Source organism: Lepidochelys kempii, chromosome 2 (genome assembly GCF_965140265.1).
Source record: "Lepidochelys kempii isolate rLepKem1 chromosome 2, rLepKem1.hap2, whole genome shotgun sequence".
In the NCBI taxonomy this organism is placed as follows: Eukaryota; Metazoa; Chordata; order Testudines; family Cheloniidae; genus Lepidochelys; species Lepidochelys kempii.
Window position 1 is genome coordinate 33,342,544 of NC_133257.1, and position 72,089 is coordinate 33,414,632.

General features: G+C 40.4%; 1 protein-coding gene across 1 annotated transcript; it reads left to right on the forward strand.

Moving 5' to 3' along the window:
• The first annotated feature begins 1,663 nt into the window (after positions 1-1,663).
• EIF3E (eukaryotic translation initiation factor 3 subunit E) lies at positions 1,664-59,605 on the forward strand. The gene is made up of 13 exons (XM_073330322.1): positions 1,664-1,792; positions 8,027-8,141; positions 13,363-13,480; positions 23,216-23,258; positions 23,785-23,889; positions 26,795-26,920; positions 30,985-31,109; positions 38,536-38,662; positions 41,307-41,408; positions 44,133-44,242; positions 55,560-55,662; positions 57,358-57,492; positions 59,433-59,605. Exons 1-13 carry the CDS (start codon positions 1,703-1,705, stop codon positions 59,469-59,471), a joined length of 1,338 nt encoding a protein of 445 aa, XP_073186423.1. The 5' UTR covers positions 1,664-1,702; the 3' UTR covers positions 59,472-59,605.
• Positions 59,606-72,089: the final 12,484 nt, after the last annotated feature.

Genomic DNA, 72,089 nt, shown 5'->3' on the forward strand with positions numbered 1-72,089 from the left:
CCTTCCGTTCCCCCCCGCTTCCCCTCTTAAGGACTCCTGACCAACTTAACAGCACAATACATATGCTAACAAATTTAAACAAAGCCTATGTTTAAGCCTGCTAGCATATATATTGTGCTGTTAAAGAATGGACACCCTCCCTAACCATGTTCTGCTCCTTTAAGGAACAGAGTGCAGCCCCACCCACCTCCTCCAGAGAAGGGGGCTAGCTGATCTGGAGGATGGCGTGGACTGCACCTTTAGCAAGTTTGCAGATGACACTAAACTGGGAGGAGTTGTAGATACGCTGGAGGGTAGGGATAAGATACAGAGGGACCTAGACAAATTGGAGGACTGGGCCAAAAGAAACCTGATGAGGTTCAACAAGGACAAGTGCAGAGTCCTGCACTTAGGACAAAAGAATCCCATGCACCGCTACAGACTAGGGACCAAATGGCTAGGCAGCAGTTCTGCAGAAAAGGACCTAGGGGTTACAGTGGACAAGAAGCTGGATATGAGTCAACAGTGTGCCCTTGTTGCCAAGAAGGCCAATGGCATTTTGGGATGTATATGTAGGGGCATTGCCAACAGAACAAGGGACGCGATCGTTCCCCTCTATTCGACATTGATGAAGCCTCATCTGGAATACTGTGTCCAGTTTTGGGCCCCACACTACAAGAAGGATGTGTAAAATTGGAAAGCATCCAGTGGAGGGCAAGAAAAATGATTAGGGGACTGGAACACATGACTTAGGAGGAGAGGCTGAGGGAACTGGGATTGTTTAGGCTTCAGAAGAGAAGAATGAGGGGGGATTTGATAGCTGCTTTCACCTACCTGAAAGTGGCGGTTCCAAAGAGGATGGCTCTAGACTGTTCTCAGCAGTAGCAGATGACAGAACGAGGAGTAATGGTCTCAAGTTGCAGTGGGGGAGGTTTAGGTTGGATATTAGGAAAAACTTTTTCACTATGAGTGTGGTGAAGCACAGGAATGCGTTACCTAGGGAGGTGGTGGAATCTCCTTCCTTCCAGGTTTTTAAGGTCAGGCTTGACAAAGCCCTGGCTGGGATGATTTAATTGGGGATAGGTCCTGCTTTGAGCAGGGGGTTGGACTAGATGACCTTCTGGGGTCCCTTCCAACCCTGAGATTCTATGATTCCAAGTCTTTCTGGTACCCCATACCCGCTAAAAAATACTTGCCAGTACCGCATACTGGAGGGTACCACCCTACCTGCCCTGCTGGTGTAGCCAGAGCAGTTTGTTTTCAGTAACTTCCAGGCAGGGCTGGGAAATGGTTTGCCCAAGGCAAGGCACAACTAACAAATGAAGCGCTTTATCTCTCCACTTTGGCAGCGGTGCGAACCGACCACCGCACGCCAAGCCGCAGCCCCGTGCGCTCCGATCCAGCGTTTAGTGCGAGCCCGCCACGCGCAGCCTCCATGCGCAGCAGGGCACGTGCGTCCTCACGGAGACGAGGCGCTCTCAGCGCGCTGCCAGCCTCCTTCTTCACTAAGCCCTGAGCGCGAGCACGCCCAGAACGCCCGCACGTGTCCCAGCCATCACGCATGCGCACAGACCATCTCTCCCGCCGGCGGCCAGCCCACATGCGCGCGCGCGCGCACTACGTTCACTCTGACCACGCCCCTTCCCCCATGACGGCGCCGCGGCCGCGTCTCTGTGCGCGTTGGTGAAGCGGCCCGGGCGCGGCACCGCCCCCTTTTCCCAAGATGGCGGAGTACGACCTGACCACCCGCATCGCGCACTTCTTGGACCGGCACCTGGTCTTCCCGCTGCTCGAGTTCCTGTCCGTCAAGGAGGTACGTGGAGACCGGGCCGCGCCCCCGCCCGACACGTGGGAGGCGGAAACCAGCCCTTGGGCCTGCTCCTTCTCGGGGGGAGGGCGGTAATGAGGCCCGGCCCGGGGCTGCCGGCCTGAGCGATGGGCGCGCCTCACGGGCAGCGTTGCAGCTGGGCGGGCCGCGGCCATGCGCTGGGAGGTCGGGAAGAGCTGCCTGGAGTCCAGCGGCCTGTCCCATGTGGGCCGCTCTGCGCGCTCCGGAGTCACTGCGGAAAACGGGGGGCGGCTGGAGAGCAGATTCGGAGCTGCCTGCTCTTCTTCTCCTCCTCTCCCTAGGGGCTGCAGGGCATCCTCCTCCAGCTGCCCTCGGGCCTGCGCCCCGCGTCCCCTCACCAGGCGGGGTGGGGGAATCCTTCCCTGCCCGGCCCCCGCAGGCTTGAGTCCCGTTCCCTACCAAGGGGGGCGGGATCCTTCCCCAGCTGCCCGCGACCGTGGACCCCGTCACGTGGCAAGGTGGAGGAACTTCCTCCCCATCTGTCCACGGGTTTGGGGCCTGTTCTCCAGCTGCTGGTAGGCGTATCACCACCCCCGCCCCGGTAAGGCGAGGGAACCTCCCCCGGACCTGCACCTGTGCAGGCATGCCTTCCCTTCCCATCACTCTCTTATTCCCTTGCCTTGTGTCTCCTAAACCTTTTAGTATTATTGAGGAGCCTTGTGGCTCCAAGGCCTTGTCTGCATTACAGTTTAAACCCCTGATTCTCCAGAACTGTTATAGGTGAACATAATTTGTTGGGGAAGCATTCACATGGTTTTTATAAAGGGAAATCATGCCTTACAGCCTACTAGAATTCTTTGAGGGGGTCAGCACGCGTGTGGACTTGGGTGTTCAAGTAGTTAGAGTGTACTTAGATTTTTAGAATGCCTGTGACAGGGTTCCTCATCAAAGGCATTTAAGAAGAGTAAGATGCCATGGGATAAGAGGGAAAGTCCTCTCATGGATCAGTAATTGTCTAAAACATAGGAAAGAAAGGGTTGAAATAAAAGTTCAGTTTGCACAGTGGAGAGAGGTGTATATAGTGCTGCCTCCCCATAGTGTACTTGGACCAGTACTATGCAACATATTCATAATGATCTGAAAAAAGGGGTAAACTGTGAGGTGGCAAAATGCGTATCTCATACATTTTGACTTTAGCAAAGCTTTTGATACGGTCTCCCATAGTATTCTTGTCAGCAAGTTAAAGAAGTATGGGCTGGATGGATGCACTACAAGGTGGGTAGAAAGTTGGCTAGATTGTCGGGCTCAACGGGTAGTGATCAATGGCTCCATGTCTAGTTGGCAGCCAGTATCTAGCGGAGTGCACCAAGGGTCAGTCCTGGAGCCTGTTTTGTTCAGTATCTTCATTAATGATTTGGATGATGGGATGGATTGCACCCTCGGCAAGTTTGCGGTTGACACTAAGTTGTGGGAAGAGGTAGATATGCTGAAAGTTAGGGATGGGGGTCCAGAGTGACCTAGACAAATTGGAGGATTGGACCAAAAGAAATCTGATGAGGGTCAACAAGGACAAGTGCGAAGTCCTGCACTTAGGATGGAAGAATCCCATGCACTGCTACAGGCTGGGCACCGACTGGCTAAGCGGCAGTTTTGCAGAACAGAACCTGGGGATTACAGTGGATGAGAAGCTGGATATGAGTCAACAGTGTGCCCTTGTTGCCAAAGAAGTCTAATGGCATATTGGGCTGCATTAGTAGGTGCATTGCCAGCAGATCGAGGGAAATGATTATTCTGCTTTATTCAGCACTGGTGAGGCCACATTACGTCCAGTTTTGGGGCCTCCACAACAGAAAAGATGTGAACAAATTGGATAGAGTCCAGCGGAGAGCAATGAAAATGATTAGGGGGCTGGGGCACATGACTTAACCCCTGTTCCAGCAGCCTCTCCTCTTATTTAGTCTGCAGAAGAGAAGAGTGGGGGGGATTTGATAGCAGCTTTCAACTACCTGAAGGGGGGTTCCAAAGAGGGTGGAGCTAGGCTGTTCTCAGTGGTGGCAGATGACCGAACAAGGAGCAGTGGGGGAGGTCTAGGTTGGAAATTAGGAAAAACTACACCTCTACCCCGATATAACGCTGTCCTTGGGAGCCAAAAAATCTTACCGCGTTGTAGGTGAAACCGCGTTATATTGAACTTGCTTTGATTCACCGGAGCGCGCAGCCCCATCCCCCCGGAGCGCTGCTTTACTGGGTTATATCTGAATTCGTGTTGTATCAGGTCGCGTTATATCAGGGTAAAGGTGTATTTCACTAGGAGGGTGGTGAAGCACTGGAGTGGGTTACGTAGGGAAGTAATGGAATCTTCATCCTTAGAGATTTTTTATACATATAAAAGGATGGGGTCTAAATTAGTTGTTACCACTCAAGAGAGAGATCTTAGAGTCATTGTGGATAGTTCTCTGAAAACATCCACTCAGTGTGCAGCAGTAGTCAAAAAAGCTAACAATGTTGGGAACCATTAAGAAAGGGATAGATAAGACAGAAAATATATTGCCTTTATATAAATCCATGATATGCCCACATCTTGAATACTGTGTGCAGATGTGGTCACCTTATCTCAAAAAAGATATATTTGAATTGGAAGAGGTATAGAAAAGGGTAACAAAAATGATCAGGAGGATGGAACAGCTTCCATGTGAGGAGAAATTAATAAGACTGGGACTTTTCAGCTTGGAAAAAGAGATGACTAAGTGGGGGGTGGGGGGACGAATATGATAGAGGTCTATAAAATCATGACTGGTGCAGAGAAAGTAAATAAGGAAGTGTTATTTTCTCCTCCTAACACAAGAACTAGGGGTCACCAAATGAAATTTAATTGCAGCAAGTTTTAAGTAAATGGAAATATTTCTTCACACAATGCAGTCAACCTGTGGAACTCCTTGCCAGAGAATGTTGTGAGGACAAAGACTATAACAGGATTCGAAAAAGAGCTAGATGCATCCTTGGAGGATAGGTTCATCAATGGCTGTTGACCAGGATGAGCAGGGATGGTGTCCCTAGCCACTGTTTTCTAGTGGGAATGGGCGACAGGGGGTGGCTCACTTGATGATTACCTGCTCTGTTCATTCCCTCTGAAGCACCTGGCATTGGCCACTGTTGGAAGACAGGATACTGAGCTAGGTGGCCCTTTGGTCTGACCCACTCTGGTTGTTCTTATGTTCTTACACATTGGTGTAAAGCTAAACTGTGACTTGCAGGCTAATCTAGAGAAATTTGGGGCCTTAGTATGTTGTGTGTGTTGGGGCCTCACTCCCTCCTATTTCACTTTTATTTACGCACTTTTATTTATGTAGACAATAGAGATTTTGGGTAGGTTGGCCAGTCTCAGTTCTGGTACTTCCTGGGACAGGCCTGAGGGTGTGACTTTGCCCACCTCTGCATGATGTCACACCCAGAGTGCATGTGAGGTTATGCTACATGAGGGAGCAGGGGGCTGCAATTTTGAAGAGCATACTTCCCAGCCTGCATGACCTTGCATGCACAGAGTAGCACGCTTTTCATTATGGCGTTCCCCCATCAGATACCAGACAAAAACAAGCGTGGCTTTATCTGAGTACTGGATCTCTAGCCAATAATATTAATGGCTAATGTTAGAAAACCAAGACTACTGAGTTTAACATTGGACAAACGGTGTGTCTAGTTTTTGGGGGGGCCGTGAACTCAGAGCACCAGTATAAATGTCCTCCCTTTTGGCTGCTCATGTCAGCTCTAGTGACTGCACTAGTGTAGCTTTCCTAGACAGCACATATGAATCTAAAACAAAGCTACAGCTACCCACAAAACTTTCTAAAATACTTGTTGAAACCTAAATAAAGTAGGCTTTTCCTGCATAGAGATCTGGTTATCGTTAATCTCATCACAAGCAAATTGGCAGACTCCACAGAATAAGGAAGTACTCCCATTGTAGTCAATGGGAGTTTTGCATATACTGAATGTTTTTTATTTTTTAGAAAAACCTAGTTTTTAAAATAATACAAAAAGGACACATTTTGTAGTTGCTTAATTTGTGAAAAGTAAACATACATATAGTCTAAATACAAAGCTTGCAGTTCTGTAGGGTAAAACACCACATAATAATCAAGTTCACAGAGGAGTAACTGGTTAGTTACTTACTACTCTTTTGTGTCTACCCTTAGATATCAATGTATTTTGTCCAACTTTATTTTTTTTAATGCCTAGCCTATTAGGAAATTGTGCAGTAGACCAGGGGTTCCCAAACTTGGTTTGCGGCTTGTTCAGGGTAAGCCCCTGAGGGGGCCGCGAGACGCTTTGTTTACCTGAGCGGCCATACCTGCGGATGCTCAGGTAAACAAAGTGTCTCGTGGCCCGCCAGGGGCTTACCCTAAAACAAGCCGCAAACCAAGCCCCTGGCGGGCCGCGAGACGCTTTGTTTACCTGAGCAGCCGTACCTGCGGATGCTCAGGTAAACAAAGCGTCTCGCGGCCCGCCAGGGGCTTACCCTGAACAAGCCGCAAACCAAGTTTGGGAACCCCTGCAGTAGATGAATCCAAATACAGTAACTCCTCACTTAACGTTGTAGTTATGTTCCTGAAAAATGCGACTTTAAGTGAAACTATGTTAAGTGAATCCAATTTCCTAATAAGAAATAATGTAAATGGGGGTGGGGTGGGGTCAGGGATTTTTTTTTTGCCAGACAAAAGTCTCTGTGTACACACACAGACACATACTATAAGTTTTAAACAAACAATTTAATACTGTACACAGCGATGATGATTGTGAAGCTTAGTTGAGGTGGTGGAGTCAGAGGGTGTGATATTTCCCAGGGAATGCCTTACTACTAAATGATGAACTAGCAATTGGCTGAGCCCTCAAGGGTTAACTCGTTGTTGTTAATGTAGCCTCACACTCTACAAGGCAGCACAAATGGAGGGAGGGAAGACAGCATGGCAGACAGAGACACACACCCTGTGTGTGTGTGTGAGAGAGAGAGGTGCATTTCGCTGACACCACTCTTAAAGTACACTACCTTGTTAAGTTAATCAGCAAGCTGAGACTGCAGCAGCTGCTGCCAGGAAGCTCCCTCCCTCCTGAGCCATGTCGTGTGTGTCCCCCTGCTCTATGGAGATGGGGTAAGTGGGGTACAGGAGCAGGGGGAAGGGGGACACCCTGACATTAGCCCCCCCTCCTCCTCTCCCAGCAAGCAGGAGGCTCTGGACAGCAGCTCCAAGGCGGAGAGCAGGAGAAGCACATGCAGTAGTGGTTGGGACAGCTGAACTGCCAGCAATTGATAGCCTATTGGGCAGCTATTGCACAGGGAACTTAGGGGAACGGGGAGCTGATAGGGGGTCTGCCGGTCCACCCTGGTTCCAAGCCCCTACCAGTTAGCTGCAAAGGGCTGCTCTTCCTGCAAGCAGTGGACAACTCAGGCGGCTGCCAAACGACCTTATAAGGGAGCATTGCACAACTTTAAACGAGCAAGTTTCCTAATTGATCAGCAACATAACGCTGTTAACCAGGACAACTTTAAGTGAGGAGTTACTAAACTTTAAAAACATGCTCAGTTGATCCTAATGTGGCTGGATAATGGGACACGTCTCTTTAAAACTATATAAATTTTGAATTTACTGTTCAGTTGTTTTTGATGTTATTTCCACAGTTCACCATTTTGATGCAATGAACTGCAGTGTAGCTGTAAATTAGTATAGACAGGAAATTTAGTTCTACAGCTGTTGCTGAAAGGTATGTCAGACTGCATACGGTTTCTGACTGGAGTTTTGCTGCAGGCAATTCCGAAGTAGGTAAACAGGCTGCCAGAATACCAAATAATTTCTTACTTAATTAATTTTTACTTAAATCCAACGTGGAAATATTACACTAATTTTTACCACAACACTTCTGCCATATGGTTCTTACTGAGTGTAAATTATCAAACCAGATACAATTTTAAGGGTCATCCAGCTGAATGTTCTTTGATGTTAAAATATTTAACATTTTACAACTATAATACAACATGCATAATGTATCATTGTCATCATAGGAGATACAAAAAGGTTATCAACTCTCCCACTAGTGGAAAAGAATTGTGGGGAGTTTTGAAAAGCTACGTAATGTCAAATTTAAGGTCATGTTATTCCCAGCTTATTCATAAATAAGCAGAGCTATCTTTAAAAAGTAATCAGATGCTTTATTTAAAGAATGTTTCAATATGTTATATGAAATCTTTTTAACTTATTGTTTCAGATATACAATGAAAAAGAATTACTTCAAGGAAAATTGGAGCTTCTTAGTGATACCAACATGGTGGATTTCGCTATGGATGTGTACAAAAACCTTTATTCAGATGAGATTCCTCATGGTAAGCTTGGTCATAAATGGGTCTGTGGATTTTGCAGTCAGTTTTCAAGTAGATGCTTGAGTGAATGAAATCGTAACAATCCTTTCCAACAGCTGCCAATTTTACGGTCTTAAAACTGTCCCTGGTGGTGGTTTTTGTTTAAAACATTTGTCATTTTGTCCTCCTTTCCTTCTGACCACTGCTCGCTTGGCACCGTATTCTGGTATGGTTCTGAAGAATACACTGATAGTTGGTAATAACGTGTATGCAGTACTTGGTACCTATGGAATAAAAGTATCAGTATTAAGTTTAAGGAAAGATGATTAATGAAAGCAGGTGCCTTGTTCAAAAAAAGGTTATTGTCACTAATCTTGTAAAATATTTTCTTTCATTTAAAAATTTAGTTTCAAAGTGGTATTAAGAGTACTTCATGACCAATAACAAAGACTTTGGGATTACCATAACTCCCCTGATGCTATATTATTGGTTACATATTCCTTGCCTGTGAAAATATAATATTGCACACTTAGAAGTGTGTGAGGGGGAGGGAGGGTGGGCTGGCTGGCTGTGTTAAAACTTTCCTTTAGAGCATTCAATCTTGGAAACCATAGAGACAAGATATTTCCATTTTAGTACTGCATATGAATTTCAGGTCAGTTGTGATTGAGGTTTAATCACGTGTGGAAGTTCAAAGTTATGGTTCCTATGTCATGTATAAAAACATAAAACAACAGAGAGGTCAAACGTTCTGCAACAAGGGGTGAATTATCCTTTCACCCAGAGTCTAGGCATTGGGGCTACAGGTAAATTAGTATAACTTTGCAGCTAATGTTACTTACAAAAAAACTGTTTAGGGATCCTTAAGGTTCCAAAGTCAGGTACTCAAAAGTTAGGAATGACTTCATTAGTCTTTACAGGATCACATAAAGCTTGTTCTACAAGACCTCTGCTTCACTGATTGTTCAAGATGAGGCAGTGAGTAACAGAAAGTTCTCTTGTGTTTAAGGCAATGGGCTGGGACCAAAGAAATCTGGGTTCTACTCCTGGCTCTTCCACAAACTTTCCTTTTGATACTAGGCTAGAATGTTGTTACACAAACATGCCCGGGGAGCAAATTAATGTACAAGCATTCAATTCGAGCATTTCCTAACTTTTGAGTACCTGCTTGGCAATCTTAACATTTTTATTTAAGTTTTTTTTCAGTCTTACAGTAGACCATTTCAGCTGATGTGCAGTTATTTAGTTGGATAATGTTTCACTTTAATAGCTTACATATATGTAGGAACAATTCCTTGAAGTTTGAGAGTTCATATCTGGAAGAAAGCTGAGGGAATAAGTCTGGTTATTGGGACACCTCTGCCTGCATTCCACACACAATCCAGCTACATTCCCCCAAAATTATCCTTTTTTTTTTTTGCATTTTCTAGAGCATGTAATTTATTCTTGAAAAATAAACTATTCTGTATTATTGACAATTTGATACCTATTCAGCTATACTGCTATTCCATATTTCTTATAATAACTTGCACTACAAAATTTCTTCTGTACATGATGATTCAAATGTTAACCATCATTAACTTTATTTAACAGTGTAAAATAAAGTTTACTGCAGGTAACACTTTCAGAGTCAAATACTATTCAGGACTATTTGCTTGCTTGGTGCTCTGTGCAATAAATCTGACCTATGGCGCACTTCTGTCCACTTAATTTTCTCTCTGTACAGACTACTTTTATACACATAATTTATAAGTAGTGTAAATTATTCTTTTTACCCATACCATGAAGATTTACATATGGGCAACTCTCACTCTTTCTGTCAGCTGAATAACTGTTGCCAAGGTTATAGCTGAGTTGCATTCTTAAGAAACTTTACAGTATTAACTGGTTAAAGCTAGAAATTTAGTGAAAATACATTAAACAAATGCATTCACACACATTTAATAATTATATTTTCTTCTGCCTTCCTTACATTTAACTTGTTCAACTGCAGGAGTCACAGAATAAACATGTTTCAGAGTGGTAGTCGTGGTAGTCTGAATCAGCAAAAAGAACCAGGAGTACTTGTGGCACCTTAGAGACTAACAAATTTATTTGAGCATAAGCTTTTGTGGGCTAAAACCCACTTCATCAGGTGCATGCAGTGGAAAATCCAGTAGGAAGATATATATGTATGCATATACACAGGGAACATGAAAAAATGTGTGTTGCCGTACACACTATAATGAGAGTGATCAATTAAGGTGAGCTATTATCAGCAGGAGGAAAAAACCTTTTGTAGTGATGATCGCGCTTTCATATAATCAGTAAGGTAACTGAATGGTTTCTCCTTTTGCCCTCTTCTACCCCCACCACCTTCATTTTTGTAATCACAAGAGTCAACTGAAGGTGTGGATAGTTCCATCATATTGAAGTACCACTTATCGGGCAAGTGATTCTCAGGTTTAGACTGACTTGTGAATTACTCACCATTACCAGTTCGTCCACTAGAACTCGTTCTCAAATTTGTGGTGTGATTATGCCCAGGATCATTCTTCTGTGGAATTAATACTGTAGTTGATTGCAGTGGTTGTTGGGACAACTTCATTCTTTTCATTACCTTTGGGCATGGCTACACTTGCAGACGTAGAGTGCTGTGAGTTAAACCAGCCTTCGGAGACCGCAGTAGGGAAAACACTGCACTGTGTTTACACTGTCAGCTGGAAGTGCCCTGGTGTGGCCACATTAGCAGCTCTTGCAATGCCACAAAGAGCAGTGCATTGTGGTAGCTATCCCAGTGTGCAAGTGGCTGCAGTGTGCTTTTCAAATGTGTGGGGGGTGGAGGGGGTGTGGAGCATGTTGTGTGTAGGTGTTGGGGGGGGCTGAGTGTGTCAGCATGCTGTCTTGTAAGTTCAGACAGCAGCAGACCCTCCTCCCCAACGCCTCTCTGTCTCACACACTTACAGCAAGCAGCATTCCACAGTAATGGTTGCTTTGTCCCAGAGCAGATAAACATGCTGGCTGTCAGAAATGGAGCTTTGAAAGGGTATATCCGCATTCCTGTAGCCGATTTCAAAACAATGAAAAGAGTGGCCACTTGACTTCAGGGGATTATGGGATGTTTCCGGAGGCCAATCACAGCGCAGTAATACAACACCTCGTTCACACTGATGCCTGGACATTTCAGCCGGGGCGTAGCAAGCTTTATGCTTCTCGTGGAGGTGGATTACCAGGAGCGCTCCAGCTGCAGAGTGCTTTACGTGCCTTGCCAGTGTGGACACATCAGGAGTTAGTGTTCCTGGGGCTGCTTTAATGCATTCTAACTTGCAAGTGTAGCCACGCCCTTGGTCTCCTTGCTGGATTGGTTGGCGGGTCCTCTTGCTCCATTAAGTTCTATACTCAAATAGCAGATTTTTCTCACACTTTGGCTGTTCTCTGTTCCAAAGCATGGTTTCTTCAAGTTGATATTTAAATGTTTCCTCTATCACACATAGTAGCACTAGATGTAAAACTATAGTGTTCCTTACTATTTCTACCAGCTTGAAAGTTATTTTGCAGATTAGGCTGCTTATAAGCATCCTTCTTACTTTTCAAATACGTTTTCTGTCAGAGTTTGAGTGCTTGCTGAACAAAAATCTAGCCTAGATTTGTAGAAGATTTTTCGTACAGTTTCAGTTCAGCAGATAATTATTCCATTCCCCTTGAATATATGTAGCATCTTCCTTTCTGTTGCTTTTCACCTTTGCAACTTTGTCAGAAGCAAGCAAATGTATCCAAAATATAGTTTCTTCCTTCATGATGAGTGAGAAATCTTGTTGTTCACGACTGTGCTGTAAAACTCTTCCATAGAGATAGTGACTTTTTATTAAGCTAGTCACTTGTATAATAAGTCATGGATTCCAAGTCCAAAAGACCAGTGTTGTCATCTAGTCTGACTTTCTGTATAATGCAGGACATAAATTTCCCCAATAAGTCCCAAAACATATCTTTTTAGAAAAAACATCCAGTCTTGATTTAAAAATTGCCAGTGATGGAGAATTCACTAGGGCCCTTGGTAAGTTGTTCCAATGATTAATTACTTCAACTGTTCAGAGTGTGGAGGTACACTTTAGTTCCAGTTTGAATTTGTATAGCTTCAACTTGCAGCCGTTGGATCTTATTATACATTTCTCCGCTAGATTGAAGCGCCTAATATTAAATATTTGTTCCCCATGTAGCTACTTATAGACTGTAATCAAGTCACCCCTTAACCTTCTTTTTTGTTAAGCTAAATAGACTAAAGGAACTCTATCACTGAAAGGCATGTTTTTTAATCCTTTAATTATTTTCATGGCTCTTTTCTGAACTCTCTCCAATCTATAAACCTTCTTCTTGATATGTGAGCACCAGAATTCGACAAAGTATTCCAGGAGCAGTCAAAGCCAAATCCAGTGGTAAAATAGCCCTTATTCCTACTCAAGATTCCCTTGTTTATGCATCCCGGGGTTGCATTAGACCTTTTGGCCACAGCATCTCACTGGGAGCTCATGCTCAGGTGATTAGATAGAGACTCCCATCCTATAAGCATGCTTTGTGTTCTTTATTCCTAGATGTATACATATATATTTAGCCGCATTAAAAATGCATATTGTGTGCTTGTCGCCCATTTATCAAACAGTCCAGATAACTCTGTATCACCGACCTGTTCGCTTCATTATTTACCATTCCCCAAATTTTTGTGTCAGCTGCAAACTATCCATGATTTTGTTTTCTTCCAGGTCATTGATAAAAAATGTTAAATAGCATAGAGCCAAGAACTGATCTGTGTGGCCCCCCCTAGAAACACTCATTCAGTGATGACTCGTCTTTTACAATTATTTTGAGATGTATCAGTTAGCTAGCTTTGAATTGATTTTTTGTGCCATGTTAATTTTATATCATTTGGTTTTTTTAATTCAAAATGTCATGTGGTACCAAGTCAAATGCTGTACAGAAATGTTATCTCAGCACTGTTACCTTTATCAGCTCAACTTGTAATTCATCAAAAAATACTAAGTTAGTTTGGCAGGATCTATTTTCCATAAAGCCATGTTGTTTGGCATTAATTATATCACATTCCTTTAATTCTTTATTAATCATTGTGGCTGTTAATGTGGCTTGACTGAGGGGACAAATGAGCTGAGGTTTTTGGATACCAAGGTACTCAGCACACTGCTGATTCTACATCAGATAACTACAGGCTGCTTGAGAAGATGTTAACTTTACATTGTACTCTTTCTTTATCTAGCTTTGCGTGAAAAGAGGACTGCTGTTGTTGCACAACTGAAACAGCTTCAGTTAGAAACTGAGCCAATTGTCAAGATGTTTGAAGACCCAGAAACTACAAGACAAATGCAATCTACTAGGTAATATTTTCTTTAATACTCTAGACATTGCAGGAGTTCATCTTCCCAGATGCCTTGTTGGACCAGTGTAAAGAGGCTTTCTAATTAACAGTTGTCAGTTTAAAGCTGAAAATCTTTGCTCCCTTTGCCTGTACCGGATATTAATATTTATGCTGTGATGTCTTGGCCCCCATATGATGATATTCTGCTTACCATTAATAATGTCTCTGTGAGGGAAAGCTTATACTTCAGGATGTTGACAACCAAAGTGGTTAAATATAAAAATAAATCCTCTTGTAAGAAATGTTTTGTCATAATTTAAATATTATTTGTGTTTAGGTGATGAAATGGTTAGAAAGGCCTTTGAAGTCATCCCTGAAAAGCCCAAGTGATATGTTAATTTTCTGCTGCTCTTTTCACATAACACCTTCAAAGTAGAATGTTGAAGTATCATCCTTCCAGGCACATAATTTGCTGTTGTAATCACCTTCAGAGGTAACGAAAGTAACTTCGTAAACAGCTAGAAGCATCAGCAACCTGAGGCACTTTCATAGGCCTGCCAATTCAAGAAGCGAGTCTGAGGGCTTGTCTTCACTACAGGGGTAAGTCAACCTAAGTTATGCTACTCCAGCTGCGATGTAGCTTAGGTCAATTTACCCCGGTGTCTTTGCTGCACTGTGTTGCCAGGAGATTCTCTCCGGTCAACTTCCCTTACTCTTTCAGAGAGCTGGAGTACTGGGGTCGACCAGAAAGCGCTCTGCCATTGATTTAGCCTGTCTTCGCTAGATCCGCTAAATCGATCTCTGCTGCATTGACTTTTGATCTCCCTGTAGTGAAGACCAGCCCTGAGAATTGCAGCCTGTTTTCTCCTTAGTTCAGAATGTTATATTATGTGCAACACCTGAACCAAGTTGTTCAGTAGCTTTCATTAGAGAGTTTCAAAAAATGCCGTACCTGAATTTCACCCCCCTCCCCCCCAAGAAATATTTTTTTAATGCAGCATATCATTGCAATTCCTTAATATTTGTAGTACTCATGATAAATGGCATGGACAGAATGGCAAGCTAACATTTCAGTACTCTGATAAATTTTGAGTTGTTCAAATATTTCTGGGCATAAAATGTAATTAATATAACCAGTTGCAAAGAAAGCACAGTTATTCCCATTAACCCATATGAAATGGGCTTATTTCTTAAATATCTTAAATTACGTCCTGCCAATACACTACAGTGAACAATGAAAATAAAATATATTGATGCATCTAATTATTAAGGTCTTCCTCCTGCAGTTGAAGCCATGTGGGAGTAACCTTGCACCCACATGGAATCCCCTTAACCTCAGTGAAGCTCAACATGAACATGTATTCCTGCATGGATCTGCTTGCAGGACCATGGCAAATATTTATAATACATAAGGCTGAAAGAAAATTGTGGGCCATGATTTTTGTTGTAAAAACTTCAACTTTCAACACTCACTGCAACTAACAACTCTCACCACAACTTTTGTACAATATCACTCACTGAAACCTGGTCATGATGAAGGGGTGGCAGGGCCAAATTTCAGTGAGTGGTGTTGTGACTTGGTGAACATGTTGGGGGCAGAGGTGGAAGAGGAGGAGGTGGGGTTGGGGTTGTGTTCCCTGGAGGGCTCAAACTTTGCCCAAGTGTGGTTCTGCCTCTGCCAAGTGGTGCAGGTCAGGCTTGCTGAGCCTCAGTGTCTCCTGCATGACTTGAGCAACTTTGCCTCTCATGGTAAGTGGGGCCAGGTAGGTGTTGGGTCTTATGCCTTCCACAGGATGTGAAGCTGGGATGGGGAGCCTCCAGGGATCTCTGCACTGGGGCCAGCTCTAGGATGCATGGGTTTGGGTGTGCCCCCCCACCCCGGAATTGGAGGAATGCGTGGGGAGTATCCAGCTCCTGATAAAGGACCCTGATGCCAACTTGACATCTAGCCAGTTACAAACAAAGAGTTTGGGTCCTGAATCCCTCGAGCTGCCCCCACACACCTGCACCGTCCACACCTCTGCCCTGAGAGACCTCCACACCTTTGTCCTGAAGGCTGCCCTAACCTGCAAACCCTACCACATCTCTTCTTTGAGGGCACCTTTGCACACACTTTGTGTGTCCTTGTGGTCTTTTTTATGGTAATTGAACTAAAGGCACCAAAAACACAACTGTAACAACTGTGGACAACTTCTGAACCAAAAAAATCTCAATTTTCTTAAAGCCTTAATAAGTAATGCTCAAGCTAAGTTATTCTAAGAATTCTAGGAAAAAATAGGCTGTAAAAAGTATAGTTAATAACAGTTTACTGGAAGTGAAATTTTGTGGTGTCTGATATTCCAGAAGGAATAGAATTTTGCTTTTTGAGTCTGCCTTTGTTCTCACATTATACTGAGACAGGCTGTATTTTGGGAAATGGCAGACTAAAATGATTAAAATGTATTTATGTATACATAAATTTTACTGATTTGGGGTTTTTTAGAACTATAAATTACCATATGACATACGCAGTTCCATATTCAGAGGTGAGAACTTAAAGTAACTTACTTCATAGTAACTGTATTGCTCCCCAATCTTGGGTCGGTGCTGTGCAGCTGACTAGGACCCCCATGTAATTTGAGTTTTGAGGGCAGCAGTTCACCTCATTTCCCAAAAAACCCACAGCAAAGGGGTATGTTCTGTCTTCTGTGCTCATCTTTTTTTTTTTTTGCTGATGATATAATTCTCTATGCCTGTTGCGCGAGTCATAAAATGAACTAAAAGCAGTTAAAATAGAAATGTCCTGAGGCTTTCCTTGGGACTTAAATTAACTAAATATATTTTTTTGCTTCAGTTTGTAGTTTAACAAGTAGTAGGAAATAGCTTTGTGCTGATTAGTACCTCAGGCAGTTATAGCTGTTTTGTTTAACTGTCACCGTCTTGTGCATTCTTTTTTCTTTCCATTTGTCAGATGAGACATCTGCTGTTCAGTTTGAATCTGCTTCATGTGTGACTTGCCACTAAGCCATAGGGATAAGCTCCCTATGGTATATCTGTTTAGGACTCTCCCAACTTGTGAGCTGTCACCACATCTTTAGGGAGTTTGCGTCTCTAAAGTTGTATAAGGACTACCCTCCTCTCTTGATAAATCTGCTGACTAGAGGTTATAATGGTAAATGGTGCTGTCTTTTCCTTCTCTACTTGCACATCTTGATAGTGTTTGCACTTGATAAGCTGTGAATTGCTGCACACCATATCTGTACTGTCTTGAAGGGAATCCTGTTTCTAGTAATTCATTGCCTGAAGTCCCTCACTACTTCAGAGCTGTTCTGAGGGATTTCCTGCATACCTCAGATGTTGGAAGGTCGGTCACCAGGGCACCTGACTACTTAAATGTTCCCTTATGATGTATTCCCATCATGAAAATCTATGGATATTTTTTGCTGTCTTTTCAGTTCACACATGCATTCTTGCGTGGACAGAAAGGTATCTTATGACAATACAAAGACTTTAAGGATGCTCTTGTTCACACAGGTATCTCTGATTAAGAATTGGTACAAGAACAAGATACTGTTAGAAGATGCTTACAAGAGCACATACAAGTGTGGCCTTGGGAGCCACAGGCTCGGGCAGCCTCCTTCCAGAGATTTTGTGGCAAGGTGCACAATAGGAACAGAACCTTTTAATTTAACTCAAGACACTTAATATCATTGTTTGATTTAGTCAGTTACACAAAATGCCTGACTGAGATCAGTTAGCACTCAGTAAGTTGGGGATTCAGAATGACTTATGTTTTTCAAGGTCTCTTGCTTAGATGTTTAAGGTTGGCACAAAGTGAATTGAAAGCAGCCAGATATTTATGCTGGAAAACTTCCCTTGTCTAGGAGGAATCTGTGTGAGAACTCTACCACGTCCTGTGTGAGGGGAGGCAGAAGAGGAGGCAAGGGGATGTGGTGGATCAAAGGTCTGCTATGTCTGATTTCCTGCTGGCTTTAGGCATAGTTGAGAATCAAGCCCTATGTATCCTGGAAAGCCACACAAGGGATACTTGCCAGGACCGGAAAAGGCTCGTTTTACTGACCTGAAAACCTCAGAATACTGTGACATAAGTTGTTGAAGCTTTCAGCATGGATAAATGCATCCATATTCTGCTTGGCTAATGGTCTTACAAACTGCATGCTAAAATGTGATATTGTCATCCTTTCTCTTGTGGAATTCAGTACAGTGTACTGAGTTGGTGCATATATCAGATTTTATTTTTTACATTGTTATTTCCTTAATATGATGTACAAATATACTGTTGTGTTTCACACATGGTTGTGAAGGGTCTGCTCTTATAGTTTAGGCTTCAAAATTGTCAGCAGCAACTAAGGGGAATTTTCTTGTTTCATATAGGGGTACAGTTCACCCACTAGATGTCTTTTTCTTATAGTATATGGCACTATTGACATTCACTGCTGTAGTTTGAACTGGTGGAAGTCTCATGTAAAGAAGAATCATAATGTTATGAGTACTCAAGATGGGGAGGGTGTTGAGTTTTTTGTAAATCTGAAAGTTTGACCAAACAAGGGAGATTTCTTTGAGGGAGCTCAGGGGATCGGTCCTTGTTACCTTCTAGATGGTGAAGTGATCATGGCTGTTTAACCAGTCTACGTCTCAATTTTGAAGTATATATTCACATGGGTATATGGGATTGTAGTAGCCTTCCAGGGTCTTGAGTGTCTCATGATTTCCACGTTCGCACAGGAGATGTGTAAAAAAGCTTTTTCCCACAAGGGAGGAACTTGTAGACTGAATCTATGACAGCTTTATTCTTCCCAGATAAATATCTGCTTATAGTAGACGGCAAACTGTATATACTTACTGACTTTGACGAGGCAATGAATTTTTAATATGTAAAACTGCTTAGTTCGGTGTCTGGGGAGTACACAACGAGACTAGATTAGAACTTAATTTTTATTAAAAAAAAAATCCCCATTTTTGAATGAAAACTCATGAGTGAAATTGTTAATCTTTTTCCTCTGTATTTGAGGTTTTTAACACTCTTTATCAATTGAAACTTCTTAATTGTCAGTTCCTTCCGTGTTTGTCTTTGCAGTGGGGTGTTTCTCGTCTCCATGAGATCTGTAGGCAGACCAGTTCTTTGCTTTGAGCCTGGGTTTTGGACCACATTTCAGGAGGATTTTCTTCTCCAAGCAGCACATATGGCAGATTCCAGATCTCTTTGTAGCAGAGCTTCCACAGGATTGTTAACAAAATGTCTGTTTCCTCATCAGTTTTGAGGTTTTTCTCCTCAAAAACTGCTAAACTTCAAAAAATATTCTTCTGGCCTCCTGAGGAGGGTTTGAAGAACACTTCTTCTAGACAGACAGTAGGCCGCACAAACTCAGCTCTCCGCTGCTATGTGGGTGAGGTCTATGCTGAGATGGTTGAGCAGGCCACCCGAAAGCTCCCTTCCCTGAGACAAGGCTGGAATCGGTAGCATTGAACCAGGGTATATTTGTAAACCGCTCCCTGCTTCTCACCTACATATTGGACCCCTGTTCCCATAGCTTGCAGAGCAAACAGGAAAGTTTCACTGGAGCTTTTCTTAATCACTGAAGCTCACAGACGGAAAAATCTCCTGCTCCCAGCCAGCATGCAGACAAGATCTGTGCTGAGGCAGTTGAGAACACCCCAGAGCACACCCTCTCTCCCACAAGCTATTTTACTTGTGAGGGCTCAGCTGCATAAGAGATACCAACCAGTTGCTGTGACCTCTGATACAAATGATTTAGTTGTCTGCAGTGACTATAGCTTGCTCAGTCTGTGCGGTCAATCCCGTTCCCTGGAAGATGGGCTTGCCTTCTTTCCCCTTCCAGGCATCCCACAGGAGGCCATGAAATGGCTGTTTTCTTTAGGGAGGCATGCAGGACACATGCCTGCAGACTGTTGTTTCAGACTCCCAGGTAAAGCACTCTCCCCCTCACAGGAGCTCCTTACCCTTTGTCTCGGGGTTTGGCCCAGGGACTGGTGACTATGTTGCTCACAATCAGTTAAATGAAGGAGAAATCTCTAAAACTGGGGCTTTGAGCATGGTACCTCAGACTTGGCTAACCTTCCCAGAATTAAGCACACAAATGAGGGTCTAACTTTACAGGTGCTTATGTTTTTTAGAGAATGAAAGACCTGTTTGGTTTTTTTAACTTGGAAATGGAAAGAGAGCTTTAGTTTTTTCTCACCTGTTTTGAGGGTGCGAGTAAGGTGACGTGAAAATTCCTTGGACTAAGGACTAAAAGGTCTTCATTAATCTGCCTGCTGCAACTTCCTTAGTAAAGGGCATAATCATATCAGCTGACAGAGTATTCCTGCCAAACCCACAGACTGGAGAAATAAGATCATCACTCAAACTCAACTTTAATACATCCACATAAGCCTTGAGAGTATTCTCTTGTCTGCATTCTCTTATCGTGGAGGTCGTTATTCAACTCGGAGGCCATTGTTGAGCATGTTCCTAAATAAATAAATTACATAAATCTACCTTTAATGAGATTTCGTTAGCAACTTTCCATGACTGATGCATCACCTAAGATGTGCTGACATTCAAACTTCCAAAGACTTTTCTGGGGACAACTGTTGCGCCATGGTAAGAAACCAGAGTTGCAGAATATCACCTGATATCCTTCCAAATATTTTGTTGATAAGCTCTTTGGGGAGTGTAGAGACAAAGCAGTCACTGAGCACTGATGCTTTAGACACTGGATTAAGTCCCTCCCTCCCAGTGGGAGAGTCTTCAAACAACCGTATCTCTTTGTTCCCTTTGAAGCCATTTTTCTTTCCAGTATAAAGATTGCCCATTAGGAGGAAGCCATTGCTCATTTTTCTGAGAGTTGGAATACCACGGCTGAGATTCTCTGGAAAACCATCCAACCCTTAAAGTTTCTCTCTTGAGCTTCCAAAGGTGGGGAAGCTTTCTCCTCCCAATGAGGGGTGCTTCTCATGGGAGTAAACTACCCAAGCAAATGGGTGCTTGACACAATCAGGGAAGGATATTCAACAGAACTCTCACATTGTCCCAGGAACAAGATTATCCTTTTCCCAAAAGTAAATTAAAATAAACCATGCTCAACAAGAACCTTTGTATCTGAAGAGGAAGGGTTCAGTAGTCCATCTCCTACACATTAGAGAACTAGAACCATAGAGAGAGAGATTTTGAAAAGGGCACAAAATTATTTGTGGTACAAAGAGAAACAATGGTATACAGTCCAGTTTTTTATATCTCAGGTCTCTCAACAAGGAGATTGATATTCCAGGGGAAATACTCTAATGCTATCATTACAGCATTGTTCCCCAAACTTCAGAATATGAAAATAAACCTCTTAGAGATCTATTAAGGATATGATTGGGGTGAGTCACATGGATACATCAGCTTCTGCTACAATAAGAAGCATTTTCAATAGAATACATCCCTTTTGGACTTGTAAATTCTGCCTGGGTATTAATGAATACCATGTGATCCCTCCCTTCATGTGAAAGGGATACTACCCTTGTCTGGCCAGTCTTCTCATTATGTTACATAGGGCCCAGCCACCATTGATACCAATCTTTAGAAACATGGCAGTGTTTGGAAGAAATGTGTAATGGAACAGGGTGCCCCAATAGCCCTTATGCTTCTTTCAATTCTCTGTGGGTAAGTTGAATTCTCCCTCCCAGTGGATTATTTATGGCTTTATACAGTCCACTATAAAGACTGTCTGATGTGGAGAGAACTGAAGGAAAATTTTGTTTTGTCTGTGAATTTTCATTCTAGGACCTTTTGTGTCACAGGCAGTCTCTCCCACAGAGGACTGCATTATGTCCAGGGTTTTTTCTAGCTGTTGCTCACATTTGAAAGGAGGAAGGTTTTCCTCTGAGAAATCCCTACATTTCATGTCAGTGTGCTGCTGCAAATCATTTGAGTTGAATAACAATATTAAATTTTTATATAGTATGTTTCCAATGCTGAAAAATATTATCGTTTGGGAGAGTTCATCCTGACGGACTGTCCTAAGCCCAGGCTTGGAACAAAAATCTGGCCTGTTTCCAGTTGCTGTGGGATTAGGAAATGATCCATTGTCAAGACTGTTTGATGTGGAGGACCCTAAAATGAAAATTCACAGCTAAGTCAATTATCCTTGTCCCCGTTGCTCTTGTAAATGAAGTATCAATAACTGCACAGTTTTGATCAATTCCGTATCTTTATTTTTTCAGCTTTTAAAATGTTAATGTATATTCGACCTTTTGAGTAAGTCTTTGTATATAGTCTGAGTTTAAAAAAAATATTTTTTTAAAATCTGTTTTGCACATATCCAAACTGTAGTTGCTCTGAACAAGTCATGGCTAATTTCTGGTACAACACCAAAGATAGTAAAAAGTCCTTGGCTTGTTTATAGTTTCCTGGAGATCCTTGAAAAATACTGGTGGTCTCAAATTTGTAAATTGATAAACATCCTGAATGAATATTAATTTGTCTATAAAGTGCTTTAAGATCCTTTGGAAGTAATTTCATAAATGCAGTATAATGTTGTTAATTGATTTGAATGCAAAACTCCCCCATGCCCAAGTTCTTAGTATGCAGGGGGTTGTTTCTTATTAACGGCATGGTTGTTTTTTCAGCTAACAGTGGCAGTAGTGCAGCGCACAGTTGTGTTTCTTAAAAAATGCAAGTCCATTTTTCTCACCTTCTAATAACTTGCTGAGAAGCTAAGCTGTTTCTCTGCATCACTCTTTACTGCAGTGGATATTAGGGAGCTGTCTACATTGGACCTGCTCTCTTTCTGGTAATAAAGATGAAGTGCTGCCAGAGATTGAGGTGTCGGAAGTAGAAGTGCTGGAACAAATTGATGATTTAACGAGTTGCCAGACCCAGAAGGTATATATTAAAGAGTTCTGAAAAATCTGAAACATGACCAGCTAGCAAAAATGTACAGTCCCATTAAGAAGAGCTACTGTATTGGAGGGTACCAAATGTTGTACCTGTATATTAAAAAAAAAAGTTCTAGGGGTGATCTGGGGAAGACCAGTAAGCCTTGCATCTCTTCTTGGTAAATTGATGGAAACAAGGGAGTTCCGAGAAAGGTGATGAGAAAGATAAGAGTAGGGACATGGAAAACTCTCCTGTATAGAACAGTTGAAAAGATTGGGGTTGTTTACCTAAGAAATCAGATTAATAAGAGGGGACATGATAAAAGCTTATAAAATCATGAGTGGTAGAGAATGAAGCTTGGGTGCTTCTCTTCTCTTTGTTGCATAACAAGGGGACACTCAGTGAAATGGAAAGGTGCAAATTCAGAACTGACCAAAGGGAAATATTTTTTCACCAGCTGCATAATTAGATAGAACTCAGTTGACTTAGAATGTAATTTGAGTCCAAAGGCGAATGGCTCCGCTGTAGTCCATGGTAGTTTTGCCACTGAGTTCAGTGGGTCTGGGACATCATCCCAAGAACTTATCAATATTTGGAGGGATTGGACGTTTATATGGAGAACAAGAATATCCAGAGTTGTTATGGTGAATGTGAAATTCTTTTAGTTCGTTTGACAGCACATCATGGCTATTCAGATTCACAATTTATTCCGTATACTCAGTCCCCTGGGTTTGTGTGGGCCTTTCACACAGCAACAGATTATAGGGATACTCAGGAGAAGTTTAAAAAAGAGACTGTTGTGTGTTCCTTTTAATAGCTTTATTTAGTATTACACATTAACTTGTGATGGTCAGCTTAAACCTGTTTTACAGATCTTTATTTTTGTTACAGGGATGGTCGAATGCTCTTTGATTATCTAGCTGACAAGCATGGTGTAAGTTTTTTTTTATTATTATTTTATTTTTACATTTTTAAATACGTAAGAGTAACAGGCTAAATTATATTCAATCCAACAGTCCTGCAATATCAAGAACATGGCATCCTGGCCTATCTCTCTAGCTTAAATGTAGCTGATGTGCAAAACTTCTTGCATGAAAATGTTTAAAAGCTTAAATTGAACTAAATGTGTTACAAACTTATAAAAGCAAGGAAATCTGGATATTAATTGCATCCTTAAAACTTGTGGTTATGCTTAATTATTGTAGTACCTTCTTCTAACATTAGTGTTATTACTGTATTCGGCAGAATGGATAAAGGATGAAGTAATTATTTCAGTTTCAGTGTTTTAGTTTCTCTGGTCACTGCTATCATTGCACTTATCATCCAAAGACCCTGAAGCTCTTTACAGGCTACTTACGTATTTGTAATTAAATGTGACTACCCACTATTGAGTCATTTCACAACCCATTGCCATTACATCTCTTTCATAATGAAGACAAACATTTTGTATTCTTTCTCAGTTTAGACAGGAGTACCTAGACACTCTCTACAGGTATGCAAAGTTCCAGTATGAATGTGGCAACTATTCAGGAGCTGCAGAATATCTCTACTTTTTTAGGGTTTTGGTAAGTAGTTGTTTTTTTCTTAAGTATTTAGGCCACTTTGTTTTTTGTAAAAATTCTAAATATCCTGATTATAAACTTCCTGAGACAATTATTCAGTACAAGAGGAATACTGAAAAGATACACAAGCTCAGAATTAGTGATTCTAATTAGTTATTTGCTAACAGTTTCGTATTCTGTTTGTGATTATAGGGGGAAACTCTGGTCTGTGTAAGTAATCTATTTAGATTGCAAGATCCTTTTGTCAGGGGACATGTCTTCATTTGCATCTTGCACAATGCCAAGAGCACAAATAATATGATACTGTGTAGTAACTGTTGGGAAATAACTTTTCAGTCACTAAGTCACGTTCATCGGTTCTGTTCTTGAGATCAGATAGCACATTCTATTTACAAGAATTCTGCTCTGCTAGAAGTAAATGTAAAACACCTGCCTAATTTCAAGAATGGAAAAGTGAAACAGAAACGTTTCTCAGTATGTCATATGCATGAATAGACCAACACCTAGTTTGTATGTTTAAGTCTTATCACACCTCACTATGATCTTGAGAATTGCAATGTTAAAAATGAACAATTAGCAAAATTTTCAAGTGCTAATTTTTGTTCTAATTTAAGTTTTAAAATTTTAAAAGTTGTAACTAATTGTATTAGATTCTTCCTGTTTCTTCCTATAAATCTAAACTGGAAGAGTATTATAAACTGTAACAACTAAGCATAAGCATTTGCAATCTAATTCCTGTGCACAAAAAGTGGTGGTGAAAGGTTTACAGGTAAATTGAAAGTAATCAGTGATTACAGCTTCCTATCGAGAATTCCATCTGTCTTCCCTTGAATATTATGGAGGATTTAGAAGAGTAAAAGTTGTGCTTTAGAAATGTTAACAGCTTAAACAAGGATTGTAGAACCAGAGCCATGGTTTCATTACAACTACATGAAAAGAGTTGGTTATTCATATCATTTGTTAATGCTGGGAGTGAATTTTGAGAATGAAGATTTAGTGTCTTGTTAGAATCCCAGCACAGTAAATTTATTGTTGCTGGTCAGTGAGTGACTGTGCTGTTTTGCTAGCAAATGGAAATTTAAGGTAACTGCTGGAAAATCCAGATATTGAAACTATTCTAGCATATCCATCACTGAAAGCCGTTCTCTATGAAGAGCCAACTGTAATGACCTGGAGTTGAGCCAAATAGTGCACATGAACCTTAGCAGCAAAAAATTCCTGCTAAAGTGCAGCAAAAAGCTTTTCACATTGTCACTTGGAGCATGTGTAGTTCTAATAACATGTCCCTTTCTAGAATGTATGAATGGTATTTGCAAAGTAATTCGTAGTAATTGTGTATATTTACTGTATTTTATTTCTTGCCGTTAATCTATATTTCTGTTTTATTATATTCTATATTTTATTTAATCTTTTGGATTAAATTCAGTGGTTCTGGAATAAATCAGACACTACTTATTCTGTTAATTGGTTACAATTAGATGTTAAGTGGGTTCCAAAGCAAATAACTAATAGTTTTCACAACAATAATACAATGTTCATTTATCAAAATAAGGCTGAAAGAGTAGGGAGAACATATTTCAGTATTGAGATAGCTTTTGACAGGAGGAATCTTGTGACCCATTACTCATCAAACCTTTTTATACAATAACCTGTTCAATGAAATGTACATTTTATGTGTTTGCAGAGAACTATTTTTTGTGTTTTGTTTCGGATAGAGATGCTATTTCATGGGCAGTTGTCCTAAATCCTCTCCTTTGTGTTTCAGAATTTGAGCATGTTAAAAATAAAATGCTATAATTTGTTCTTAAAAATTAGTCTTGAAAGCAGTTTTAGTAAAAATAATGTGTGCTTCTGGTTAAGTCTTGAGCGGATACTTATGTTACTCCTTTTGGTGGGAGAAGATTCATTTAAAGTAATAGTTAGTGAAACATAAGCCATGAAAGAACCATTGTAACTATGATCTGAGATTAGAATTTGACACTCTGAATGACCTAGTGTAGTTCAGTATTGTATAAACTAAACCTGATTGACCCGAGAACTACCCTTACTTGAAACAAACTTGGTGAACTGCTCTGAGAAAAATAGCTTTCAGGGGGGTTGGATATGGCCAGGGACATACTGCCTAATTTAGTAGGACATGTTTCTTTTGCCACATGATTTTATCTGAAAGGATTTTCTACTTCTTTCTGGTGGTCTTTGCATATTCTCACTTGGGGGATGTGGTTCTCCAAGGGCCATTGAGTTTTGGGAACCTCTTCTAAAAGCATTGCTTGTTAAGGCTGCATGAGCAGCTCTGTATGGCACCAAACATTCGGAGCTAAAGTTATTAAAGTGCCAAGTGGTCACCAACCATTTCAGTTCTTTTTCTGGTTTGCTGTCATTTTGGGTACCATCACTGTGTGCCTGGAATCTTGCTTTTTGTGTTTTTTTTTTTTTACCAGACTTTTTTGTTTTATAAGGAGCAGTTCTAATATAGTTAATAGTTTTGTTAGTCCTGAAATGGTTTTAGATCAGTGGTCCCCAAACTTTTTACCTCGCGCCCTGCCCTTCCCTGAAGCCAGGGCCAGGAGTGGGGTCATGACTCCAGGAGGGCGGGATGTGGCTAGGGTGAGGGGGGCTCAGGCTGGGGCCACAGCTGGGGGTGGGGCCCTGGGTGCAGGGCTAGGAGTAGAGCTCAGTGGAGCTCGCTGTCCGCCCCATTGGGGGCTGGCCTAGCCCCCAGTTGCACCCCCATGAATGGCGCGATATTTTTTATTAACCAGTTTTGTTATTTAGAAAAACTTAGGCCAAGTGAGTGTGTGGAATTTGATATTTTAAAAAATTGTACCAGCAGGTATCTAATACATTTGACCAAGTAAAAGTGTTAAATTATTGTGCTTATTGTAACTTTGTTTACTACTTTGAACAGGTTCCATCAACAGATAGAAATGCTTTGAGCTCACTCTGGGGAAAACTGGCATCTGAAATTTTAATGCAGAACTGGGATGCAGCCATGGAAGATCTTACAAGATTGAAAGAGACTGTAGATAATAATGTGAGTTAAAATTTGAGCATATTAGTAAATTTAAGGTGAAGGACGGACAGGCTAAGAAAAACATGAAGAAATTTTGCTATTTAAAAACACTATCTCTTTTTTTGAGCTTTCTCATACTTTGCTCTGAGGAGAAGCTATGGTTGACATTGCCAAGAAGTATTTGCATCGTGAGCCTTGTCCAATCCTCTTCTGTTGAAGAGAAGATCACAAGTGTGGGCTTTTTTGGGGCAGTAGAAAAGGGGAAAAGAGCAAAAGGAGTTAAAGAGGGTCCTGGAAGACTCCTTGAGAAGAGACTGTAGCGATTCAGACATACGTGGGATTTTAGTACAAAATCTAAGCCACAAGGAGGAAATAAATGAATTTCAGGAGATTGTTTGTATAGACACTGATTTATTGAAATTAGTGCAATAAAATATTTTATTTGAATTGTCATATAAGTAAAAATCTTACTCCTTAAAATTGTTCACGCTTCCCTTTCATCCAATTTGAAAATGTTTGTGAATTTGAAAGATGCTTCCCTTAAACTAAAATTAAGATAAATCCCTATCGTACAGGCCTGTCTGCAGCCTCCAGAAGGATGAAATTAAGCGTGGGGTATCGTCTACATGCTGGGGCATCACAGCATGTAGAAGTTGTTTTCTGGTTGAGTACTGAATAGTATTACTATTTCCTGTCTCCATAAGGCATGACGATGCATTACAATTTTCAAGGCCACTTTGGACACAAAAATAACATCTGTCTGAAAACAGTATAAACTAATCTGTGTTCACTACCTGATAAAGATTTGAGAAAATTTCTTTATTTTTGTTTTCAGTATTTGTCATAACTTTGTTCAGTTAGTTTCTTCTGTCTTTTGAAGAAAGGGGATCCTGGCGTTAGCCTCTAAGTAGCTGTTGTAATCTCCCTAAGAGACTGGGCTTTAAGGAAGTCAATCAGTAGTTCTAACACTAATATTTCAAGAGCTATCTGGAAGTGCTATTTCTGCAAATGATGACAAAAATATAGTGTAGTTCAGCAGATTGGGAAATCTGGCACTTAATTTTACCTATGTTACCTGTAGTTTGTGGGTATCCATCACTGTTATGTTTGAATTGTCACAAGGATATCTGTTGTATTTGATTTGCTATTGGGAATATGCTGTCCATCTTGTCTTAAGAGATAGGATTGATTGGGCAACTTCAAAGGGGCTTGGATTTTTCCTTAAGTCAGAGTTGCATTTATATGTCATAGCATGGAAGAATAGCTCTACTATTCTTACAGCATAATTTGACTTCCACTACAACACAGTTAACACTTCGGTAACACATTCCTTTAAAAGAAAAAGAGTACTTGTGGCACCTTAGAGACTAACCAATTTATTTGAGCATGAGCTTTCGTGAGCTACAGCTCACTTCATCGGATGCACACCGTGGAAACTGCAGCAGACTTTATATACACACAGAGAATATGAAACAATACCTCCTCCCACCCCACTGTCCTGCTGGTAATAGCTTATCTAAAGTGATCATCAAGTTGGGCCATTTCCAGCACAAATCCAGGTTTTCTCACCCTCCACCCCCCCCTCCTCCCCACACACACACACACAAATTCACTCTCCAACTGTGCCCACATATCTATTCAGGGGACACCATCACAGGGCCTAATAACATCAGCCACACTATCAGAGGCTCGTTCACCTGCACATCCACCAATGTGATATATGCCATCATGTGCCAGCAGTGCCCCTCTGCCATATACATTGGTCAAACTGGACAGTCTCTACGTAAAAGAATAAATGGACACAAATCAGATGTCAAGAATTATAACATTCATAAACCAGTCGGAGAACACTTCGATCTCTCTGGTCACGCAATCACAGACATGAAGGTCGCTATCTTAAAACAAAAAAACTTCAAATCCAGACTCCAGCGAGAAACTGCTGAATTGGAATTCATTTGCAAATTGGATACTATTAATTTAGGCTTAAATAGAGACTGGGAGTGGCTAAGTCATTATGCAAGGTAGCCTATTTCCCCTTGTTTTTTCCTACCCCCCCCAGGCGTTCTGGTTTAACTTGGATTTAAACTTGGAGAGTGGTCAGTTTGGATGAGCTATTGCCAGCAGGAGAGTGAGTTTGTGTGTGTGTGTCCCTGGAAAAAAAAAAGGGGGGGGGTAAGAGAGCCTGGATTTGTGCTGGACATGGCCCACCTTGATTACCATGCACATTGTAGGGAGAGTGGTCACTTTGGATGAGCTATTACCAGCAGGAGAGTGAGTTTGTGTGTGTGGTTTTTGGGAGGGGGGTGAGGGGGTGAGAGAACCTGGATTTGTGCAGGAAATGGCCCAACTTGATTATCATGCACATTGTTTCATATTCTCTGTGTATATATAAAGTCTGCTGCAGTTTCCACGATATGCATCTGATGAAGTGAGCTGTAGCTCACGAAAGCTTATGCTCTAATAAATTGGTTAGTCTCTAAGGTGCCACAAGTACTCCTTTTCTTTTTGCGAATACAGACTAACACGGCTGTCACTCTGAAACCTGTCATTGTGTAGAGAGTTGTCACTTTGGATGGGCTATTACCAGCAGGAGAGTGAATTTGTGTGGGGGGGGCTGGAGGGTGAGAAAACCTGGATTTGTGCTGGAAATGGCCCAACTTGATGATCACTTTAGATAAGCTATTACCAGCAGGACAGTGGGGTGGGAGGAGGTATTGTTTCATATTCTCTGTGTGTATATAAAGTCTGCTGCAGTTTCTACGGTATGCATCCGATGAAGTGAGCTGTAGCTCACGAAAGCTCATGCTCAAATAAATTGGTTAGTCTCTAAGGTGCCACAAGTACTCCTTTTCTTTTTGCGAATACAGACTAACACGGCTGTTACTCTGAAACATTCCTTTAAGAAATTAATTAACAGTGGTAACTAAAAATATATGAAAATTGTGACAGAGTACAGGAAACTTGTTTAAAGTATTTGTTAGGAGAAATATGGAAAAAATTGTAGTTTTCTCTATAGTAACTTAGTAATGTGGAGTGGTCATAAGTGTGTGTGTGTGTGTGTGTAAGTATGTAGATGGTGAAATGACACTACACAAAGTTTGCTATGTTTCTACAACTATGCCACCACAACATTCACTCTTGAAGTGAGCAGTATTCACTCATGATTCTGGTGACTACCATTGTTAGTCTGAGGGAAAATCTGGCTGCTGGACTGTTTGTCAGATATCTACTACTTCAGTTTCTGACAGTGGCACTGATTGCCAAAAAATGACCTGAGAAGAGTGGGTTGATTTACGGTGTCCTTTCTGTGATTCTGAGAGAGAAACTATTTCAGAGCTGGCTATTTTTTAAGTGATTTACCCTCTAAATGGAAATCTTGAAGGTTTTAGTACATTTTTAAATGTGTTATTCATTGTCTAGGTGGGTGGCAGCTGATGCCAGGCAGGTTCCTCTTCCTCATCTTCTAACCCCTCCCCCCCCCCCTTTTAAAGCTTCTGAATCTACATGGTTACAGCAGGTTGTGCTAGACTTTGGTAGCTAGGGGAAATTTCATAAGGAAGAATATCCATTCTAGTACTGTGATCATACTTTTTAATGCTAGGATCACTGGTCTACTGTGCATGGTCATAACCTTGCAGCTTCCATTGTTTGCCAGTCTGCTGGAGGTTGTTGAGTTAACCAGCCAATGAAGTGGTGCTGATGGTGGGAGCTGAAACTCATTATTTTTTGCAGGTGGGGGAGTTGAATCCCTTCCTCTGGCAGATCTGTTACTTAAGTTTAACAATTTTTATTTTATTCCTGGGGTAGGGTGATAATGTTGTATTATCACCCTCTAAGAGTATTGCAGAGCTAAACGAAGTATGTAAATGGCGTAGTGGGGAACAAGGCTAACAGTATGGGAAACACTTGTTCTACACCATCAACCCCTATAAAAGAGGGCCATGAACCAAATTCAGAATGATAGAGGGGAGATGGAGCGTTCTAGACATTACCATCATGATCCAAGGAGAACTTCCATAGTATTGTCATGTTTTCATTGCATCTTATCTGCACCAGTTTAAAATTTTATTTTGTCTTGTTTTCAGTCAGTCAGCTCCCCACTCCAGTCTCTTCAGCAGAGAACATGGCTAATCCATTGGTCTTTGTTCGTGTTCTTCAACCACCCAAAAGGCAGAGACAACATCATTGATCTCTTTCTCTATCAACCACAGTAAGTTGCTTGTAGTGTAGACATTAACCTTGTACTGAGGCAGAAAGTGGGTGTAGGACAAAAATATTTAACAATGGTATGTTCAGCCTTTTCAGCCGAAGGGCCAAACATATTTCAAAAAGATCCAGAGGCTGCATTAAACACTTTATTTGCCTAGGTTCCATCAGAGCTTTTTGAATGCCTAACTTGTTTTTCTTAAGACTGACAGCCCAACAGGGAAGCCAGCAATGGAGCAGCAAGAAAACTATGCTGCTTCCTTCCGTTTTCCCTCCCCTTTGATACAACAGGTTGCCAGTAGGGAAGGGACAGCAGCCATTCATAGCACTCTTATTTCACCCAAACCTTCTGCTAGGGCTGCTGAAGATGTGGTATCTTCTGCTTCCCTCCTTCCCTGCTGTAACTATAGGCCTGATTAACAATTTCATGGTATGGTTCACTTTCAGTTCATAATTATGTACATATTTTCTTGATGGTCCTTGTCAAGGGCCACAGTTGCCCCTGAGCCACAAGTTGGATACAGTTGCTTTAGAATCATAATGTGTGTCTGAGCTGAAGAATGCAATATTTAATATAGACACTGTTATTAGATGTAATGTTTAAACATGTACTTATGTGCTTAGTTTTGTAGAGAAATATTTGCTAACTTGGACATAAAGCCTCCTGAATGAGTTTAGTTATTTATTTTAAAGTAACAGGCCTCTGACTTGAGGCAGCTTCTCCTGCTGGCAAGCTTCCCCTGGTTTGCCATCAGGGAGAGGCATCTGACCAATGTGATGTCCTTCCATTTGCTCTGAGCCACAGAAGAAAGCGGTAATAGGTAGCACACAGCACTACGTGCTGCTGATGAGTCTTGGCACGTATTCCACATCATTGAGGTGGAGCTGGAAAGCTAATTGTGGATTTGGAGAATGCCTTCATATCACTCCAACCGTTCCTGAAACGCTCAGTGGTCAGTTTGGGGAGGAGTTAGCCTCCGTAGCACAGATGCCACTCTGCGCCTCTTCTGAGACTTGTTGTCAAAGAGCTTCAAGTGAGCCAGGAGAGCCTAGCAGGGAAGAATATAGACTGGGGGATATACGGAATTGCTGTGGCAGTCCAGCTGATCCCCACACATGTTATTTCTTCAGCTAGGCACAGGGAAGGCAGAATCTATACCCTCCTCAATTCCCTAGGTTGGATAATTCTCTTCTGCACAGTAAAAAGCATCACAAGCCAAGGAGTCTCAGTAAGTCCCTCAGCAGCTCATGTACAGGTTAAAAAAGAATTGGTGAAAAAAACTTAGTCCTTAGAGGTATGTCTACCCTGCAGTAAAAGACCGACAGCTGGCTTGGGTTAGCTGACTCAGGCTCTCAGATCTTGGGCTGCGGGACTATAAAATTGCAGTGTAGACGTTTGGGCTCGGGCTGGCCCCCTCCCTGCTTGCTTGCGGCGTCTCAGAGCCCGAACTCCAGTCCGAGTCTGGACATGTGCACTGCAGTGTTATAGCCCTGCAATCCAAGCCCCATGAGCCCAAGTCAGCTGACCAGCCCAACCATGGGTCTTTTATTGCAATGTAGACATACCCAAGGAAGTCCACATGAAAGCCCTCTTAATAGATGAACTATCTGGGATCTCTGAGAGAACGTGAGAATCAACATCACTTTAATGGTCAATAGTATTAAAGACTCATAATATATTGGAAATAATTGGTTTCGTCCCCAAAGCGGCAGTGTGAATCAATGAATGCTGTTTTATTTGTTGTTAGCGTTAGTACAGTCTGCCAGATTGTAACCATATTTGGTACAATAAAAATCATTTAAAAAATCATAAAATGAAATCTTGGTTACATAATAAAGCTGATACAACTTATATCAGTGCAAGTAAAAACTGTGATGATTGCTGGTTTTAGGTGTGGACTTATTTTGATATATTTCTGAAAAAAGGGCTCTGGTACACCTCTGGTAATCTTGGATGTCATGAATGTGTAGTAGAGCAAGGGGGGTGTAACCTGTTTCCAAGGTCTGTATCACTTTACAGATTAAATCCAGTACCTTGAATTGCACCCAGGAGCTGATGGGAACCCATTGAAGCGAATTGACACAGGCATAATGAGCTTACATGGGCCTGCTTTTCTAAGCACATGGACCAATGCATTCTGCTGTCCCTTATGTAGGACTATCTCATTCCTCTCTGAGAAAAAATGAGGCTGCACTTTGTCAGCCAATCTAATAGGTTGATGAAAAATCCTTTACCTATTAACTTAAATGTCTGGCTCTCCAAGTGCTGGGAGTATTGTTTATCCAGCAGGCCCTCCAAACTGTTGCTCTTTGGCTAAATCTAATTAACATTTTTCTTAAAATTTCCCATCATTGGTGTATCAGCGGTGGTAGCAATTTTGGGAGAGCTAATATAGACCTACTGCCAGCATTTTAACCACCAGCTCTGTGGAGGAGGCTTTAGAGATGGCTTTTGTTAGTTTTCATTCTTACATGTAGAATGCAGATTTAATGTCTTGGATCTAGCTGGGATAATTAAACATGGTGTTGTCAACTTATTTAACTCCAGGTGAATCATCCCAAACCCTTATTTGGCTTAATCTAATCAGTGACCATTAAATTAACCCTTTTACTCTCCATATCAGCGTGTTTGTTTCCATCTCAAACAATTACAACAAAAAATTTAAATTGCAGAAAATATACCATGAAAAGAGATTGTGTCGTGTTAATTGTATTTGGGCTTTATGATGTGGACAGCTGTCCATTATGAACTGCAGACCTCCAGCTAACTTCTCTTATAGCCATGAAACAACCATCATATGGTAACATTTTTCAGTCACTACCGATAAGGAGGACTTGAATTGATGCTTTCAAATACAATTACATTATTTTTATCTTTTGGTCTTGTGATTTACAGTATTTCCTGATGTTAGAGTAATTTTGTGTGTTTTTTATCGTCTATATCTATTTTAATATTTATATTACCATAGTACTCAATGTTCCACTAAAATGTGTAAATTAGTAATAATGTTACATTGTGTTGTACAGCCATGAAAGGAACTAATGTAAAGAGATCAGAAGAGTGTAAGGAGATGCCTAAGATTTCCACAGTTGTGAAGTTTACTAGTTTTATGCACTTAGTTACTTATTAATCTAATATTACTGTAAACGAGCATTAAGCAACAAAGGGATAGTTAATTTAGGAAGAATTCCTTTTCTGTGGATAACAAATAAAGCTAATAAGTATCATATTTGCTACTGTAATATAAATATAGAATGACAATGCACTTTTAAATTGGTTACATCATATGCACTGATAACATTGCCTGATTTCACTTTGAATTCGTAAATGGAGAGAGCTTGTGCTTTTGAATCTCGTCAAGATGTAAAACAATATGTAGGCTATCAAGTAAATAGATGCAATTAGAGATGAAACATTGCCTCAGTGACTTAAGATACAGGTGCTATTGAAAGAATGCATTTGTAACATAATTCTTTGGATATTACTTTTCTGAGTCATAGCAATGCAATCAAATTTTTTTATTTAGCAATTGGATTTTTAATCCTTTTTCCTTGTAACAGCATTATAAGAAATGGACTTAGTTTTCTAGAAAGTTTTCCATTAACTCTTTTCATATGAAGTTCTTTGGGTTACAGGAGCATTTAAAGCTTTTCAGTTTGTTAAACAGTAAAAGAAGGTAGTCTTGAATTAATTAATCTTTTAAATCTTTAATTTTCTTCTACCTGATCAAGGTCCAATAAAGTATAATTAAAATGCTGCTTAGAAAAGACAGCTGCACATCAAAAGCTTTTTTTATAATAAGTAGTTTCTGTCTTGGAGCCTCCAGTTTTTGAACATCTGTTTGCAAGCCACATTTTCATCTCAAACAAAAAATAAGACACTCTTAAATTCTCACACTGAAAACATTAAACACATTATGTTCATTCTCCTGACTTTGGGTGGGTGTCTTACACATCAGTGGTTGATGAGAATGGTGTCATTTTCAAAGCTTTAAATATTTAGAGGAGTTTTGATCCTATTTATCTAATTTTATTTCATAGGTGACTTGAAAAAGTTAAAAAAAGAAATTGCTATGTCTTTGCTAATGTTTACTTATTTTCCCTAATAGCTAAATTAAACTGGGCATTCCAGAACATCATTAAAACAAATTTATTTTGGGGAATCTAGTCACAGCCTTAAATGCTTTGGTTGGCCAGTCTCCCTATCTAATATGATGCATTCATCAGCACGCCAGCCTCAGCTTACAGAGTTTTCTTTTGCTTTATTACAAGTAACATCTAAGATTACTATAACTGAACGACTAGAGAAATTTTATATATATTTTTTTCAATTTTATTTTATTTGGTAGAGCTTTGAGCGTAATCACTTTCACGGTTTTCCCTGCATGTTCAGATCTGACTAGATTGTTTTAAATTGCATTATATGTTTTGGATTTAGTATTAGAGAAGTTTTACTTGTTTGATTTCAAGCAACGAATGTACTTCTGGAGTGCATACATGAGTACATCTTCCTAGGAGAACTAGTTAATATGTGAGGGTTGTGGGGGGGAAACAGTTTTTTGGAGAGAAAACTGAGTGTATTTACATATTTTGAGCTTGTAACTGAAATATAAATATTAAAATATATTTGAAAGGCTTTTTGAGGCTAAAAATATTACCTATTCTTAAAACTTAAAAGGTAAATGAAAGTATCAAATTGTTATATCAGTATGTTATTCCTATTAGGAAACAAGTTATAGAACAGTCTTGAACCCTGAAATTGAAGGAAAATTGGAAGAGTTGTGAATTATTCAGGGGTCTTGGTTTGCTGAATTTTAGAAACTTCTGGAAGGCATGCAGATCATTTAATAAAGCGGTTCCATGTAAAGCTATATAACACTCACCCTATTTTTCATTCTTCAAAGAGCTGAATTTTCTTCAGGTAGTTTCTTAGACCTGGTCTACACTAGAAAATTAGTTCAGCATAACCTCATTGCTCAGGGCTCTAAGCTGCATAGTTAAGCCGACCTAAGTCCCTATGAAGACAGTGCTGTGTTGACAGAAGCATCCTGCCATCAACACAGCTTCCACTTCTTGGGGTGGTGAGTTAGTTATGTTATGAGAATTCCTCCTGTTGGTATAGGTAATATCTACCCTGAAGTGCTACAGCTGCACCACTGTAGCGTTTTAAGTGTAGACAGGCCCTTATTCTAACCGTTGTAAATGTGAAAGCTACTGATGAATGGGTGTTAAATTCATACACTGATGTTTGGTGAGGATCCGTCTTTCTTAGCATGCCTAAAATTAAAAGAAAGTGGTAGGAAACCAGCAGTTGAATGGACTGAAATTATAAACAATTCTGAAGCGTGTAAATGTTGTCGAGGTAAAAAATAGCAAGCTAGCACAGATACATGCCGTCTCTAAAAGTGCTGAAAGTGCTGAAAAATCAAATGTACCATTGAATTAAACTTTATTGAAATAAAAGAGCAGAGCATTGGGATTAATCCTGTAAGTGAGTAATTTTCATTACATTTGTAAAAGAAGTGTAGCCATGATAATGATTTGCTATTCCAGGCCTCTTACAGCTCTTAATAGTCACTTGATTCAAGTCTGCATTTGTCAACCCCCAAAAATCAGATAACTGGCAATGGTATTGTAAAAACTAAATGGCACAGACTTGAACTTGATCAGCATTCAACTTTGTTTACATCATTGCCTTCACTGTAGCACAAAATAATCAATTTTAAGAAATTGCAGAAGTACTTTGCCTTGGATGTATTTGTCCTGAAAGATTTAAGCTCTACTTCTAGGTACTGCAAATAAAGAAATACAGGCAAAATTAAAGGAAGAACTGAAAGTCACTGTTAACACTGATGCAAAATGACCCAATAATGGCTACAAACATTTATTCAGGGAAAAGTGTGGTCTTAATTTAGAGCCTTCTGTTCTAAATATGAAAAGAAGATTTCAGAATATTGTGTCCAGGTTGCTGAAGGTGTATTCCAAGAGTTCAGAGAAAGTATTCCTTTTCGGTTTTTGTATATCATGCCCATTCCCATGGAATTTGATCATCTTTGCCTTTTGATCAGACAACTAACATAAAATGAAACTGCTGCTAGGAGCAGTCACCCTAAACTTCTGTTGTGTAGGTTTTCAGCATGCTAAAGCTTTTTGAATTGGTAGTAAAAACTAGCAGTCCTAAAATACACTGTGAAGTTTAAAAAAGCAAACAAACAAAAAAACCTTTTGCAGTCATCTTTAAGGGTTCCTCCTTTAAAAAAGGATTGATGTTCCAGCTTTCTGAAGACTCTAAGCACCGAAAGGAAGATATTCTCTACATTTACATGCAATTACCAGCAGTATGTTGAAGTTTGCACTAAACACAAGGAGTACTTTTGGTGAAAAAATAGTGTGCTGTTTGTAGAAGGAACTCTACAGATGGGCTCTAAATTTACCAAAATAACGTAAAGGAAGCTTTGGAGAAGCTACAGATTAGAGATGTGGTGATGCTATTCTTGTCTTATTGGAGTTCTAGCTTGATCTGATAATAACAAAACTGGAACTACGCAAGAAGGTTGAAAATCAAGGTGCTATGGACATTTTCAGACACTGGCGCACATGAGTGATCTCAATTATCTAACCTAATAGGCTGAGCCGGGAACAGGAATATGAGGCTGGAAAATGCCTGATGGATCATAAAGTTAGGTTCTTTACTCTTTCCTGTCATTTAAAATTGAAGAGGCACATTTCTAGTGCAAATGTTTATGCGAAGGAGGTTGTCAGTTTGATGCATCATAATGGTGAAAAATAGAGGAAGAATCAGAAGACAAAGTGGTTGGATTGTTGAGTTAACACCTGCATTTCTGTCCATCCAGTTCAGTATCAACAGAGCACGTTTTGGGTTTATTAAGATTAGCTTGGCCAAAACTTCATAATAACGTTCAGAAAAAACAAACTGGTAAAGGTATATTGGTGTGAAAGTGTAGATGAGGAGTAGACTTAACTCATTAGTAGACTGGGATTTCTTTTATTGTCCAGGGTTTTTTGTTTTTGTTGTTGGTTTTTTTCTTTTTTTGTTTTTTTGAATAAATATTCTTACAAAGTTAATCATATGGTATGTTGGATGCTTTCCATTTTATAAATCCCTTCTATGGGTTTATTCACTGGGTGTTTGGAGTGAGAAAAATTGCAAGCATGTGTGATGATGATATGAAATTAAGTCCAATTTAGCATAATTCTCTGAAAACATTTTATAACTGAGAATTCAGTTAACCTAAATAATAAAAAGAAATGTCTACTTTATTGGTATATCTACACACATTTAGGAAATAGTACAACATTATATAAAGTTGTCAACTGTTTTTATCTTCTGATGTCACTTAGATGTAAAACTGCACCATTAAAATTAATTATTAAATATATAAAAATTACAAGTGAAATATTTTCTTCAGGTATCTTAACGCAATACAGACTATGTGCCCCCATATCCTTCGATATCTGACTACAGCAGTCATAACAAACAAGGATGTTCGAAAACGTAGGCAAGTGCTGAAAGATTTAGTCAAGGTTATCCAGCAGGTAAGAAATAAAACCCCTTTTTATATGTTCGATCTTACTAGAAAAAAATTTTCAGTTTCATGTTTTTCTTGGTGTGTAAATTTTTCTGAAAATACACTTGAATCCTGTGCTTTTACTTTTTGCTGCTTCCAGTGCACCTCTTCTCTTTTGGGGTTCTATTTTCTCTTTAAAAATCAAGTGGGATGAATTGCAAGAAGAAAGAATAATTATATTTTCTCTCAATCCCCCATTTCCCAAATAAAGATGAAAGGCTTTACTGAGAGATTAGGGGACAAAAAATAAACATGAAAATATTTTGGACCCAACTCTGTTGCTCCCTCTCACATATCCTGTACTACAACTCTTGTTTAAGTGAACAGGAAACTTTGCTTACCCAACAAGTTTAGGGAATTTTTAAGCCATCGAGGCCTGGTCTACACTATAAAGTTAGATCAACCCAGCTATGTCAGTCAAGGGTGTGAAAAAATCCTCCCCCAAAACCAACGTGGTTAAACTAACTTAATCTCTGGTGTTAAACATATTCTTCCATCGACCTAGCCACCACCTCTCAGGGAGGTGAATTACCTGTGCCCATGGAACCCCTCCTCCTGGCATAATTAGTGTCTACCCTAAAGCACTACAGCAGTACAGCTATAGATTTTCAAGAGTAGACAAGCCGTGAGTCAATATACACTGACCTAAAAAGCATTATATCCCTTGTAACAAGCTTCTTCCCTAACAACACTTGCACCAAAGTGGCTATTTCAAGATATTTTTAGTCCATGTTTATAATGAAAGAATCAAGATACTTACTGAAGGAACGTTTTGATCCATTGTTGGAGTCCTTTGTGTCTTTCGTAGGAAAGATGGCACCTCAAATCCACATGACTGATTGTTAAACAAACCTTTGTCTTTTAGACATGTTTGAAAATAATGTTAATATGTCTGATAGTTGTGCTACACATACTAATGAAATCAATAGGGGACATATAACTGATTTTTCTAAATCTAAAACATAAGCTTAGTTAACTATGCACAACAAAATGTAAAAATTGAAGTATTGCTACAGGTTTTCAAAACATTTGATATTAGTGCCTAGAGAACTTAATTTCTATCAATTTGAAATGTTAATACTATACATTAAGAACCAACTTCTACCTTGGGTTCCAGTACATAAAATCTTTGAAATCTTGATGCAGTAATGAAAGACAACATAAAGAAATGAAGCAGTAGGATCAGCATTGAATTTTACAAGCGTTAAGAATTCTGACATTGTTTGGAACAATTTTTTATGCATGGAAATTTTTTATCTATATTTCTTATTCAAACTAAATAAAGATTGACGTAAAATACATTAGTAGAACATATTTTATGTTACCAAACCAAAATATGTAGGATACATAACGAAACCTCTCAGTACCATTCAGGGAATAAGTATTCCAACAGTCTTTTTATGCTGTTAAGTCACTTCTGTGTTTATAATATTAGCTCTGAAGTAATACTTTTCATATATAGATTTCAAAGCAGTTATCCTGCTTTGACAGATGGGGAAGACCTCTAACTGGTGGACTAAACTTGAAGGTTATAGAATTTTCAGAAACTGATATATTGGCCTCCAACTGTTGTACTTCCTTAGATTGCAATACCACAGGACTCTAAGCTTTGCTAATTACATGATGGGCATCAATAAATTGATTAACAAATGTAGTACTTCACAAAATTTAATAGTTGCGAAACAGGATTGTAAATGAGAAGATTTATAATTTGTTACATCCAGTATTGAGAATTTATGTAGCTTCCTTTCAAAGAAGGAAAGTTTTATTTATTTAGTATTACAAGTTGTACATCTTAGTTACTGCTCACTTAAACTGCCAGTTGTCTGTAATACTTAAGTATCGTTTTTCAAGTAAACAAGTTGCATGGTGCCTTTCTATGTTAAAAGTTAAACTTCTTATTTGAGAAGTACTTGAAAGTGTTTCGTAATTGAATTATGAAAGTCATGGATTTAATTTCAGGGCTACTATCATCAGGTTATTTTCCTTGTAATTAAAGAAATTATTTTTGTAATGTTTCAATATGAAAAGTAATTCTAAATATTTAGTTTATTAAAAATACAAAATGGTTTTGATTAACATTTAGACACCATCTCATTTGTAAAATGGGAGATCATTCCTAATCAAATATCCTGTATCAAACTATGGTCTGAAATGAAAATACAGCAAATTCAGATTTGTCCCCAAACTTAGATTTTGAAGAAACTACGTATTTTGAAATGAAACAAAATACATAGTGTTTTTTTAATGAACATTTCAACTGAAGTATTACCAGCCCAAATATTGCAGCACTGGTTGTAAAATTGATTAATTTTCATTGTCCAAGGTGTGATAGCTGCAAAAAATAAACGTGGCATCAATAGTAACAGTTCTTCCATTTCTAATAATCTTAGGTGGACTTAGTTACTAAGTTAAATAAAATTGTTTAATGATTTTAAATTGACAAGTATTCTTTTAAATAAGATATTTAAATATTTATCTTAATTGGAAATAAATTGGAAATTGTCAGTGCTGGTTCATTTAAGAAATGTAAAATATACTCTTAATTGATTTTGTGAATATTATGACGTTTATTTCTTGAAATATCTAATATTCTTGAATGACTTTGACAGGAATCCTACACATACAAGGACCCCATTACAGAATTTGTAGAATGCTTGTATGTTAATTTTGACTTCGATGGTGCCCAGAAAAAACTGAGGGAGTGTGAAGCGGTAAGATTTTTAGCTTGTGTAAACTTAACAATTTTGTAAGTTTCAGATGTTGGCAACATAAATATACTAAACATAGTCTTACAAAAATTCTTTCAGTGAATCTGGTGGTAAATAATCTTTCACCTTTCTTAAATGAAAACTCCTGTGACTAATTTGGACCCATTTTTTCACACTTTTTGAAGCAGCTATCACAGATACAGCTGTTTTTGTCATGGGGTGAGAGGCCATCCAGGTCTGCTAGATAGTACAGGTTGAGAGAAACATGGGTCTGCCACTTTGAGAGGAAGCTAGCGCGTGTCTCTCTCTCTCTCTCTCTCTCTCCTCCCTCTCCTCCTCCCCCCCCCCCCCCCCCGCAATAGGGCCACTATCCCATGCAGTTTTGGGCACTCTGGTATGAATGTCTGCTTTCCATAAACAAGGAATGATTTTCTTTCAGAAGAATTTAAAATATTTAAATAATGCAAAATATATATTTCCACAACAATAATGTCTCTGCTTTTGTTTTTTTTGCACTACTCTGGGGTTTTCAAGCTGGTTATCAGCCGCAAAGATGACTATCTTAGCTTCTCACTCTCTATAGATCATATAAAACCTTCCAAAAGAAGAAAAATACTGAAAGGTAGTAAGTTTAGCTGCCAAATTGGTCAGGCTGGGAAAAAATCCTTTTTCTCAGAACATGAAGTACAATCTGATCAAGTTATTGACAAATTTCCTGACCACCAAACACGGACATCAGAGGAGCCTGAGAGCAGTTGATGGAGCAAAACAGCACTGAGCTTGACATGTGGAGGGAAGAGAACATATGAATAGAACAAAGATTCCACTCAAGCCTTGTCTATATATGGAACGTGCTTTGTATTAGAAAATGTGATTTTTGCCTTGAGTGTAGACAAAGATAATTGTGTAGCGTTAACTACAGCTAGCTAACATTTTTAAACACAGCTGCCCTTGCAAACAATAAAGGAAGACTTATGTTTAATGTTAGTTAAAATATTTATAATACATTTTCTAGCCCAATGCATTTTCCAATTTATAAACAGCCTCTATGATAGGAGAAGGGGCTTAGATGATATCAACCACACAAGTAATGCATTGTCAGGTGGGCTTATCAGGAGGAAGTGTACTACTGAGCATGATCAGAAATCTGTGGTGATTGCAGAGAGAAGAGATGGGCTGTGGGCTTTTCACCTGTAAAGACTGTCCTTTTTACTAAAAGGATAAGCAAAAGTTCATAAGTTCGCAATTTCATATGACTCAAGTATACCAGGGTTTAACAGAGTGCAGCTGGCCCTCCTGGCTCCTGCCTCTGCTAGGCTCAGGTAAAGTCACTCAGAGACCCTTGGGTTCTGCAACCACTGGTGTTTTTATTTACATGTTTGTGCTTTCACCACCTTCTCACCATATACAGTTCTGTGTCTGAACCCAGGAAGGAAGGGCTTTCTCCCTGCCTGCACTCCCTTGCTCTGCTCTGTCTCACCATCCTGGCTTCCTTCTTCCTAGCCTCTTATATAGATCTGGGCTAATTGGTCTGGCAACTGACTCTCATTCCCCAATTAGGGCAGGGTCTTTCCAGCCAGCTCCACTTTATTCACCTAAATGGGGCTGGTGTGGCAGGGGGCTGATTCTGCAGTCTTGCTGTTCAACACCCTGTCACACAGGGTAATTTAAATTTTGTGTTCTTTTGGGATTTGTGGCTAGTTGCTAAAACTGAACTGTGAAATTTCTCTGCTATTTTAATGTGTAGGTATTAGTATTTAGTACATGTTATGTTTTTGTAATTTTTGTGCTACATAGTGTGTGGCATATTTTCACATATGTATCTGCTAAGCTTATCGCAAAAAAGTAAATTTTATATTGTCTGTAGAAAGAACTGAAGCAGATTATTCATAGATCAGAGAGATCTTGTAATGAATCATCTGTGATTGAGTCTACAGTTCTGAAACTTTGGTTGCCGTGGAATAGCATAGTTATAAATATTTTAAGTTAAGAGAAATAGGTATAGATTCTGTAACTATGTTATTTTACCTTGGTTCCTCCAAACTTGGTATTAGTAATTTTAATATGTAGCTGCAAAATAACCTCATTTGCTCTGCAGAGTAATCTGCTTTGTCAGTAGAGGTTATAACTCCTGAAACAATGTACTTAAATTTCAGTGTTGATACATGGATGGGATGAAAATTCCTATAGTTACAAATTTAATCTATTACCATAATTATCTGATGGAAAATCTAAGGCTCGTGTAATAGAGAATGGAATATTGTGTTCGTGCAATTGTGAACTGCCTCTTGATGGCACTAGAGTCAATATAGCTGTGGGAGAATGAGCTAGAGTCTGTTTTGGCATGCACATTAGCAGAATTGTTGAGGTCACTGTCCACTCAATATTGTCCCAGAATTGCAAAAGTGGAAGAGGAAATAAATACATTGTTTTTACTGCTGTAGAAAGCTTTTATTAAAATCTTGAGACTTGGAGGACTAATTGTCCCCTCACTGGAAGAAGACTTGGATAGAAATTGCACATATACAGTGGACAGGATAATTGGGTTTTAGCAGATTATGTTCTGCAAATTTGTTAATCTGTAAAACTCTGGGTATGTTTTAAAATATTCCAGAAACTGCTTCAGAAGATACTAATCACTGGTTTTAGTTACTGAGGCTATCTGCATGAGTACGTTTACTTTAGATATTGTTTCCATCATTATTCTCTTTTCCCCTGTTCTTACAGGTGCTTGTGAATGACTTTTTCTTGGTAGCATGTCTTGAAGACTTCATTGAGAATGCTCGTCTTTTTATATTTGAGACTTTCTGTCGTATTCATCAATGTATCAGCATTAGGTAAGAAAACCATAAACACGTAGTAATGAACTTTTTTTAAATTTAACCCATTAATTTATGTTTCAGGCAATTGAGGTCTGTTTGTGTTCCAATAAGAGTCCACCATTGTCAGAGAAAAGGAAAAGCATTATCTAAAATAAATACAAATGAAAAATTCACTTCTAGTTTGCAATAAGTTTTGCATTTATATTTAAATATTTATAATTCCCTGTTTTTACATGCATTTATCTTTTTTTGAAAAACTTTCCTATAAAGCTGGTCTCTGCCTAAAGGTAAATAATTTTTTTTGGCAGTATGGAAGCTGTCAGAGCCCATATTGAACTGGTAGGGCTGGCAGCTGGAACCAACTTTTACTCATTAGTGGAACAAATTTGATCTGAAAGTCACTGTATGAAAGCTATGCATTCTTTGTATTTTATTTTATTTTTTTTTTGTATTTTTTTTTTAAAGACAGTTTTTAAAACTTAGCGGTCTAGCTACATGTGGAGTAGCCTTTTTGCTCAGTTTGTTGTGGGCGGGGGGGGGGGGGGGGAGAACCACTGAGCATGCCCTGTAGACATCTTCTGATTTGCCAGATCCTAATGAAATTGTGCTGCTTGGCATCACCACAGAAGTCTTAGAGATATACACACACTATCTGGCCTGCTGCTGACTGTCTTCACTTCCCTGTCTACATACACACTGCACCTAGCTTTTTATTAGTTCATCTAATGAAATCTTTGTTTTCGGCTTTTGGAGGTAGTAATACCTCAACTATATTTCCCATACTCTGTTATAACCAAGGTAACTTCTTTCACAGCAAAACAGATCTGTTTATTCCAGCACAGTTCTGAGTGGATTAATTTTTATGTAGTATATTACCAGGTAGATTGTAGCACTGAGCTGATGGAGTTTATTATAAACACGATCACTAAATCCTCTTGCCACCATCAGCAACATTCCATATCATATCAATTGTATAACCTCCCTTGAGGGTCTCAAGTGATACTAGTATCTCTAGCACACAGTTCCTGGTTTGAATCTAATCTTAGCCCCTAGTTTACTCTCCAACTAATGTTGAGGCACAAGGCTGGGGTTAGACATAGTTGTAACCAGGTCATGGCCAGTATGGTTAAGTTGTTGTGTAGTTGGAACCTAACCATGTACCCCATAACCATTTAAAAATCCTCTGTAGTTCAAGGCTTTTGAACAGTTTGTTTGTTTGGGGGGGAGGGGGAATAGTAGGGAAACTGATTTAAAAAAGAAACAAATGTTGAGCCCTGTTTGATGTTACCAGTAATCTCTGTATTTTGAATATCATGTGGTTCCCAGCACCAGTGATGGAAATTGGAACTATATGTACTAGTGGACCAACATCCATAGACTGATGGTGTTTAGGATATACAGATTTTCATCAAAATGTATTCTAGCAAGTATTTTTTATGTAGCATATTTTCAGGATAAATTAGAAATCAGTTTATTGTTAGGGAAATGTTTGCCAGAAATTATTAATGTAGTGGTACAATGATAGTGAAGCTGACTACTTTGAGATATATCATGTGTTTTTGAAATGTAAAAGCAGCTCTAAAATGAAACTTGGAAGAATTCTCAACTGCAGATAAAGACAGAATATGGAAGTGGTATTTAAGCGCTTATCTGAAAATATGCTTCTGCATCCCTTTGTGTCACTCTGTTAAAGAAACAGTTAAGATGTTTAACTTCAACAGAGATGGAATTGGCAAAAGACTCTTTTTAGTATGTTATGAAGTCAGCAAAAAGTTCATTTTCCTATTCTTGTAGTTATAGTAGATAACAGGACAAAAAGTAACTTTTATTCCAGCAATCTCTGCCTAAATGCTTTTCATCACCTATTTTTCATTATTCAGCATAATTTGTCTTCATAAACTGATTTTGAAAGTGTTTTTAAATGTCTGGAATTCATGTTTACCAGATAATTGCTGCCTTTAGTATTTATTTTATATGGATTCCTTATTAGTCAGATTGAATGAAGTCTTTAACAGATTGTGATGAAGGTTTAAAATTAAGAATGTGAAGATTAGTGGGGATACTGTTGTTTTCATTTGCCTATAAATTAGGCATAAGAATTTTAATCAGCCCTACTTAATGATGCATATATTAATTGCAAAGTTGCAATGCTATTAAACTGCACTAGATGCTATGTATCAAGTTAGGATTTTTATTTCGCTTCAGTATTTTTACATCAGTTATGGCTGATATAGGAGTATAAAAGTTTTTAATGAATGCTTAAAATTCCTTCAAGTGAAAAAATAAATAAAATAATTTGTTGTAAAGTACTACACTCTTAAGGATTAGCTCCTGCTAAATATAGGATGGTTTATGGGGCTCTGCTAGTGGCTGCAAATTTTCAGTACTGTAAAAGTTGTACATTTGACAGATCTTAGCTTTTTATTTCTTAAAATCCTATTCCGGAATGTTGGTGTCAGTTGAGCTCTCTTGATGACTTTAGAGAGCCTACTTATATCTAAATGTTAATGATTATTAGTAGGATCAAGTTAGCTCAGAGTTCAAGGACTAAGCAAAGAGTCTCTTCTCATTAAAGATACTCTACAGAACATTTTATTTAGCATACTTCAAAGAATTTTAATATTTACGTTTATAAAAAGGATTTAACTATTGATCACTCGTGCAAAAGTAGCTGAAGGTTTCACTTGATGAATCAGTTATGTTTTATGATATGCTGGTCATATTTAATCTAGCATTTATGTTCTCTTGTATATTCACATTTTAAAGTGTTCGTTCTTCATATGCCGCTTTTCTATTTGGAGAAGCAAAAGAAATGTCTTCTATAAAGTGTAGTTCCACTCTAGTGCCATCCTGACCAAAATAGCCAGTGCATCAGTGAGTTAAGGAATCTTCCCTTTCTCCTTCTCAAACACAATAGTCCAACCAACATTGAAGAAACCCACTCTGTTCATTCTAGTCCATTACCACCTGGTGTCAAACCTGAGCAAGCTTATGGAAAAGATAGCCAGTCTTAACTACAAGCTCAACTGATTGAAGATAAAAGTTTAGACTTGATACAATCTGAATTCTGGCCAAGACATAGAACTGAAACTGTTTTAGGGGCACTGATGGATGATCTCCTCTTGTCAGCAGATAGAGGGCAAACATCCATTCTCATCCTCCTGGACCTTCTGCAGCATTTGACACTGATCATGAGATGATGTCTCACCTGAGAGGTGGCAGGGATCCAGGGAAGTGTGCCAAAGTGTTTCAGTGCTGGAAGGCGTACCCAATGGCTAGTGACTGGAAATTGCACCTCTACCTCTGGACCTTTCAAGGGTCAATTCTCTCTCCAGTCTTTTTCAGTATCTACATGTAGCCACTAGATGAACTTGGCAGATGACATGGACTCAAGTGCCACAACATACAGATGAGACACAGCTTTACCTTTCCTTCTCCACATAAGACTGGACTTGGCAGAATTGGAATTTTTTTATAATTTAGATGGATAATATCGGTTTGTTTTTAAGCTTTTTTTCGATTTTTTGTATATTCAGATTTTTTTTAGTTGCACAAAATTATGGGAGGGATCAGACCATAATTTATTTAATGATAGTAGACATTGAGATTCAAAAAGTTAAAGCTTTATAACAATAAATCAATAAAGACATTGCCGTCATCACATATCAAAATATACAAATATACAAAGTGTAAACATCCTTAAATCAAACTAGTAAGTTCTCAAGCAGCACTTTTCTTTCTTTGCCTGTCTAAATTTCAATTATTGATGGAAATATTTTTTTCATCAGTTTGTGTATGGCAATGAAATTGAAGTTTACTGACCTATATCGATACAAATCTAATCCTTCCAAGCCTGCGTTTGGCCGTGCCACTGGTACCAAGATGGATCAGTGCTTGGACAAGATCAGCTCATTAGTGAAGAACAGCTGGTTGAAGCTAATCTAGGCAAGACAGAGGTATGGTGGGCAGAAGAAAGCATTTGAAGAGTTTGCAGCCACAGTGCAGTCTCCTTTGGTTAAAAGTACACATACACAATTAGTCAGTTTGGTTTGTAATTCAGATGTACTCTTGGATTTCTTGCTAACACTAAGCTTTTACATGGCAGTATTCTCAGTTGACCTAGAGGCTCCTTCCCATCCTGGCAGACCTGTCTTCAGTCATTCATGCTTATGTTATCTCTTGGCTGGATTACCTGGTCACAAAGTCTTCAGCATTTAGGAAATTCTAGCTAGTACAGAATGCTGCAGTTTTTTCCTTAACAACATAGGCTACTGCAAGGTTATTAGACATGTCCTCTTCTCTCTATGCCTGCTTCCCATAGACTTTCAAATCAAGTTCAAGGTCTTAAGAGCTGCTCATGGCTCAGGCCCAGGACATCCAGAAGATCACATAAACTCTGGGTTGAAAACCATGGTTGAAGATTTCTGTAGCACAATGGAGCTCTCCAGAAGGGTAAAGCTTGTCTTTGCAAGAGACAGAACTTCCTCGGGGCTGCTTTGAGACTGTAAAATGAACTCACCCGAAAACTGTGGACCATCACAAACCTCACCACTTTGCACTCCAAGTGCAAGGCACATTTCTTTGACCATGTCTTCTCTAACAAATACACAGCAGTAGATGTATTTAAAAACAAACCTCCTAAATCCCTACCAAAACATGATGCTCCACTGCACATACTTCTCCCCCTCAGGAAGGGGCTGAGAGAACAAACGTGACATGTAGTCACGTTATTAATGCACTATTGGAAGGTGCTCAGATACTATAGTGATGAGCATTGTATAAAAACCTGTATTGAGTAGAATACTACCAAAACTGAGCTTGTAGTTAACAGGCACGTGGTTGACTCTGCTTGATGTGAGTAGATGAGTCTTAAGTTCTTTGTATTGGTTGTGATGTGTGTATGTGTATATATATGAGTGCGTGTGTTTATACTGGAAGACTAGCATTTTGCTGTCTTAAGTGTGAGAAACTTTCAGAATTTAACTAGAGAGGATCATTTTTGTTATGTTGTCCAGCAGCCTTTATTGGCTGGAGGAGATAGACTAATTGGGTCTACTCAGTTTTTTATTTTGGAGTCTGGATGTGGATTTCCTTGTCACGTGTTGACCCAGGCAGTCACCTCTTCACACACCTCACTGCTTTGTTCAGTAGGTAATCATTTGTTAGTCCTACTCCCATTTTGAAGCCCAAATCTCAACTCTGCGTACAGCATAACAAAACTGATTGTGGGCTTCTTACAGAAATATGTAAGTGTTTCATGTATAGCAGACTCCATAGTTCCGTGGATTGGTCAGCTAAGGGATTTTTTTTATTGAAAGGCTGACCATTTTATTTTGGAGTCCAAAGACGATGACTCCAAGTGAATCCCAGTGCTGTTCCTGGACCTGAGAACTACTTACCCACACCATATTGCTTGGTAGTATTGCTTAATTATACAGAGCAAATTTGAAAACAATTAGTGGGAAATCTGTTTTTCCATATGTTAGAGAAAAATAGATGTCTTACTTAAAAAATTAACTGTTATTTCCATCTGTTGGGCAGCTGACATTTCCAAAGGATGCAATTACTTTGTTAGTTGTAACTTAAATTTTACTTCCTAAATCATCCTGCAATCATGCCTAATGGTGAACAATGGATTAAATTAATTCAAAATGTGGGTGGGTTAGCTTAAAACGTATGTCTTTATTTAGTAGAGGAGCTGAATACTAGTGATTTAGTCCCCCGTGTTCTCTCCAGGCCCCACTATAAACTTCGTGCAAAAGAAACCTGTTTCAATTGATCTGTGTATTTTAAATATCTTGAATCCTTAATTCTATATCTGCAATTCTGTAAACTGTTTAAATAGGGGGAAAGCCTTCAGTGTAAAATGAACAAATGGAGTTGAGGTTGTAAGACACTTAACTTAGGCAAAATGATCTGAAGAGTTGCATCTTGAAGCTGTTTTAGTCAAAGTCAAAGTTTTTGTTTGAGACAAAAGAGACAGAGAATATGAATTTACATTTTCTAAGTATTAAGTTACTTACTATAATAAAACTTTTATTAGCACTTGCAACTGTGGGCACTTTTAAAAATGATGATCTAGAACCCACATTAGTTTCAGTTCTGCTCTTTATTAGAGCAGGGATGGCTTATAATTGTGAATTAATTCAGTTGATCATATCAAGAAAAATACCCCCTTTGAATCTCTGGGCACTTTTATTGAGCAAGGTGTATTATTGTCAGTAGTTTAGTTTCATTTCATCTTTATTCTCTGTAGTTACCGTTGAATTATTGGCTCTAGCCACACGTTCAGGAAAGCCATAAAACTGACCTCTTTTGCTAATCTTAATTTTCAAGTTTACCTTTAAAAATATGCTTAGTCTTTCACAATGATCATCCTTTTACAACCAGCATTTGCAGCTGGTGCTGAGGTGTGCCCAATGGGCAGGAATTCTGTGCTTTTGGCTTGAGAAATTATTAAATAAAAAATCAGTTTGAATACTTTGTTTTGTTAGCAAATCTTCTTGTTTGCTTAAATTGTATGTGTGTTTTAAGAACACTGAATTTAACTTACTATGGTTTCTTGATGTTTATTTAGGAGCAGCTTGCAAATTGTTTTCTCTTAGAGGCTGCTGAGCCAGATGCCTGGAAAGTTGTAAACTAGAACACTGACTACAAATTTACATCACATTTGAAAATACTCAATGTAAAATGACTGTGGACAAGGTTAGAAGTGCAGTGTGATATAAAGCTTAAAAAAGACGTGGACTAATTAAGTATCAGAGTGGTAGCCATGTTATTCTGGATCTGTAAAAGCAGCAGTCCTGTGGCACCTTATAGACTAACAGACTTAGTGGAGCATAAGCTTTCGTGGCTGACGAAGTGGGTATTCACCCATGAAAGCTTATGCTCCAATACGTCTGTTAGTCTATAAGGTGCCACAGGACTCTTTGCCACTTGGACTAATTAGATGTTTTTTGCAGCCATTCTGCAGTCAAATGTGTTTTCTATTATCATAATGCAGTTAATGGAAAATCAAATATAAATGTTGATTTGTAATCATATACATTTCATTCTTGAAATGAAACTTTTTCTGCATGTTCCTCATTAAAGCACACTTTGAAACTAGTGTTTTAAAGAAAACTTAATTTTTTTTGCATTTAGCAACAGGCTTCAAAAGAACATATCATTTTGAGCTTTAATTTTTAAATGTGACCTGCAAATATATTTCAACAACAAAAAGACAACATCAGATATATTTTGTAAATGTCTCAAATAAGTAGTGTAAGAACAACATTGAGCATGTAAGTAAAAAAAAAATAATCTTGTTTTGGGCCTTTAGCAGGTAGGCCTACTGTAGATAGACAACACCTGCTCTGAGTAAAGCCAGCTACAGACAGAATGTATCATAAATCAGGAAACTCCATTGAAAAGCCTGGACCTTACCTGAGGAATGTAAATATTAAGATGTCATTAAGATACTGGAAAATCTCTCAGAGCTTGTCTTAAAATATTTTTTTTACTCTTTGGCATGTAGTGTTTGAAAATATACACTATTATGTGCCTTAAACCTCTTCCTTTGACTATTGTTGACACCGGCACTTAGAGCAGGGTAGAGCTGGATATTGACAAATTCAAAAAGGTTTTTGTTTGTGTTTTTGTAAAATCCACCTATCATATGAATTGCAAAATGCAAATTATAGCTTAAGTACTATGCATGTGGGAGCTATAGAAAAAACTAAGATAGCTAGCACACATGTTAAGAGCACTGCTCTGTTAAAAGAACAGGTTTCAGAGTAACAGCCATGTTAGTCTGTATTCGCAAAAAGAAAGGGAGGACTTGTGGCACCTCAGAGACTAACCAATTTATTTGAGCATAAGCTTTCGTGAGCTACAGCTCACTTCATCGATGAACTGTAGCTCACGAAAGCTTATGCTCAAATAAATTGGTTAGTCTCTGAGGTGCCACAAGTCCTCCTTTTCTTTTTGTTAAAAGAACAGTGTCAAATTGTAGTAGATAAGGTCTGAAGTGTGTTTTTGTTTTTTATTTTTAAGCACAAATATCCTGATTTCACTGAAGTGTGGTTGTTTGCTTGCTGTATTAGGACAGTGACTGAGATTCCAAAGAAATAGTCATTCCAAGACTGGAAGAGACCTTATAAGAAAACTTGTATTACAATAAGTACACACAGTTTGCTTGCCATATAGATCTTAATTCAGGAAAAGACTTCAGCTTGTGCTTAAAGTTAAGTGCTTTCCTGAATCAGGGCCTTATGCAGTACAATCTTTTTAATTCTGTTTGCTATTAGATCTTTGCTAAAAGGTGGTGAGAGTGGTGTTGCCACTTTTAATAGTATTTTCAGTCTGCAGAATATGAGCTATAGTGAGGTTTCGTTGCTAAATGTCACTAACTTTTAAACTATGCTACAGTACATATATCCAAGTACTTACAAAAATAAAGTTCTTTGTGGTGCATTATCCTTGACATTTTATTTTAGTTATTTGCTAACTTGAAATATTTGCAAAAAGAAAAGGAGGACTTGTGGCACCTTAGAGACTAACCAATTTATTTGAGCATAAGCTTTCGTGAGCTACAGCTCACTTCATCGGATGCATTCAGTGGAAAATACAGTGGGAAAATTTCCTTACCTGATCACTCTCATTACAGTGTGTATGGTAACACCCATTGTTTCATGTTCTCTGTGTATATAAATCTCCCCACTGTATTTTCCACCTAATGCATCCAATGAAGTGAGCTGTAGCTCACGAAAGCTTATGTTCAGATAAATTTGTTAGTCTCTAAGGTGCCACAAGTCCTCCTTTTCTTTTTGTGGATACAGACTAACACGGCTGCTACTCTGAAATTTGAAATATTTGGTAATCTGCATTGCAGATACCTAGTCAGTGTGAATTGATGATCTGTTCCACAGCAGAAGCTTTTTTTAAATAAAAATGAATTATATTACTGTGGCCCAAAGTAAGTTACTTAATACACTGCATATTTTACCCTCTTAAGTTTTCTAAAAACTGCATGTCAAAAGTGAATGCCATCATCATGTTTGTCTTTTTCTTTTGTGCTTAAGTTAATATGTTTAGTGTGAGTTCTATTAACTGGCTTGGATAGAAAGTTACTGACTACTCTTTTGGCAATTAAAAGATGAATTGCTTGCAACAGGAAGTGGTAAAACAAAGAGGGGGGAGGGGCTGTTCTATAACTTTATTACCCATTTGCTTTTGGGTCAGAAATGTCAGGTAAAAGCATCAGACATTAGCCAAGTCTGGAAACTGATAGAAGCATGAGATTTATAAGCCTCCAAAATGAGCCAAGCTCCAGCAGGAAATGCAGGGAGTTTATTGGAAAGCCACAGGAAACACCAGCTGGAGGAATTATGGCTGGTCAAAACAGTGCCTGTTCCACTAAATAAAATGACACACATCCCCACTTGCGTTTTTCCTTGAAGAATGAGAAATTGCAAGAAATCTGGGGATTGCTCAAATAAATTGGTTAGTCTCTATGGTGCCACAAGTACTCCTTTTCTTTTTGGGATAAAGTGTATCGTCCTCAAGAGGGTGATGAAATTGTCACGAATCTTCTATATTAGAAATCCTCTGAAGTTCAGGAACAAGTGTCATGACACAGCACATCAAAGTGAACTGCCAGCTGTGTGGTGCTTTACTGCTAATTGAGTTAATGTGAAACACTTCCCTGAACCAATTATCTAAACTGTATTTAAATCCAGCCAGCCTTCAAGAAAAGGAAAAGCAGCTCAGATGGTCTCTTTATAGTGTTAGTTGCCGTTTTATGTTGTGGTGAGATTACTTAGGCGCCTAATCTTATTTAATACCTTTGGTTTCTGGAATATATAGTCATGATATAATAAAATTTTGTAACTGTTCATCAACATTGAACCTTTTCCATTTATGAAATGACATTTGGATGACTAAGCATGTGGAATGTAAAATCAGATTTTAAATAATATATTAAATTATTTATTACAGCATGTATCATTCTTGGCTTTTTAAGTGTCAAACAAACTTAGGGGCTTTCATCTTACAGTGAGTGTGTTGGCAGTAATTGTAGCATGTCAGTAAGTGTTGGGTTGGTTGTATGGGGTAGTCTACTATAAATTTTTTTCCTGTGTATTTATTTCCATTCCTACAACTGAGTACGACTGACTATGTCCTGAATGGTATGAGTGATGGAACCATAAAGCAAAGGAGTCTTAGCCCTGCGTGTGTCTTAATCTGTTAAAAATCATTATTTTATTTCATGAAGGAGGGTTTGTGGTAGGTATATCTGTATTTTTGTTGAACGTACTGTTTAGATTATTTTTGGATTGCACACACACTGTCATATGCAATATTTGATTGCTGTCAACCAGAAACCTCACAAGCCAATCAAGATTTTCAAATCGTTCAGGTTCACGCTCTTGGCTACTGTATGCTGATTGGCTCCTGAAGAAGAGGCCCTCTTCATTAAGAATGTGGCTATAATTTAGTGGTTAGTTTTGCATACTATGAGCCATCTTCTCAGCTATTTTGGAGCAATTTTATGTCATTCTATGGGATAGAGTTGCCGCAAAACTGATTTACCTGGTAGCAAGTTGCTTATATGCCATAGACCTGCTGTAGCTGCTACACTGCTCCTTCCCCTGCGACTGGCATAACAATGTGGCCAGAGCATCTATAGTCTATAGCAATCCCCAGCTCCTAAGAAGGCTCTTTGGGGCCATAGGCAGCTGGTGCAAATTCAGCCTTTGATCTGCTCTAACTTTTGTGCCATTGAGAGGGAGATGCATGGCTAAAAGTTTAAAACAAACAAACAAAACTGTTCTAGCATTTTTTATTTCTACACAATAATATATTCCACACTATTTCAGAAATTGGATCCAGTAGGTGTCCACATAAAAGTACAAATAAATCTTAGATAATTTTCAGTCTCATGCCAGTATGCTGAAAATTAATTATCTAGAGACAAACATGTAAAATAGTATAGTTTAATTCATAGGACTGTGCTTGCATCTTGCTTGCATCTGATTGAGTATACTCCTGCTTAGACTTCGTGTAATTGCTTGTGCATGCTATAGAAAGTTATGACTATACTCTTATGACAAAACCTGTGGTATATGAAATTATTTCAAAGTCAAATGAAAACATGATTCCCAAACACACACAATTTAGCACATGATAAATGTTTTTGCTAATTTGCATCTTCTTGTTGTTACTGAAATTGTCAGCTTACGTGATCACTGTTAAGTGACCCCTGGTGCTTGACATGACAAGTATTACACTAACACGAGAGATGATGATTATTTCTGTCTTTTGAGAGCAGTCTGTTTTTTCCTTTCGTCAGTATGCTGGCAGATAAACTAAATATGACCCCTGAAGAAGCTGAACGATGGATTGTCAATCTAATTCGAAATGCAAGACTTGATGCCAAGTTAGATTCAAAATTGGTAAGTTTTGTACTTCATTGTGTAGAAGAGTCCAGCTTGATTTGTTTTATCATAATTTTCTTTCATACTTGTTGCTAACAGTGTTTGTAATACTAATATATCTTTACATATTTTTTATTCTATTGATTCTGAAGTATGGTGTTCTTCCTTTACCAATTTTGGCACTGCACAGACAGTTGTTGTTGTAACAGGTATAGAGGTCATTAATACTAGTTCTGAGAGCAGGAGTTAAGCCTGTTTGTCATGGTATGGTTAAAGTTACATTGTCTCAGTTGTAAATCATACTTTTTTGTAATCTTGGATATACTCACAGTGGCTTGTAATATTTTTTAATCCTTTATAGTTAACTGGACTATGAGTGAAATTTTAAAATACACCTCTAGCCCCCATATAACGTGATCCGATATAACACGAATTCGGATATAATGCAGTACAGTATTTCTCCTCCCCCCCTCCGTCCCATCCCCCCGAGGCTTGCTGTGCCAAACAGCTGATTTGCAGCAAGCCTTGGAGGGAGGTAGGGAGAAGCGGGGAGGAGGCAGAGCGGAGGTGAGCTGGGGCGGGGAGCTGCTGGTGGGTGCTCTGCACCCACCAATTTTTCTCCATGGGTGCTCTGAGCATGTGTTAAGGGGGCTGGGCCGGGTTCAAGGGGTTGGATAAGAGGTAGAGGGTCTCGGGACGGGAGCAGGGGGGTTGGATGGGTCAGGAGTTCTGAGGGGTCAGTCAGGGGGCGGGAAGTAGGTGGGGGTCGGATGGGGGCGGGGCCAGGCTGTTTGGGGAGGCACAGCCTTCCCTGCCCGGCCCTCCATAGCAAGTTCGATATAATGCGGTGAGATTTTTTTGGCTCCCGAGGACCACATTATATCGAGTAGAGGTGTAGTTGGTCAAGTGAAGTACGGTCCTGCACTTAATGGCATTTCTCTGTTTGTCTGTTGTAATGTGATAATTTGTGTAAAACACATCTGATCAGTTCCAGAATTTGATATCAATGGGTTTCCATCCCTTTTTGATTTTTTTGGTAAAAACGGAAAAAGCTGATTTCCGCTAAACTCAGGCTAATTGGCTGACTTGCCTTTGATGTCACAATCCCGCTAAGAAGCTTCTGAATGCTGAGTGACTTTGAAAATCTGGCCCTTATTTGAGTGCCTAAATGGGAGCTGAGGTCTTTTGCTAATCTGGTGACAATTATTGTGGATGCTGAGGATTTGAAAAGCTGGCCCAGAGATTTTTGGCCTACCTCCTTATTCACTTCTATTGTGGCGACTCCTTGCAAACCCTGCTCTCCATGGGAGGGGCGCTGTCTCCATTTCTCCCTCCCCCACATACATCTACCCTCATGCCAGCAGCTCTGAAACAGAGGGGGATGGGTGAGAGTGGGACAAAAGGGCTTGTGTGTAGAATAGAATGGTGTAAGTAGTACCTGATGTGTGCAATGAGCTTGGCCTACATAAGCAGTGGATTGTACAGCTCTCTAGTATAAGTATGCAAGAACAAAAAATGATATACACAATTGAATGAAGACTGCTTTGGATCTTAGAAATACTCTCCACTTGAATATGTGTGTGTTAAGGGCAGAGTTAGTTGTTTACAACCTTAATTTTGGCATTTCTTATCACTTTTGAGTGGTTAAATGTTTTTGCATATTTGGTAAATTAAAGTATGATCCCTCATGAGTGTTTTCTATTTAATTTCTAGGGCCACGTAGTTATGGGTAACAATGCAGTCTCACCCTACCAACAAGTGATAGAAAAGACCAAAAGCCTGTCTTTCCGGAGTCAGATGCTGGCTATGAACACTGAGAAAAAATTGAACCAGAGCAGTAGGGCTGAGGTAAGTACCAGTTACACGAGTCTGTATTTCCATATCCTCTTCTAACTTGGAGAGAAAACTACAGACTTTTGTTATTGTCACTAAACATACACTGTGTATTCTTTGCTTCTCACTCCCTCAGTGACATTTTTAACTGCTGTGTGGCACTGGAATTAAATTGAAAAGGATTTATTTTGTTGCCATGAGTTTACAAGTGGGCAATAGTTCCTGCTTTCTTTCATCTCTTATATTCCTACTTTATTCTTCTAGCTCTTCCTTTCACCCCTCACATAGTTCCATATCCCTCTTTCCATTCTCTGTTTTGGTTCTCGTCCTCCTTTAACAATGCCCTCTTGTACTTTATAGGGGTATAGGCAATTCATTAAACTGATTCCTGATGTGGCATTACAGAAGCATCTATCTAACATGAAAAGGGATGGATATATGCTAACCTAAATATATTTATACACTGAGTTAGCAAGGTCATCCTGGTTGTGAGATATTATTTGCTACCATACTGGAGATGCCAGTTCTTTAGTAAGTCATGCCTTTGAAGTCATGTCACTCAGAGGATGTCTACACTGCAGTTAAAAATCCACAGCTAGCCCGTGCTAGCTGGCTCAGGCTAGGGGTCTGTTTATTTGCGGTATAGAAGTCCAGACTCGGGTTGGAGCCTGTGCTCTAGGACCTTGCAAGGTGGGAGGGTCAAGTCAGCTGTCGCGGGCCAGCCACGGGTGTCAGACTGCAGTGTGTAGACATACCCTAAGTTGATATAGTTAGAATACAAACCTCCCTTAATCTATGGGCAGCCATGCACCTGAAGAAAAAATGAGACTGACGTTAAAACGTGGAAATTGAATGGTTGTGTAAAATTCTAAGACTGCCTGAATCAGTTTGTTTAAGGACTAGAGGCTGTATTGATGAGCTTAACTACATGGTTTTCAGTATAACCAGAGTGAAAATAAATGATTAGTTTAAAAGGAAGGAAACGTCTCCTGCTCCAACATAATACATATACATAGAGAGAGAGAGACTCTCTTGGCCTCCCAAGCATAGGCCTCGACTCCATGGGTGCTCCAGCCCACAGAAAAAAATTAGCACCCACCAGCTTTCTTCCCATCTTCCTCCCGCCCACTGTTCCCCGGCATATAAGAGACGCTAGGGAGGAGCGGGGACAGGGCACGCTTGGGGGACGAGTGGGGTTGAGCACCCCCGGGGAAAAGAGGAAGCCAGTGTCTAAGCTCCCAAGTCTCTTACATTGAAGGAAGAGAGAAAAGCAGAAGACTCAATGAAGTCCACCAGGGATCGTGCTATATTGATTTAATTTACCTGAGACATTCTTACATGATATGGTTATGTTCTGGGGAAAACCCATAGATAAAACAGATTTTTTGAAAATTTCTACTAAAGTTTAAAAAAAATAGAAAATAAAATTTTAATTGGCATTTATCACTAAGGCTGAAGGGACCATTCTGACAAACTAAGGTAGATAAGTTTTTAACACAGTAGAAAATCATGTAAAGGTCAAGTAACAAAATTTGGAAATAGTGTTACTTTGAGACACTTCAGGACTGTTCAAAAATACTTTGTTTCCTGCCTTTCTGAACCGAGGGAAAATCTTTGTGGCAATGTAGCTTTGTTAATAGAACAAGGATGTCACAACAAGTTTACTTTAACTTTAAAAATATGGTATGTGGGAATGAATCACTATTAAACACTCTGATGCTGATAAATGTTTAAGCAGTTCATTTATCCATGTATTATGACTTGATTGATTATTAAACTGATTCCTGTTGGGTGGTATTTACAGAAGCAGCCATCTAACTTTACGAATAGGTTATTTTAAAAAGTTATTACAAATAATAATGTGGTATATGCTGTTAACATTTCAGTGGCTAACATAAACAAATGGCTTTCTTTTTTCCTGCTGATCCTTATTTTTTTGTTTTATATATTTTTAGGCACCTAACTGGGCTACTCAAGACTCCGGCTTCTACTGAAACAGTTCTGAGGGGGAGAAATATCAAATTTTCATTTGAGAGGAGAAGATAAATATATTGTGTACCTTTTCTCAAAGAGCTAATTCTGGGAATTTGTAATACATGATGAGTTGAATAAAATTGGGTACTTTTAACTGTGTAGCTTTATAATTTGAGTAGTTACACATTTAAAAAATTTGCTACAAGATAGTTCAATTCTCCATATTTTTAAATTAAAATTTAAATGTTGACTGCATTTTTACAATAGGCCACAAGTTCCACTTGGTCCAAGATCAAGTCTGTTTTTGCATCCATCTCTGCTTGGAAACATGGGAATTCTATTTCTAGCTATTTATTTCTTCGTATATTGCCAACAGCCACATCATCAGATAAAGTTGTAGATTATGGGTCCAAGACGAGAGAATGTTAGAAGCACGTTCCTGAATGGTACAAACTGTTGGACAACCTTATAGTACATTGCCTATATTCCATACCTGACATGACGCTTTTAGGCAGAATGTTGACTGAGGGTTCATATTATATAGGAAGGTACAGTGAAATTTCTGGGGGATCATGGAACTGGATTTGAGTTAAACTCAGTAATACTTCTAGGAGTAATTTAAAGATAAATTATCAGTTCTCTGCCTTCTAGAATAAAAGCAGCATTGTTATGCTATGATTCTACTTACCTGAAAAGAGGAGGGAAGACCTCTGTCACACTTCCCAATGTAAACATAAGCTCTACCCACTCTGCTCTGTCATCTTACTTCCTGCACATGTAATGTGCTGAATCCTGTTAATTTGCTCTAGCTTCTAATATGAAGCAAGAACAGAATCTTTCAGTTCTGAAGGGGGAGAGTAAGCACCACTTGAAGCAAATAACATGTTTTCTGTCTCGTCACCTATTGTCCCTCTTCACAGCAATACCAGTTTGCCCCTTGGTGTGTGTGACGGGCAGGGAGCTATTATCTCTTGGAATGCTTTTATGGCTGCCTCAACCTGGAGTCGTCGTCTGTTTTCTTGTGCTCTACCCTTCTTCCCTGGGTTGGATATGGTTTTCATGCTTGCAGCTTTCCATATGCATGGCTTGACTATCTAGATTTCTTTATACTCTAGTGAGTAGTATTAGTCTTACATAACGTAAGTGCAAAATGGGCTAAGTTCGAGCTGTGGAAATAATTGATTCCCCCCCACCCCTATTGGCCATTCTAAAAAATGGGAAAAAAGTGTTTTGGGTCAAATTGAAAATTTTTTTTTAATTTTTGGTGAATTAAAAAAGAAATTATTTCAGATTGAACAGATATTTCAAAACAAAACATTTCATTTTGATTTCAAGCATTTTTTCAAATATTTTTGAATTGTTAAAACTGAAAGCAATTCCTAAAACAATTTGTTTTGAACTAAAAAAGTTTATTTCAAATATGCCAAAGCATTTGGATGTTTTCTGAAAAGTTCTAGCTTTTTGGCCAAAACAATTTGGCAAAACTTAGAATCACAGAACATTTTGGTATTGTCAAATATGCTTTTACGCTCTACCTCAATTTCTAAAATTTTTCATGTGTCCGTAATCTCATCCATGTTTTTGAATTAATTTATCTCTTGGAATTGTCTATGTAGGTCACAATCAAGAGCTTCAAATATCAAAATCATAAATTCGCTCGGAGAGTAGCTAGTGAGCAAAGCAAAGTGATACACTCATTAGTAAGGCTACAGTTTATTCATGGGTATTTTTATTAGAAGTCATGGATAGGTCATGGGCAATAAACAAAAATTCATGGCTTGTGACCTGTCCATGACTTGTACTATAAATACCCCTGACTAAATCTTAGGTGCTTGCGGGGCAAGGGTAGCCACCCTGGGCCCTACCAGTGCCTCTCAGGCAGCTGTGGGATCAGCTGCACCAGAGGTCCCAGAAAGTCACGGAATCAGTGACCTCCGTGAAAGACGTGCAGCCATCTCATTAGCCTGTGCTTGCTGCATGGACCCTCTACTTCAGTGGTGGGCAACCTACAGTCACAGGCCGAGTGCGGTCCATCAGAGTAATCTGATAGCGGGCTGCGAGACATTTTGCTGATGTTGACCGTCTGCAGGCACAGCCCTCCGTAGCTCCCAGTGGCCGCGGTTTGCCGTTCCTGGCCAATGGAAGCAGAGGGACACTGGGACATGCTGGCTGCTGCTTCCCGCAGCTCCCATTGGCTGAGAACAGTGAACCGCGGCCACTGGGAGCTGCGGGGGGCTGTGCCTGTGGATGGTCAATGTCAGCAAAATGTGTCTCAGCCTGCAATCAGATTACCGTGATCAGCCGCATGCGAGCCGCAGGCTTGCCCACTGCTGATCTACTTAGTTCCTGCTCTTCACCCAGTTGCCAGTCTCACCTCCTGCTTGTGTAATGAGGCTGCTCTTTGCTTCTGATCCCTGTCCTGCTAGTCATATGTACACCTGCCTAAAATGGACCTTTTCAGGAGTCGCATCTTCTTCCCTAATCCATTGCAGCCATATTCTACCTGTAAGCTTAGTGGAAATTTCGGATGGCTGAAGAGTAAACAGTTTAACATCCTGTCTTCGTTAGGAATCAGATATTGATGGTTGAAACCAGTGTTTGTGTGCATAATTTCTGTCCTTTATTTTTTAATGAGGTGTAAACATTTCTTTCTCTGGGGCCTATTCCTGATTTTTGCTTCAGTCATGGACACGGGTTTGTCCCTTTTCTGATGCTGCCAGAAGAAGTGGAAGACATGGAGATCTCTGCAAACTTAACTGAAATGTGCTAAATGTAATCCAGGCAAATAGTGTGGGTCTGTCGCCTTCTGGTGACTAGATCACATACAGAAGCTTGTCTGCTGCGACTGTTGAGCTTTAGCTCAGGCAGCAGAATTTCCTGTTTTTCAATCCAGATGTCCTGCATCGGTTCAATCCCTGCTGCCACTTCCTGATCCAGGAATGATTGTTACAGGTGGGACCTGTATGCCCTGGGAGGGTTGGCTGCAGCAGGCATTCAGTCAGGACTTCTGGATCTAAAAGTATGAGCTCATAGTGCCTGAGCTAAAAAATACCAAGTTCAGTAGCTCAAGTTTACAGCAGACGCAAATCTCTTTAGGTGGACTGTCAACTAAAAGGAGGGAGAGAGAGCCATACGGCCTGGCTTATATTCGAATACAGCCTTCTCCCCTGCTTCTGGGGCCACATCATTTGGAACATTTAAAAATATATTCTTGATGAACCAAAGTAAACTGAAAAGGAGTACTTGTGGCACCTTAGAGACTAACCAATTTATTTGAGCATGAGCAAATGAGTAAAGTAATGAGTAAATGTAAATGAGTAAAGTAAACTGCTTTACTGAGACACAGGAGGCACAAGTGAAAACAGGAAGATAGAGGAATCAGAATGTGATCGGAGAGAGGTATCTTCTGCAAAGTTTTAGAAGCCATGGACCCTGAAGGAGTGGGATAAAGACAGGGTCTTGAGGTCCTAATATTACACTATGGTAACACCTTATATATAAGAATCTCAAAGCACATGTTGCTAGTCTTATATTCTAATTAGATCATTCTGCAGAAGAGGAAATAATATGCGTATACCTACTTCTACTGCAGTAATAAAGTAAATATTAAAGTAACTGTATAGGTGAATAGACAGCTCATTAAACTGATTACTGATGTAGCCTTACAGAAGCAGCCATGTAGCATGAAAAGGGTGGATTTATGCCAACCTAAATATATTCACACACTGAGCTAGCAAGGTTGTTCTGGTCACATGATGTCAATACCATGCTGGAGATGCTGATTCTTGAGTAATTCCTGCTCTTGGTGCACGTCCCTAGTCACTACGTTGATATGGCTGGGATACAAACCGCCACTGAACTGCTGGTACACGTGCACCTGGAGAGGAAATTGGCAAACTTGTAACTGTTCTCACAGATGGTCCCAAAGATGCAGAGGGGAAAATCATTCCAATCTTGGTAGATAAAGTAAATAAACCAATATCTGGTAGGTGATTTTAAAACTGAGGCTGAGGCATGCGCAGTTTGGAATTTGAATAAACATGGGTGAGTGGGGGAGAGGTGGTTAACAAGTGATTTCAGGCTTATTGCTCCTACTAGCAATAAGCTTGTGTCAATGACCTTGGTACAGAACAGACTATTCAACAGGGCACCCAATCATGCAAACAGTTTCTCACAGGCACAAAAGTTCACCTGTGCAGAACGGCTTATAAATTTGGGGCCTATGATAAAATCAGAGCCTAGTCCCACAAGCCTTACTGAGTGGAGTAAGGCTTTGCAGGACTGGGTTCTCTGGTGTTATTTTTCCCTGTATCCCACTGCTTCTTGTGGTTCTAAGTTTTCCCTTGAGAAATTAATTAAAACTCAGCCACTGCTTCATTCTGTATCATCATAATACAAAATACTAGCTGTAGAGCAATCCCGATTGCGTAATAGCCATCACTGTTTGATGATACAACCCAAAAAAGCATGATTTGTATCATTAAAGCATTTTTAAGCTAGAGATTAAATTGGATTTTTTTTTTTGGTAAACAGCAGGGAAATAGCCAACATTTTTCTTCCTATCAAAAGAAAACTGCTCATCTCTAAAAATATTCTCCCTCTGGTGACGACCTTTTTGAACAGTTTTGTTGTTCCATCTCATAAAAGAAATGCTGTGTTGGAGGTATTGTCTGGCTATACTGAAAGGAGGACAGGAGACACTTGATGTGGTTTTAATAAGGCCACAACTTTATTACTAGATGTCTGGGACTACTTGCCTGATAAAAGGGTACAATGCAGATAACCCCGCCTGTGTTCATTCAATATCTACCTGGGGGGCTTCCACCAGCTTCTCTTTTTTTCCATCTAGGACCTCCAGCCAACCCGTTGCTGGGACCTTATCATCCATCCACCCTCCTCATATGAGGGTTATGGTGGGCTATAAAAAAGTGGGGTGAGCTCCCTGCCATACCATTAATAGGAGCCCTGAACACTCCCCACCTCTTTTTTGTTCCTTTAACCAGTACCTTCTTTTTAAGTCCCTTACCAAGCCATTTAGCTGGTCACGGTATCCCTTCCGTATGGACGGTATCCCTTCCCTACCTGCACTGGACATCCACCCTACACTTATGTAATAAATTGCGAGGTAGAATCTACTGCCCTACACACCTCATGTTAACAAAGCCCCCCCAACCCCCTGTGGGGAAGGGGAAACACCCCCACACACACATACCACCTAGGCTGATCTGGTGGTGAGGGAAATATTCCTTCTCAGCTCCCTTAACAGGGGTGCTAGTGCAATTCCCTCAACTGGTCTTGACCAAACTTGGTATTTTGCCATCTAAAGCTTGGAGGCTTGGTGCCGCCTCCCCTGCTCCATGGAAAAAGGGCTTCTGCTAGACCAAGTCTTAGAATTACTCAGTAATACCCTGACAGGTTTCAGAGTAACAGCCGTGTTAGTCTGTATTCGCAAAAAGAAAAGGAGTACTTGTGGCACCTTAGAGACTAACCAATTTATTTGAGCATGAGCTTTCATGAGCTACAGCTCACTTCATCGGATGCAGCTAAGGTGCCACAAGTACTCCTTTTCTTTTTTCAGTAATACCCTGTACATCTGTCAACATTGTTATAACATAATGGGCTCCAAACCATGCGGGAGGCCATATAAGCCTGCATGGAGTTCCATTGAAGTCTGTGGTACTCAACACAAGCATAAGGGTTTGCCTGTGCAGATCTGATTACAGGAGTGACTCCTGGGGGAAGTCTGTGTCAAAAAATTAAAAATTCTGTTCACAATATTTTAAAATTCTGCAAAATTTTGCATATTTGTCAAAATAACCCATGCCAGTTTCAATTATTTTGGTAATTTATTTCAAAATACCTGTTAGCAACTATGTCTGTAATAATGTGGATATAACAAAATTCCCCCAGGAGTCAAGAGTTAAAGAAACCCTTATGACAACCCAGTTCCTGTTTCTCTGTGTTGTCTCCACCACAGCCCAGCCGGAGGCCCAGACACCCACATGCCCTCCCCCCAGAACCCAGCCGCAGGGTGCCCCCTCAGCCCACACACTCATACCTCCTGCCCCCCAGAGCCCAGCCATGACCCCCCACAACCCAGACGCTCGCACCCTCTAGCCCCCAGAGCCTAGCTGCAGAGCACCCCACAGCCAGACACCCACACCCCGTTCCCCCAGAGCCCAGCTGCAGGGCCTCCCCAGCCCAGACACTTGCACGCACCCCCTACCCTCCCAGAGCCTAGGGATCCAGAAGGCAAAACAGTCTCATGCAGAGCCCCGGGCTTGTGTGGAATTTCCTGTGCGCTACCTCCTTCCTTCAGGGCTTGCTGGAAACGACAGCTGCTGGGAACTCTCCAGTTGCTGGGATCTCTCCAGCTCTCTCCCTTTCCCCCGACAGTGTCTTCTATTTGCCAGCTGGGCTCTGCTGATTCCAGCGGCCCCTAGTGGTGGCCAGCAGCTCTGCAGCCCATTTCTATGGGGCTGAGGGAAGGAAATTTTGCACAGAACATTAATTTCTGTGCAAATTCTGCGTTGCACAGTGGTGATGAATTCCCGCAGGAGTAAGGAGCAGAGTCTTATGTTTACAGTGTCTTACATATATTGTATGTCTAACAGTTCTTTACAGAACTAATTCAGTTACAAGGTTAAAATATATGAGAGGCAAGGGAGGGAGCATGTTTTCAGCTGAGATTTGATGTTACGTGGAAGGTCGTTGAGGTGGAGGAATAATAAATAGTACAGTCAACTCAATGTATGAAGGGTTTTTAAGTACAACAAAAAATTGAAAACTCCACCATAAAAACTTGCTATTTGTCTAAGCTTATTAGACAGCCACTGACTAGCAATAATTATTTGACAAATATCCAAGAACATATGATCTGATCATTTAAATTACATGCACAGAAGATCAGTTTTGGACATGTTTGTATTCCTGACTTAATTTCCAAGTAGTTTTGCAAGTAATTAGTCAAAGTGGAATAAACCTTTGGTTGTGTGATTTTTTTTTTTCTTCCCAAAGAGATCTATTTAGTGCATACTGAATATCACCCATCCAAATACTAATGTTCACTTGTAAATGCTATTGTTCTGTGTGTAAGCAGGCTGAACAGCTTTAATATTAGCCGTCCATTAGCAACTATTACCTTGTGCTATCTTTGTAGCCTAGAACCTAGTTTTTAGTAGTAGTTAGTCTAGTGTCTTATTTTTGTCCTTATATTTTAAATATATATATAGAGAGATACGGTTTACTTTCTTTCTTCCTGCCTTTCTTGTTAGGGGCCCTTCCTCCCCAACAGAGCATGCCCAGTTCTCCAGGCTTCAAGAAGTGCCTATCCCGCAATTCATTCCCTCAGGAAAAGACACGTTCCTCAAAAGTGCACTTTGTCAGCAGCTTAGACCTCAGTCTCGCAAGGACAGAGAGCTAAGGCAGAAGATTATATTCATGGAGGAGGCTCTCAGACCTTCTCCAGACCTGCCCCAAGAGTCTCCATGCAGACATGAGTCTTCCCCACAGCCCTCAACATCCAAGAACCATGGGGTGAAGAAATCAGCCACTTACACATCTCACAAGTCGAAGAAGAACGGGAAGTCCCCCAGTGAGCAATGAGCTAGCTGCAAACGATCCCTGGCACACTAAGTATGCTCGGTACCATCCGCACTAAGACAGGCCAACCTCAGTACCCACGGCTCAAGGAAGACTATGGCAGCAGGTACCACTGACATGCCCACAGATGCAATGGGACCGGGTGCTGAGTAAACAGTATCTAAGAAGAACAGCAGGAGCAAACACTCCGAAGGCACCACCAACATGCAGTGTCCCATTGGTACCAATGCCTTATCCTGTACCTGAATGGCTGGTATGGACTTCCCCCCCGCACCACCACTGGCACTGAGCCAGTTGGCACTGCTGGAATTCTGGCACTTGAGGGACCTCCATGTAACTGACCAGAGTCTCCTCCTTGGCACCAAGTCCCCACTCAGCATGGGAGTCTTCATTGCTGCCTTACCACGCTTCCCTGTTCTCCAGTGTGGACTCGGCTAGTGAACCAGAGAAGGGCATATCCCAGTACTCCTCCCAAGCCCCCACTAGTGCCCAATACCAGCAGGGCCCACAGACATATCCTCAGATGGCCTCACTGCCGCCATCCTGGTACAGCCATCCATGGGCACCCACCACAGGCTCCATGCCACTGCCACCCCACTGGCCATACTGGGACCCCATGGCTGCATATTGCCCCCATGCCTCTAAGGCTTCTAGTCCCACCCAGGAGCCCTGAGACACCTTCGGCCACAGCATCCAGGGCTTTGGAGCCCCCAGAAGGAGACTTGGAGGAAGAGTATGAGGGCAATGTTGAAGAGGAGGTAACCCTCAAAACTATATCCTCCTCCTCCACCCAGATGAGGCTGTGATGCCTCCCCCACCATCCCTGGGGGAAGATTTTTGCTTGTTCCAGGACCTCACTAAGAGAATAGCTGGCTCTCTCCAAATACTTCTGGAGGAAGTCAAGGACATGCACCACAAGCTCCTGGACATCCTCCACTAATTTTCCTCCTCAAAAGTTGCCCTTCTCGACCCCACAAGAACTATATAATGACCCCCCAGCATCAGTCGCACCGACTTGCAAGCAAGCGGACAAAAAGTACTATGTCTCGGCAAGAGAAACAGAGTTTCTCTTCTTCCACCCTCCACCCTACTCCATTGTGGTAGACGCTGTCAATTCTTGTGGCTGTCAACACTATATGAGGCCCCACTCTCTATGATAGGGACAGGAAGATCAGGACTTACTTGGCAGGAAGGCGTACTCCTTGACCACGCTTCAGTTTTGAATCTCCAACTACAAACTACTTACAGCAAAATTCCATTCAGTGCGTTACTCGAAACTGAACAGTTTTATTGAGCAGCTGCCCGAGTTGCATCACAAACAATTTAAGGCCATCATCCAAGGGCTGCTAATAGCAAAGAGAATGCTACAGTCTACCCACAACATTGCTGATACTGCAGCCAAATCCTTCTCCACAGTGGTGGTGATGTGATGTACCTCTTGGTTCCACCTGTCAGGTTTCCCAAAGGAGGTGCAGGCAACAATTGAAGAACTGCCCTTTGAGGGCACTAAGCTCTTCACGGATAAAACCAATGACTCCATTCACACTTTGAAGGATTCTCGGCCACTCTCCATTCACTGGGCATCTACACACCAGCGCAAATGAGAAAATTTAGTCTGCAAACCCAGCATAAGCCACATACTTCCCAATACCCAGCTCAATGATACTATGAGCCACAGAGAAAGAAAACGAAATTCTCCAGACATAAACTGTCTGGCTAGCAATCCTCCTCGTCCCAGCCTTCTATGTCTAAACACCAGTTGTGACATGTTGGTTGAGGTGCTTATAGATCACTCCCCACAACTACTGTAACCGACAATGGCTACTTATCGATTTGGCCACCATCAGGCAGTATTCTGCACCTGGGAGCGTATATCATCGGACCGATGGGTCCTAGAGATTGTTTGCCATGGTTACTCTATCCATTTTACCTCCCTGCTCCCTCCATAACACCCTTCCCCATCCCTCTTTAGGGACCCTTCTCATGAGAGTTTATGATGACAAGAGTTAGACTGTCTCCTCCAGTTAGGAGCCATAGAACCACTACCTGAACATCTACTAGCCAAAGGGTTCTACTCTAAGTATTTTCTAATAACCAAAAGGAAGGGGAGCTGGAGACCCATATTAGATCTCAGAGCTCTCAACTAGTTTGTCAAAGCTCAGAAATTCAAGCTGGTCACTTTAGCAATTATCATTCCAGCGTTGGAACAGGGAGACTGGTTTTTGGCCTTCGACCCCCAGGATTCACATCTCAATCTTACTGGCTCTCAGACGATTTCTCAGATTCACACTGGGACAGGATCACTACCAGTACAGGGTACTTATCTTTTGGTTATCTTTAACCCCAAGAGTATTTTCCAAGGTTCTCTTAATAGTGGCCACCCACTTACGTTCCCAAGGGATCATAATTTACCCTTACCCGAATGGTTGCCTCCTCAGAGCACGGTCTCTCCAGGAGACTCATGAGTCACCAAAGCCGCAATGCACTTGTTTACGGAGCTGGATCTACAGATCAATGCCCAGATATCAACCCTCATTCCAGTGCAGTAGCTGGAATTTATAGGCACTGACCTCAACTCTCTACAGGCCAGAGCCCTCCTACCTCAGTACAGATTTCTCTCTCTGACTACACTCACCAAAACCATCCAAAACAGCCCACAAATATCAGCCGGATACTGCCTACAACTCTTGAGGCATATGGCAGTGGGCACAGCAGTAATACTACACGCCAGACTCTACATGTGGTGCCTTCAGATGTGGTTCTGCTCAGTTTACAGATCAAAGGGGGACAGACTAGAAAAAGCCCTGTCACTATCCACCAGGATAAAAACTTCCCTAGACGGGTGGAAAGACTCAGCCTCCTTGAGCTAAGGGTGGTTAAGAATGCCTGCGCCCATTTCCTCCCACTGATCAAAGGGTCACACACGGAAGTCCTAACAGAAAATGTTGCCTGTATGTTCTACATTAACCAATGAAGGGGAGCCTGGCCTTTCCTCCTCTGCAAAAGCGATGAAACTATGGAACTGGTGTATCTCCCACAATATCACACTGTCAGCAGCCTACCTCCTGGATACACAGAACTAGATGGCGGACAGTCTCAGTTGCAAATTCCTGCATGACCATGAATGGGAGCTAGATCCAGTAGTACTTCACCATCTATTCAGGCAGTGGGGGACACCAATCACAGACTTGTTTGCCACATACCTGAACAAGAAATGTCCACACTACTGCTCCAGAGTGGAAATAGGACATCACTCCCTAGACAATGCTCTCCTCCTCCCCTGGGATGGGGACCTCTTTTATACTTTCTCCCCTTTCCCCCACCTATTGAAGGTCATACTGAAGACAAAAAAGAGATGGAGCACACATCATACTGATCACTCCAACATGGCCAAGACAGACTTGGTACCCTTACCTGTCAGAACTTGTGATGTGCCCACCAATCTGTCTCCTGGTCACTCCTCATCTTATCTCACCGAACAGAGGACATACATTTGATGCATTCATGGGGGGTGGGTACATCGGTGGCTGTTGGCCAGGATGGGCGGGGATGGTGTCCCTAGCCTCTGTTTGTGCTGGGAATGGGTGATAGGAGATTAATCACTTGATCCATCTTTAAAAAGGGGAAGAAGGAGGATCCAGGGAACTACAGGCCAGTCACCCTCACCTCGGTCCCTGGAAAAATCATGGAGGGGGTCCTCAAGGAATCAATTCTGAAGCACTTAGAGGAGAGGAAAGTGATCATAGAATCATAGAATATCAGGGTTGGAAGGGACCTCAGGAGGTCATCTAGTCCAACCCCCTGCTCAAAGCAGGACCAATCCCCAATTAAATCATCCCAGCCAGGGCTTTGTCAAGCCTGACCTTAAAAACTTCTAAGGAAGGAGATTCTACCACCTCCCTAGGTAACGCATTCCAGTGTTTCACCACCCTCCTAGTGAAAAAGTTTTTCCTAATATCCAACCTAAACCTCCCCCACTGCAACTTGAGACCATTACTCCTTGTCCTGTCCTCTTCTACCACTGAGAATAGTCTAGAACCATCCCCTCTGGAACCACCTCTCAGGTAGTTGAAAGCAGCTATCAAATCCCCACTCATTCTTCTCTTCTGCAGACTAAACAATCCCAGTTCCCTCAGCCTCTCCTCATAAGTCATGTGTTCCAGATCCCTAATCATTTTTGTTGCCCTTCGCTGGACTCTCTCCAATTTATCCACATCCTTCTTGTAGTGTGGGGCCCAAAACTGGACACGGTACTCCAGATGACGCCTCACCAACGTCGAATAGAGGGGGACGATCACGTCCCTCGATCTGCTCGCTATGCCCCTACTTATACAGCCCAAAATGCCATTGGCCTTCTTGGCAACAAGGACACACTGCTGACTCATATCCAGCTTCTCGTCCACTGTCACCCCTAGGTTCTTTTCCGCAGAACTGCTGCTTAGCCATTCGGTCCCTAGTCTGTAGCTGTGCATTGGGTTCTTCCGTCCTAAGTGCATGACCCTGCACTTATCCTTATTGAACCTCATCAGATTTCTTTTGGCCCAATCCTCCAATTTGTCTAGGTCCCTCTGTACCCTATCCCTGCCCTCTAGCATATCTACCACTCCTCCCAGTTTAGTATCATCTGCAAATTTGCTGAGAGTGCAATCCACACCATCCTCCAGATCATTTATGAAGATATTGAACAAAACCCGCCCCAGGACCGACCCCTGGGGCACTCCACTTGACACCGGCTGCCAACTAGACATGGAGCCATTGATCACTACCCATTGAGCCCGACAATCTAGCCAACTTTCTACCCACCTTATAGTGCATTCATCCAGCCCATACTTCTTTAACTTGCTGACAAGAATACCGTGGGAGACCGTGTCAAAAGCTTTACTAAAGTCAAGAAACAATACATCTACTGCTTTCCCTTCATCCACAGAACCAGTAATCTCATCATAGAAGGTGATTAGATTAGTCAGGCATGACCTTCCCTTGGTGAATCCATGCTGGCTGTTCCTGATCACTTTCCTCTCATGCAAGTGCTTCAG

Bases quoted from the DNA above. Each gene is read 5' to 3' on its own strand.
- EIF3E (XM_073330322.1), top strand. From the start codon at position 1,703: ATGGCGGAGTACGACCTGACCACCCGCATCGCGCACTTCTTGGACCGG. The intron at 13,481-23,215 runs GTAATATTTTCT...TTTTTGTTACAG, and splicing joins AGACAAATGCAATCTACTAG to GGATGGTCGAATGCTCTTTG. The intron at 31,110-38,535 runs GTAAGTTGCTTG...TATTTTCTTCAG, and splicing joins CTCTTTCTCTATCAACCACA to GTATCTTAACGCAATACAGA.